This window comes from Phaseolus vulgaris, chromosome 7, assembly GCF_051622355.1.
Source record: "Phaseolus vulgaris cultivar YP4 chromosome 7, ASM5162235v1, whole genome shotgun sequence".
In the NCBI taxonomy this organism is placed as follows: Eukaryota; Viridiplantae; Streptophyta; class Magnoliopsida; order Fabales; family Fabaceae; genus Phaseolus; species Phaseolus vulgaris.
Window position 1 is genome coordinate 52065225 of NC_143504.1, and position 60948 is coordinate 52126172.

The 60948-nt window shown below is 31.3% G+C and overlaps 6 protein-coding genes across 10 annotated transcripts; 2 read left to right on the plus strand and 4 right to left on the minus strand.

Moving 5' to 3' along the window:
• Positions 1–960: 960 nt before the first annotated feature.
• LOC137830085 (uncharacterized) lies at positions 961–5083 on the minus strand. Of its 2 annotated transcripts, none has more exons than XM_068637213.2 (9): positions 4656–5083; positions 3351–3878; positions 3175–3240; positions 2682–2848; positions 2412–2568; positions 2237–2330; positions 1662–2017; positions 1461–1565; positions 961–1249 (listed from the first exon to the last, which is right to left on the minus strand). In XM_068637213.2, the coding sequence occupies exons 1-9, from the start codon at positions 4785–4787 to the stop codon at positions 1199–1201; spliced, it is 1656 nt and encodes a 551-aa protein (XP_068493314.1). In that variant the 5' UTR covers positions 4788–5083; the 3' UTR covers positions 961–1198. The 2 variants fall into 2 exon arrangements, with proteins under 2 accessions (XP_068493314.1, XP_068493313.1); XM_068637212.2 differs by having other exon boundaries at positions 961–1379.
• Positions 5084–11358: 6275 nt separating this feature from the next.
• Positions 11359–16352, minus strand: IREG3 (iron-regulated protein 3). Of its 4 annotated transcripts, none has more exons than XR_016523121.1 (13): positions 15827–16352; positions 15500–15713; positions 15354–15417; positions 14710–14928; positions 14454–14626; positions 14262–14336; positions 13986–14087; positions 13783–13823; positions 13558–13704; positions 12892–12998; positions 12693–12806; positions 12108–12411; positions 11359–11586 (listed from the first exon to the last, which is right to left on the minus strand). XR_016523121.1 is itself a non-coding variant. In XM_068637215.2 (13 exons), exons 1-12 carry the CDS (start codon positions 15958–15960, stop codon positions 12127–12129), a joined length of 1752 nt encoding a protein of 583 aa, XP_068493316.1. In that variant the 5' UTR covers positions 15961–16352; the 3' UTR covers positions 11359–11586; positions 12108–12126. The 4 variants fall into 4 exon arrangements, 1 of the variants encoding a protein (XP_068493316.1); XR_016523123.1 differs by having other exon boundaries at positions 13986–14104; XR_016523122.1 differs by having other exon boundaries at positions 13783–13900; positions 13986–14104.
• Positions 16353–16795: 443 nt separating this feature from the next.
• Positions 16796–20497, minus strand: LOC137829401 (putative pectinesterase 52). Its single transcript, XM_090304845.1, is given in 5 exon segments — positions 16796–16967; positions 17063–17295; positions 17375–17611; positions 19990–20149; positions 20283–20497. Coding segments are annotated over 5 exon segments (1017 nt in total).
• Positions 20498–30404: 9907 nt separating this feature from the next.
• On the minus strand, positions 30405–33592 carry LOC137829402 (putative pectinesterase 66). Its single transcript, XM_068636205.2, has 5 exons — positions 33369–33592; positions 33055–33214; positions 31056–31292; positions 30744–30976; positions 30405–30669 (listed from the first exon to the last, which is right to left on the minus strand). Exons 1-5 carry the CDS (start codon positions 33590–33592, stop codon positions 30498–30500), a joined length of 1026 nt encoding a protein of 341 aa, XP_068492306.2. The 3' UTR covers positions 30405–30497.
• An 8623-nt stretch (positions 33593–42215) lies between these two features.
• LOC137828190 (high mobility group B protein 10) lies at positions 42216–44680 on the plus strand. Its single transcript, XM_068634658.2, is given in 7 exon segments — positions 42216–42465; positions 42964–43039; positions 43275–43449; positions 43712–43828; positions 43954–44165; positions 44276–44426; positions 44429–44680. Coding segments are annotated over 7 exon segments (1050 nt in total). The 5' UTR covers positions 42216–42280; the 3' UTR covers positions 44563–44680.
• Positions 44681–55275: 10595 nt separating this feature from the next.
• Positions 55276–56187, plus strand: LOC137830088 (transcription factor bHLH149). Its single transcript, XM_068637218.2, has one exon. The coding sequence runs from the start codon at positions 55440–55442 to the stop codon at positions 56031–56033; it is 594 nt and encodes a 197-aa protein (XP_068493319.1). The 5' UTR covers positions 55276–55439; the 3' UTR covers positions 56034–56187.
• Positions 56188–60948: the final 4761 nt, after the last annotated feature.

Genomic DNA, 60948 nt, shown 5'->3' on the forward strand with positions numbered 1-60948 from the left:
TGAAGAAGACAGTGAAAAGGGGAAACTTAAATGAAATGATTTAGAAGAAGACAACGAATATGACAAATTTGATGATGATTGAATTATGTCTTATGAATACCTTTATTGAAATTGGATCATTGTTATACAATTGTTAATGTTGTTATTTTCTTGTTCATGTAACTTGATAGTGAAGCCAGGAAGCATTTAACGGTGTTACCTGCATCTTCTATTGCATAATTAGAATAATCTTTTGTAGATCTTGCGGAGAAAGACTAAATAAGAACTCCTTACTACAACTGGAAAGAAGAAATGTCAAATCTACGAGATAAGAGAACTTGACAAAAACTTTGAATTTAGTCATGCTCTCACATATCATAGAGTTTTAAATTTAGTCATGCTCTTACATATCATAGAGCTTCGACTTCCTCTTATGATTCACAAGATATTTTGCAACTAAAAGAACAAGTCAAAATTAAAGTTAGAATATTAATTTCGTTTTTCATAAATATATTAATTTAATTAATCGAACTATTTTATTTAGTGATGTAAAATATACAATATAAAATTAGTACAGAATAAATAATGTATAAATATGTTTAATTTTTTTTTTATTTTAAAACTCTTAATTGTGTATAAGAAGACTATTATTATATAAGAGTGATAATTATTTTCCAGTAGCTAAATTTAGAGAATGAATTGTTTTGTCTCAGTGATAGTCTCCTTCACAGTTTGTCCGAATTCTGATTCGGAGTGATTCTTTTATACATGTCGGCCATCTAAGGGCCATTTTGAATACAACAAGAATAATTCTTAATTTTTCTATAAAAACTAATCAATCTTTTAGATAAAGGCAATTCTAAATTCTGTATAAGTTTTATAAACATAATTTTCTGAGTTTTTAAACATTATATAGGAAGATTAGTAAAAAGTTTGTAGAAAAATATAACATTACTGTTGGGGTTAATACATAATTAAATATGGATATAAGTTGCCAAATGCTATTACACAACACAAGGTTGATCCAACAAATGCATAACCATTGAAGTACAAAGTATTATTTCCTAAATTTACATGAACCTTATTAGCCTCCCAAACAATTCATCCTAGGATCAAGCATGGTTACCACTTGCAGGCCCTCCAAGTGTTAAAACCAAGCCTTGAAGGTCACTCCTCATTTGATGCTCTTTGGCTAAAGATGCAGAAGTAGTCCTTCTCATTATTGGTGATGGTTGAGATAGCACAGGTTGCCTGAAGCCATGGCAGGGCTCTGCACGTGAACAACTAGTTACTTGCTCAGAATCCCTCACATCATTTGAGTTCATAAAGGTTTGAGTGGAGGGAAATGAAGGTGATAAAGAACTGTTTGGCTCCACACATGTGGAGAATACTGCAGCTCCCTGTTGACAGATACTTAAATTTCTTTGGTACATAGCTGGTACTATAGGTAGTATAAATAAGAATCAGGTTCAGAAGCTTACTGGTGCAAATAAGACTCCTCTGAAAACTCTTCCATTAACAACTGCAGTCATGAGTAAACCTGAATCAAAGGCTCCATCAACTTTCCCTCGAACTTCAGCACCAATCTAGGATGCAGTAGCCAAAGTGAAAGAACGATTAAGTAAGAATAATACATATTTCAGCAGAGTGGTATTCCAAAATTTGAAAGTAAAGGGACCCACCAGGTGTTGAGTGTGTCGAGGTACTTTTCTACCATCATCTATGTGAACATACTGCTCTTGTTTAGGTTGATGTTTCATGGGACGAACACTTCTTTGTGTGATATTCTTCATAACTGTGGTGTTACTTGAGTCATTGTCAAGCTGGCAATAGCTTGGACTTTTATTCACCTGTTTAAACCAATGATACCTCTGAGAATCCATGATAGAAACATTTGCTTTTTGAGCTGGGGTCTGTTCTTGATCAGATTGAGAAGGAGATGAATGCTGGGACAGTGAAAGAGAATGTTCTTCTTGTTCTGATTCAACATCCCACACCTTTGTCACAGCAATTCTCTTCCTCTTTTGTTGTGAAGTGCCTGCATGGAATCACAACTTTCGCTCAATGAATCCTTCACTCTCTACTTTTGCACGTAAAAGTGCAGAAATTATTGCATCATCCAGCTTATGGATATAGTTCTAAACAATCTTATGTATCATGTAACTATATTTTTCAAGTTACAAGTTAATAAAACGTCACATGTAAATTAGTCAGAACTTTATACAACAACTTCTCGGTTAAAAAATTCTTAACCCACCCGAATTAATGTTACAAGGTTGCACTTTATCCGACACAACTTCATTAGTCCATTTTCCTATGGCTTCCATATTGTTCTCCAGGCAAGGAGTTTTCTGCTTCAAAACACATTATCAGTACATAAATCATAACATGAACAGGAACTTGAAACAACATATCAACACGAGCTTTTGTACCAAGTTGGTATCAGGTCTTCCAGGTATGGTCCTCTGTTCTTGATTCCAATAAGTTCCAAAAACTTTGCACATGGAAATGTTGTAACGTCCATTAGGATGCTCTGCTCCAAGCTGCAACACTAACAACTCGTTTAAAGGACGCTCATCTTCCCCACACCTGTAAGATATCAGAAAGAAAATCTTACGCACAGTAGGAAATAGAAAAGAAAATAGGAATTGTCACTTCACATTTATTAATGAATAAATTGTAGTAAATGGTAACCAACCAACCCGCCATATATGGCAATATCCATGTCTGCCAAAACAGCTGTGTGAGAAAATCGCCCCTGTGGCGGTTGACCACGAATATCAAGCTGAGCCCACGAACAGGTGCAGATGTCAAAGACCCATATGTCATTGTAATAACGTTTATCTCCCACCCCTCCAATCACGTACACCTGAAAATCATGAAAATTTCATCTTGTTAATAGTATGGTGCAGGTTCTTATTACCTATCACATCAAATTTAAGATTTTTTTCACAATACTTTACTCTACTGCACCATTAATCATAAAAATCAGATGTTTGTGTAAAATGAAAGGCATGTAAAACCTCCTCTAACTAATAACTTCTCAAGAAATTTTACATTGGAGATGGTTGTTAAGTTAAAAATAGTAGCGCATATTAAGTAAAAACCAAGTTGCAAAGTAACTAAGCATCATCATAACAGAAAAAAAGAAATGAATGGCAGAGGTGAAAGCTGATGCAATGTAGAAGAACTTGCCTTGGTACCAATGCTCAAAGCCGCATGACCTGCCCTGACTCCTGGGGAAGAGCCTTGAATTTTCAACTGTCATCAAAATGCAAGAAAGCCATTGCTTAAGTCCCAGAAACATGATCTTTGGTCATTTAGTTGCATAGAAAGAAAACAAAGTATGAGAGAAAGGAGAAAAACCATACCTTAGACCAAGTCATTGTGTCCATGTCAAGCACATTAACATCGCCCTGATACTGATCACCACAGTCTCCACCATACACAAAAAGTCTGTTCCCAATTGCAAGAGTGCTGTGACTGTCCCTAGGGACAGGCAAATCACCTTTGACCGGAGGAGAAGTCCACCTCATGGTTCGAAGGTCTAGAACATGCAAATCATTTAAGTAGTTTGCGTCACCTTCACCACTGCCACCAAAAATCACTAGTCTTTCATCACCAACTAGAGTAGCAGTGTGACTTTCCCTTGGAGAAGGAGGAGTCCCTTCACATTTAGGACGAATCCACTCTTTGGTAACAAGGTCCAATATATGAGTGTCATTCACCTTCTTTAACCCATTGGTGCCACCGAAAACTATCATTCTATGCCCTACAAGAACAGCACCATGGCTATCTCTAGGGCCTGGCTTTTCACCCGTGGTGGCAAGCTTGCTCCAATTCATTTTGACTAGGTCCAAACACAGAACATCTCCGAAATGTAGCCCTCCACAACATCCCTGGAATGAGTACACACGGAACATTTTGTTATTTGGAAACAAATTTAAAGCTAACATTTGAACACACCTATGAAATCCAGCTCGAGGTTTCGTAGAGAATATGTGGTGTGTGGTCTATACAGAAAAGGCTAACTAGTTTGATAATGGGAGCTTAATTGTGCTTAACAAGTTAAACTGAGAGTTTAGCAATGATTAAATTATTCATCTGAAGAACTAATCAAATAATTAAGAGGTTCTCATATTACCAAGACATCTAAGCACTTTTCTCTTGCATGTTCCATAAATTGAGAAACATAACACAAGGAGTAGAAAAACGAAATGTGTATATAGCTATATTAAGAAAGCAGAAAGTTTATGGTCTCCCAAACGCGTATTGTCTCACTAATTAGAGAAAGAAAAACGAATTCAGTCAATTGTCCCCAAGAAATATAAGGAACAAGAGAAATTAGGAAAAAAACTAAAATTCAGAGATGAAAGTGTTTTGTTTATTAACTAAAGATAGCCATAAAGCAGGGAAGGTGAGAAAGAAGTACTAGGAGCTTATGAAATTAATGAGCACATCACAAAAATGTAAATTCCAGTAGTGAAGAAGACACTGTAACACATCTCTTAAATGGCAGAGCTCCAAAAAGGCAAGACTCATGAGAAATTCAGACACCATAAATGAGGCCAACCCAGTAACAAGCATCATAAACAACTCAGAAGTTAGTACTAGGAACTATGAAAAAAGAAAAAACACATTAATTTTGAATAAACAAGGGATTTTACAATTCGTACCCCAAAGACATACATGAGCCCCCCAGAGAAACAAGCAGAATGCCCCCATCTTTCAGAAGGATTATAACCCAAAACCTTTGGATACAACCACATTGCTTTCATCTTGGCTGTTTCAGAAACCAGAGACCCCATCTTTGTATCAATGAGTGAGTGTGTGTGGGGACTGAGTAAGTTTAAACTTTGAAGTAAGACTTAAACACAGTGCTTGACAACGATGAAGAAAGAGGAAGAGAAGAGGAGCAGAGAAAGAGAGAGTCAAAAGAAGACATGAACAAGCCAAGTGATGTATCAACTATCAATGTCAATGGACATGAAAAGATGGGCGCTTTCAAGTCCAAATCACTGGCAACCAACAGCAACAGATGGTTGTTGTGAAAAGAACATTATTTTTCTCTCACCCTTCACATTTAACATTATAATTTTTTCTTGTAAAGGTTACATCACTCACATACATATGTAGTCTGGTAACCTATAACAGTCAAATAAATAAATGAAGAAAGCTGATTCTTAACATTGACGTAATGGAATCAACATGCATGATATAATCATTTTCAGACACTTTTGTCATATGATACTACAAACACACATAAATACCATCCTTAATTGGTTGGATAAGCTTCATCAACATTAATTAGTGGTGTAATATCATGGAATGTCACTGTTCAAGTGAAAAAGACACTCTTTCAAATAAGTTCATTATTTTTTAAAATAAACTTATAGTTTTAGATGCCAAATGGTTTTCTCCTTGAAATCAACAAATTTATTAAACAGACTATTTTCTGCTGTTAAATACAATAATTTCAATTTTTTATTTTTTGTTTTGAATGTAGTTTGTTGCTTTTCATATTTTATGAAGATGAAAATGATGGAGTGTGGGACATAGGTTTGTTGGGAATGGCGAAGAAGTGTTTTGGGTTTGAGACCTTTGAGACATAATAACATAACAAGGTTTGACAGACAGGGAATTGGGAAAGCACTCTTGACTTGGTTTCCTAAACAAACATCACGTTCTTTCTCATAAATAATGTGATTTATAGGGATTGATGGAGGGTTTAGACTTTAATTTAATTGTTTTTCTCTGTGTTTCATCATCTCTCTCCTTAGTCCACTCCCATGTGGGGGTGAAGATCTAGAAATGTCTATTTTCCATGTTGTTTCGGAAAGTGAGGTGCTTTGTTTCTTGGTAATTCTTTCTTTGGGAAAATGGAATGGTGTTGAAAGTTGTTTACCCCAAAAGATCCAGTTTTTTAAAAAAACTTTTTTTATCATGTTTACGAGACAAAGTTCACACCTCATACATCACCTGAAGAATGATAAGCACAATTTTTATTACAGTAGAACCCTAACTTATGTGAAATTATATCTGACTGTAGATGTTCTGCAAAAATTATGTAACAGATAAATTAGGGTTAGAGATAGTAAAATATGAAATAAGATACTTATGGTAATGAAAAGGCATAAGGGAAACAAATAATCTTATAAAATATATTGAAGCATTAGTCTGTTAATAAATCAGTACTCTAGTTAAAACCAAGCCTATGTGTGAAAGTTTGAATGTATAATTAAATTCTATATATTATTTCATATAATATATAATTTGATTATATTAAAAATATTATTCATATAAATATTAATAATTTTAATATATAATTATATATTGATTATGTATTATCAATATATTATTTAATTTAACATTATAAATATAATATATTAATTTTTGTTTAATTATTATAATTTTCATAAATATTAATAATAATTTATAATAAGTATTGATATAATAAAATATATTTAATTAATAATTATATGTTTTTATAATAAAAATAGTTAATTAATTAATTGTATAATAAATATACTATAATTTTAAAATAATTGTATTAAACAAATAAATTTTATATTGATTTTTTATAATGTATATATAATTCATAATTTATTATAATATTAATTTATAATAACATCATATTAATATTTTTATAATATACAAATTATAAGATATATATTCTATAATATATATAAATATATAATATTATAATTTATAATACATTATCCAAGAATTGAAACAAAACCCTAAGAAAGAATAGAATAAGATTGGTAGGGCAATTTATTTATGAGATGGATTATTCCAACAATATTTTTTTATATTTTACTTAGTTAAATAATTGTGATACCTGTAGAAATAGGATAATTTTTTACTTATTTCATAATTAATAAAAAAAATAATATTTTTTGGAATATTAAAAAAAAACAATAATGGTGAATCAATAATTAGATAAACTAAATCTGTAAATTTTTTATTTTATTTTATTAAGGGTTACTTTTTTTTTTCCAGTAGTTCTATTTTTTATATTACTCTCTCAAAAAAAACATTTTATCCTATTATAATAATTTCAAATTTTTTATTATAATTTATACAATTAATTTAAATATAAAAATATTGATGTAGATTTCAATAATAATATTATGTTCATGTTTATGATGTAATGTCATTATCATATTATTCAATAAATACTAAATAAAAATTATGTTTTCTAATAATAAGTAAATATGCATACTTTCTTGAATAATTTCTTATAATATGATATTTTAAAATATTAGTTATAATTTTGTTCAATGTACGTATTATTACAAATTAATTAAAATATTTTGAAAAAATAAATAAAATAATATGAAAAGCTTTATAGTACAATATATTTAATTAACTTGTAAAATTGTCAAAGTTTTTTCTTTACATAAATTTAATTATGTAAAATAATAAAATAAGGAGTGATCTTCTGTTGAAAGCAAAAATTAGTTTTATTATATTATTAATGTATATTTTTATGATAATAAAAATAAAAATATAATTAAAAGGTAAAATAATAAGAATTTGTATACACCAAGGATATTTAGAAAGAGAATATCCTCTATTAATGTTATTAGTGAAAACATATATTATATTAAAATAATATAATTTTATGTGTAATTAATTAAAAAATATAAAATAATAAACTTTAATGTATGCATACATATACATACGTGTAAACTTTAAAAAGAGAATTCATTTTTAAAACAAAAAATTATTTTAATTTTTTTATTTAATAAATATATTATTTTTATTTTCTAATTAAAAGATAATACGAAAGAAAGTTACTAAATAGTATATATTATAAAGTGACAATCATGAAAATTAGGATTTTGGATAAGAAAATTAAGTCAACTCGAATGAGTATTGGAAGGGGATTTGAGGATCTTTTTGGACCTCAAACAATCAAATTGTCACTCAAGCAAAAATCAACTATAATTGTTGGATGTTTTGGATTTTAATCAAGGTGAAATTCAAATATTATTTGATAATTATGTGTTTGTACTTTGAGGTAAGTGATCTGAAATCAAGTAGAGCTAGAAGTTGGTGCACATGATCTACTAAGATTCCTTAATAAGATGTATGATATCTAAGAAGGTACAACTTGCATTTAGTGTAAACTATGTTGGAGTGGATTCCCATGTTTTATTGGTGGTCTCGACCATGTAGACTAAGGTATCAAGTGATGAGAAGTCGATGAATGAATACTAGAGGCATGCCCTGAGACTACAATAAAGTATACCAAATTGGGATGGGTCAACATTAATCCTACCTTATGGGTGGAGTAGTTGGGTTAATCGGGGGTACCGACAAAGTGACTCGCTACAATGTGACTGACAAGTGTTGGTCAAAAGATGTTTTGATTGTATGTTATTTATTATATATTACATAATAGATATGCATTGAAATGTTTTGATTGTTTACTTACATGAATATATTACATAATAGTTATTTTTAAATCGTTAACTTATTAGAAGTTTGTCGATTATTTAGCCTGCTATAGGTGAATTTTACCAAAGGTAAGATTTAATCCCAATTGACAAAATGATTAAATACACAAGTTCTAAGCAAATACTTTAAGGATTGAATAGTTCTCTCTTATTTTCCGTCAGCTTGAGGATGATATGCTAAACCGCGTCTGAGTTTGTGTTCCCAAGGCTTCCTGAAGCATCTACCAAAACCTAGAAGTTAAACAAAATCTCTGTCTGGTACTATGATGAAGAGTACACCATGTAATCTGACTATCTTATTTATATGAATATGGTTTAACTTCTACATGAAAATTTTCAAATTTATGGGTAGAAAGTGTGTAGTCTTTATTAATCTATCAATCATTATCGCATTGAGTCATGTTTTCTCACGTGACAAGAAATGATAAAATACTTGAAAATATCATTCCAATTTCACAATGGAATTTCTAACTTGGTTAACATGCCTCCGGGTTGTTGATGTTCAACTTTTGATTTTTTGTTTGACAAGTTAAACAAGCAACTACAAACTACTGATTCAATAAATTTTTGTATAAATTTTTATTAAAAAATTGATTAATATTGTCAAGTAAAAATCCAAGAAAGAGAAAGGTTGAAAAATGTTATATTTTATAGAAAATAATAATATTTTCAATATTGAAACTTTTTTGAAGAACTTATTATTAATCTTATTAGTGAAAAATGACAACTTTTACATCAGATGAAAGAAAATGAAAATGAGTAAAATTAATATAGTATTTTTTAATTATTTATAATCATTATAAATATTATACCAAAAAACTTAAAAATTAATAAAATATTAATTTAATTGATTATCTTGTACATAAATAATGATATTTTACGTTTTTCTATATAGAAAGTCAAATACATTGTATATTGTAAAAAGAAATCCTCGTGTTTTTTCATTGATCTTCAACTTTTTGTGTCTGGAATTAAAGAAGGAGAGTTATTTATCCTATAGAATTATTTAAATTTTCATTTCAAAACATTTATTTTTCTTAAATTTTAAGATCTTGTACAAAATTTAATTGTTAATTTTGAGACTGTTTTTAAAACTAGTGTATTAAATTGAGAAACCTAAACACTCTGACCACTGTCTTGTGTTTGCTTTCATATCACACTAAGTAGTCAAACCCTGAATATTCATAGCAACTTGACCTCACCAAATTTCCACTCTCTTTTTTCTATTTATTTATGTCACATGCTAACAAACACTTGTGAGACCATTTTTTTATTAAAAACAGAAAAATGTTATTTCACCACAACCAAACATAAATAAATGTAAAGTATTATTTTTTATGATTTGAAAAAAAAGTTATATTATATGATTTTCACAAATATAAAATTTACAGTTTTTATTTTTATGTTGAAAAGTAACTAAACATGACAGAATTGAACGTACGTGATTCCATTCTTGAAGTAAGGGGCCCACCGTGATGGATACGTGCCGTCCACTGATGCAATATATTCTTCCTTCTCACGTCAATAATAATCAATCAACATCCGTAACATATATAACATACGTAACATAACGGCGTCAACACGGCACGTAACAAAACAATTTGAAAACCTAAACAACTTTGGGCCTTTGCTAATGAACCTACAAAGCCCATTTAGTTTTAAGATTCACTCTGTTTCTCCCTTATGAAATTTTATTTTATAATAATAAATATTTATCTTTATTTGTTGGGAAGGAACTTATTTCCATTTGTGATGAATAAATTATAAACATCAAGTCATGAGTCTTTCTGAACACAAGAATTGTTTTTGTTCAGAGAGTGTGTGTCAATCATTTCCATTTTCCAGGGAAAGAGGTTGAAATATTGCAGTTGTTTAATAAAAGGGAACAGTGAACACTGGAATGCACCTTTTTCATTCTCAATAATGGACTATCAACTTTCCAAGAAAGGGAAAAGAGATACAGGGAAAAATATAGTAAAAGAGATGTGATTGCTATGGAGGTCACACTTCATGAACAGATATCTTCTCTGGAGAATCTAGGTTAGGCCATTAGGAAAAACACTTGTGTGTTTGCTTGGATCAGACTGTAGGTGATAGAAGAACTAGATCAAACTCTGCAACTTTCTATTATTTTGATTTTCAACTTTAATAAAGTAATGTTAAAAGCACAAAATTGATCAAATTCGAAGGATATAGGATGATTAAAGTTTAGGGTTTAAGAAGAAAGAAATATTGAGATTTTTATTTTATTTTGGGTGATATTTAATATTTTACTTAGTGGAAAAATGATTCAATTGATTTAGTTTATGAAGATATTAAATAGAAAACCAGAATAGTTTTTTCAAAGATCTTTAAAAAGCTGCATAAAGGTGGGTTATAAAATATACCAGACCCTCCCTTATATCTCCCAACAGAACAAATAGTTAGAATGAAAATGCTGATTGATTGTCTAAAATAAATATCAATCCTTTATTTTTAATTAACTAAAATTATTATATATCTTACATACAGCACATAATATATTTTAAAGTACAGCAAATCCTTTTTCCATAGAGTGAAGTAAAAATAAATTAAACATCAAAATATTTTATCGTCAATCATTGACTATAGAAAAACTATTTTAACATATTTAGTATTAATTTCAGTCTCAGTTCATCTAGCAATATATTTACCTTAAAATGCAATTTATTTTGAAGTATAATTATTTTAAAGAGATCAAGGTAAACCACTTTTAAACAAAAAAAAATAAATCATATTTAACATTGGACAGAAGAATTGTATTCCGTGAAATTTCACCAAGAATCATTAAACCCTATCAAAATCGCCGGACAAGTCTACTCAGATTTTTAAAGAATTTAAAAATGAATAAATGCTTTGCAAAGCATTTTTTTGTGTTGAAACTAAGGCACCTAGCTAATTAAATTTCTCATGTACACTAATATAATATAAAGGCATGTTTACACATTTACGGAACTACATACAGGCAAAGCCATCTGTTTGTTCATACAATGAATATCACCGGCTAGGTGAGAAGAAAGCACCTTAAGCTTCCATGTATTAAGTGGATAAATCACTCATCATACTATATTTTGGTTCTTGTCCACGTCCAACAGCCTTTGCATTAAGGAAGTTAATGGAAAAACTGCATTGAAAGAAGAACAATGGTTAGATAAAGTATTGTAAGACCAATGTCTAATAGAGTCCATAAACTGGATCCCTTGCTGTCTAAGGCAACCAATAACAAAATCTCAAATTTAGTCATAATGATTCTTATTAACACGACACCAAACCAGTTATATCCTGGTTTACATGAGTTAATGTCGGACTAAGAAAGAGAACAATATGACAAGCACCACAGATGGTCCCCCCACCAAACTTTTGTGTCATTGCGTAAGAAAACATTAGACAAGGGCCAGCACTTCGTGAACGATTCTAGACAATAAGACAGAAAAATAGTGCTAGACAATAGACAGAAAAATACTGCTAGACAATAAGACAGAAAAATAGTGTTACCAAACGATGAAGTACTAATACAGGGAACGCTTGCAAGTTGAGGATTATAAGAAAACGGGCAATTTTGTTGCATTTTATATGGTAGGAGACAGGTTCAGATAGAAACAATATACTCATAAACAACAAACAATATATACAAGGGATACTTACATATTTATCAAACTGAGGATCATAGAAAAGAAAAGAGGTTTTTTTGTTCATCTGTTGGATTCAACAGCCATCTACAGAACATCCATGCTGCACCAAGAACTGATAGAAGAGACAACAAGGCCAAGCATCCAAAATGAGAGGGATCATTTGCAATTATTGCAACACCCAGCATTATGGACTCCGCCAAACTAGCAACAGCAATCTCTGTCGTCCCAATGAGATTTGCTTTGGATGATGGGATTCCTATTTGGAGAATCTGTGCCCCTACAACATCGTATGACATGTGTCCTAACCGCGATAAAATCTGCCCAGACAGAAGCACAACAGTTACGTTAACAAAATTCAGTAAGAACAAATTTGACAAAAGTTCATTTCACATGAAAAATCCAAAGTCTGAAAATTTCCAAAAATAAAAAAATGTTTTAATTTGGGACATCTTCTGAGTGTTTTCTCTCCTGCCGCTCATACCAACTTCTGCTATTTTAACAGATATTCAATGACCTGTTGCAACTTTTTTCAAAACTGGTATCCTGTCCCCATCTTATATTAATAAAGGTTCAGACACTTAATACTTTAGTGACTTACAATCAAAAATAAGAAAGTAAGAAGAGGGCTCTGATGAGAAATTGATCCACTCCAGTATACAGCAACAGCTATGCTGAGAAGTACAGCTTGAAATACCAGCCCAACTGCCCCAGCCTGGTACAGAGAGAAAAAAATCTTTAAAAAAAATGCTCCAAATTTCCCATTTGCAAAATTAAAGTTTTAAAGATAGAGAACAAACCTTTAAAATGCCAAATTGCTCGACCAGAGTAGAAGACACAAATGTTGCAGCAACACCCATGAAAGCACACATTCCACTGAATCCTCCTATGATAGATGGATGTAAGCCTGCAGAAATATTGAAAAGAAAATCATGACCCAGCAATAATAATACCAAAAAATTATTCCCCAAACCCTAAAATAAAGAATAAAATGCAGAAAAAATAATTTACACAATGTCAATAATTATTGGTCTAATTATGAAACAATGATTAATGCTTAAAACAATTGCGGAGATTACAACAATGAACCTCACATCAAAACCTGCTACCTTTTCCCTTCTGCATTTTTTACCATTTGTTACACAGCATATAATTTAATATTTTAACAGTATTAAAAGACGTCAATTAAAAAAACTCCATTTACGAAAGATGACAAATGTAATCACTGAAAAGAGTAAAAAATAAGAAAACGAGGCATAGACTATGTTAATCAAAGCTAATATAAGGTATGAAATGTTTGTCATATTAAACAAATAGATAAACCCCGCTAATTATGAGTTCATGATAGATGGAAGATTTTGAAAAGTCAGGTGCTTCACTATATTGCTAATGCAACAAATTACGTGTTTTATGCGAAAGAAATTTCCCCAGATAAAAAATGTACTATGGAGAAAATTGTCACATACCACGCTGTGTTAAAAATGCGGTCAACAAACTGCCTGGCGTGAGAACAATATTAAAGTAGAGGAGCACCCATGCAAGACTTGCAGGAAGAACAGGTTGACCCAGATACTCCTTCCAGCCAAGCTTGATGGCTTCCAGACCTTTAAAAACTGGTTTTCCAGCAGATGGAAGTAAGTATATTTTAGATACTCAGAGAAGGATAATTCTCAAAAGAAAGAATAGTATACCTATACTATTAGCATCTGTTCCAGAATCTTCATTTAATGTTCTGCAACAGGTTTGTGAAGGATTAGGTCTATCAAGAACACCGGTAGAAAGTTTGTTGGTTAAATAAGTGAAAATAATCTGCAAATTAAGAATGGAGAGTGAAAATGAATTCCGCTTGCAAACTATGGATGTTATTGATCAAGAAGAAAGACAGAGAAATTACTGTGACTGGCAGAAGCCCCATCATTAAGCCAGAAGCAACTTTTAAGCAGATTACAGGATGAAATTTAGAAAGAAGGAATCCAAAGAGCAATGCCCCAGCTATCTGCATACAAACATTTCCTAAGTTTCCAAGACAAATAATATAATTAATATTTCATAAGACAGTTTCTGAATATTTCACTCAAATGGAATGGTAGCAAGCTCTGTAACACATGGAAATTTATAAGCTAGCCAATCAACTTAAGGCAAATATAACAGAAATAAAACAAATAATTACCTCACACAGGAGATCAATTCGATTTAGAACAGCATTTGCCTGTGCAAGTGCAATAGGCCTATTCACTCCTGCCAACTGTGTACAGAAGCCAATGAGTATCAGAACAAGATTTAACTTGAACATAATTTTTAAGGGAACAAATCACATTTCAAGAGATCAGAGGAAGATCCAAATGAATCAGAATGACAATACCAACACAACCCAGTCACGCTCATTTGCAACTCCCAAAGCTACACCACACAGCCTCTCAATAGCCCCAGCTGAAACCAATACGAAAAACCATGGACGCAGAAGCAGACTAGACAATGAAGTATGTCGCACAGAATGGGCGTGAATAATCATTGCCGCAGATAGTAACTGAGCTGCTGCCTGAAAAAAAAAATAGAAGAATGATCCCTTATACAAAAGAGCTCGATCTTCCTTTATTTTATATAGATTATCAAACAACTTGCCTGAACGACTGTTAAGCAATTATATGCATACATTCTTGGAAAATGATCCATAACTTGGCCAACCAAGGGACCACTAACAATTATAGTCACTTTGGTGAAGAAACTCATCACAGCAACCGGCAAAAGACTTGGATGAATCAAGGCAATGGCAGAAGGCCAAGCAAAATTCCAAAGCTGCTCCACTACATTTGCAGCTATGCAACTAGCATAGAAAGCTGAAAATATATAATCTTTAAGTTGAGAGCAGCTTAGATGATTCAACAGCACAGCATCAATGAGTATAAATGGAAAAAAATAAAGTCATTGGACAAGATAGACATCAAACAAAATTCGAGACGGGCTCGGTTCACCTCAATAAAGATAATAACTGTAAGAAACTGTATTCACGACATTGTGATGTCAGTACTTTTGAGGTTAAAGATGATTCATGAGGCCATATGAAACCGAAGAATAGCCATGTCAATATCAATCAATTGAAACCAACCCACGCAATAGACAGTTATTTAATGCTTTCCATTCCAACAGTATATTAGGGAATTTTTGCTCAAGAGAGAAAACTCTAGTTAGTTGTTTGGAAAATCGCCTTAGTTGCGGTCTACCAAAGTTGGTCGCGAAAGTTAGATGTGAGAAAACAACCCACCATGTAACCCAACCGGGTGGGCTGGAGTAGCTGAAAGGGCATGTTGCTCCTCCTCGGACAAAACCTGCAGAACAACACACCATCGGAAGATGAGAAACAGTGAGCAATGATTAACAACACCCTCAAACTCAGTAAAACAAACCTACAGGCAATGTCGTCAAGAGAGTATCTACAAATGTGGCTTCAGAGAGCAAGTTCAAAGATTCAGTCTCAAGAATATCAGTTTTGAGTTTAACAAATGGCACCGGACAGAGAGGCTCAACCACCCCTCTTCCCTGACCCTCATCCTCATCGGCGGTCACATGATCCAAATGCACATCAGTATCCGTCAGCGAACACTTGGAACCAAGACACAAAAATCTAAAACCAATCAAACAGAGAGAAAACGAACATCCATTAACATTTAATTCGCAATGCAAATTTGAAATTTCAATTTCAATTTCAATTTCATTCAACGAGGGAGGACTATTGACCTGTGAGAGGCACGGGGGTAACAGAGATTGAACCCTGGGCCAGGAGGGAGACGATGGCGGATTGAAAATGAAGGAGTGTGAGGAATGGGGAATTTGCGAAAATGGAAAGAGAGGGAGGCCGTAGCAATAGCCATAGCTGTTGCAGCTTGTAGAACTTCAAGCTACCAATCTTCCTCGTATTTATCCAACTCATGCAGTTGCAGTCCCAAAATCACTACGTTGAAGAAACCCCTTTTGCCTCAATGCTCATCCCCAAACAACACTCTTTTCTTTGGTGGAGTCGTGAATGAGATTATTACGGGATATTTCGCAAACACCTTATCTGTAAGAGGTGTTTGGAATGTTGTTGGGTCTTAGCCTGAACTTTCGTCGCGTGCGCTCTAGCAGAGACTGCAACTGGTGTTTTTTGTGTGGACATTTTTTCTCCCTACTTCTTTTTTGAGACTATTACGCAAGAGAATTTTTTAGCAGCCACGTGGCAGCGTCGTTTTATCGTTGCGCACTCTTTTTCGCTTCCTCTTAGCGTGTTTGGTTCATGATTTCACTTGCTAATAAGCCGTGATTAAAAGTGCCATGTAGCACTGCAGGATTCCACACACTAACACTGGTGCTTGGTGGAGGCCCAGTCACTTTCCAATGAGCCCACCCGCACAAATTGGGCCAATATTCAAGCCCACCGGTTCAACTCGTTTGATTTCAATTTAGATTTATTTGGTTTAGATTGAGCGAAAAGAAAAAAATGAATGAATCTTCTTCTAAATCGAACTTAAACAACAAGTAAATAAATATCAACCTTGTTAAAAAGTTAGTGCGAGCAGAAAATGAAAGAAAAAAAGGTGAAATTACGCGTACTTGCGATCCCTTCAAGCATTATAAATCTAAAAGTAGTAGATTAAAACATAAGGAGAAAAGGCCTTAAAGTAATGTGTTTTGCATGAAAAAAGGTGTCTAAAATTTGAAGAGAAGATGTCATTCTGTCTTGTGTGGTAAATTGGAGAGTCATCCATCTGAGTTGATGAAGACTTTCAAGGAATAATTTTGGGCAAATTGAGTGAGAGTCAAATTCTTTTCCCAAGGAACATGTTGGGAAGTTCCAGAACCTGGTCCTGAACACAGAATCTCAGAGTAGAAAAGGCAACTCCTGCATAAACACTATAATATAAGTGCATAAACACTATAATATAAGTATATATGAGTGATGATATAATGGTAAAGGAATGAATAGATGGATCATACACGTCGTCTTTGGAGGTCCAAGCATCCCATCCTGCAGGTCGAACCACACTTCCAAGGTTTGTTTTATAAAAGATAACTCTAGAACAAGGACGATACCCTCTCCCCAGTAACGAGTTACTAGTACCGCTACCAATCACAGAACCTCCTGCAAACACAAAACCAGTTGGCTCACTGTCTAACTTGCGTGCTTGTGCGGTTATGGAACCCAGGGCAGTCACATTCAACACACAATCCTATAATGAATTCAATTAATTGGTTAATCAATGTGAGTGATGTGAAAATCTTTCTTATCAAAAGATCAATCTCAAGTACCCGGTAGTAGGATTGTCCATCACCAAATATGAAGTCCACTGCACCTTCAATCATGCAACCTTGAAAGTAATGACGACCTAATTCATCCCAAAGAGTATCTTGGAAACCAACGAAACCACAATTGAAAAATGCACTTTTGTCTCCAGATATTCTTGCGGCCAATGCTGGAGCCCTTATCCCATCAAAGCTTATCTTATGATTTCGCAAATCTTCCAGTATTTGCAAACCGTACGAGTTCTGAACACAAAAAAAGAAGCTATTGATATCACAATTCAATGTTTTTTTTAATTGACGATGAAAAAGTAGAATACAAGTATTTTTTTTAGGATACTTCAATTTTTATAAAAAAGACATAAACAAGATATATATACCAATTCAATAATAAGAATTGTTTTAATGTTTGATGCACAGTGAAACATAATATTTATTGTTTGGTGTATCTTCCATATCATTACATGTATACACCATAGATAGTACTATTAAAAGTGAATTTGTAATTTAATTTAATTTTATAAAATTGGTTTATAATATGAAATTTGTATTTATTTATATTTATTTTTAAACTAATTTTTTAAGTATATTTTCTCATATTGAAAATATGTTAATTTATGTGTAAAATTATATATTTATAAATAATTTAATAGATAATTTAATAAATTAACGTGATTCTAAATAACTTTAAAATGTTAAAAAATAAATTTTAAATTTAATTTAAACTTATAAAATCAATTTACAGAATAGATTTATATCCATATATATCATATCCAAAAACACTATAATGATTTGTTTCGAAGAAAAAGCAAAAATAGATGAAGAGTGTGGAAGCCAGATAAAATGCAAAAGAAAAATATATCTCAGAATTAAGGCAAAAGAAAAATATATCCAGATTAGTAAAAATATTGATTAAAATTTATAAAAACCTATAAAAATGGAAGAAAATATGTCAGAAAATTGTGTTAAAGAATACGTCCATAGCATTTTTTTTAGTACTCTGGATCTCGCAAACAAAAAGCGACTAATTTACCGTTTAAATAGAAAGAAAAACAATTTAAGAAAAAAATTGCAGCATAATTTATTTTTCTGAAGATTTTAGTAGAAATATATATATATATATATAATTAATTATGTTTTATGTATTACAATATAATTAATTAGGGGTGGCAAAGCGGGCCAGCCCATCCCGCACTGACCCGCCCCGCGTTTGGCCCGCCCCACAAAGTTATTGTGGACTAGAATTTCCGCCCCGTCCTGCATAAGAGCTGGTCCGCGGGTTTGCGGGGCAGCTCGCATTTTTTTTAGATTTTTTTTTACATTTTGTTCTTAAAAAATTATCAAATTAAACCTATATATTTATTACTATCAAAGCTAAATTTTTTTTTCTTACTTTTCAAACATAGTTAAACATCAAAACATTAAACATTAAGATAAATATTAAATATCACTATTTTTCCACTTCCAAAACATTAAAAATACTTAATTCCAAAACATTAAACATAAACATTATTGACATTCTTCCATTTCAATAACATTGGATGTCGCCTTAGAAGAACTTTCATCCATTTTTTCAAACATAAACCTAATTACGTTGTCCTAATGCTGCTAAGTGCAAATTTTTTTTTCTTACGAGTTAGCGGGCCAACCCGCCCGCTGTTGACCCGCGCGAGCCGCAGACTAATGTGGGTTAGCAGGTTGAAAAGGTCAGCCCGTCCCGCGTTTTTTACCAACGGGTTGCAGACCGGCCCGCACGGCCCGCCCCAGTTTGCCATCCCTATAATTAATTATACTGAAGATATAGCTGATTAAGTTTTGGTATATAAATATAAAAACACAATATTAATGATATTAAATAATAATTAATAATGCATTTAATATAATAAATTATTTTTTATTAGCATTTTATTTATATTTATTATAATAAACAAATAACAATATAATATATAATAAAAGTTAAAAATATTTTAATCATATTATTTACAAATAAATAAATAAATAATAATATAATATATAATAACAAATAAAAATGTTTTAACCATATTAACTATAATTAGTAGAAACTTTTCTATTCCTCTCCTCATTTCTTTTATTCTTTTCATTCCATCTCAATTCACACAAACCCTTAACTCTTTATCTCTTTAACAACTTATTTAAACAAAACATTGACAAATTTCAAACGGAAAGTAGTATATTTTATAAATAAATATTAATCAAAATATAAAATTAGTGAAAAGAAAAAGTGCTAACTATGAAAAATATACCAGTTGATTGACTGACCAATGTTTACCTTGATTTCTGTAAGAAAAGGTCAAGCTTTTGTTATTTTCTTTTTAGAAAATTTTTAGGGAAAAAGCACATGAAATTATGTACAAGTTAATTAAGGAATAATATTGATTAATTAGAGATTAAGATATTTTATAATATATGAGTGTAAATCTATTTTATTAGATTGAATTAAGTTTAAAATTTACTTATAAATTTTTATAAGAGTTATTTTGAGTTTATATTGAATTTATATATTATCATAATTATTTTGAATTTATTTGACAAATAAATTTAAAATCTATTTCTTAATATATAATATTAATGAATGAAAATTAGAGTTTTGAACATATTTATACCTGAAAAGTAATGTCTGATGCAACAAAGTTGTCTGAAAAGGAAGTGAATGTTGAACTGCTATTTGGTGCCACGTGGTCATCAAATGTAATGGTGGTAACATCTTTCCCTCGGCCTTGTATAAAGATGCATGGCTTATTCACTGGGATTTTAACCTTCTCTCTACACACACCATAAATAATTTCACTTTAGAAAAATTTGTTTTCAGAACAGTGGAAAATATCAGTTCAGAATTATAACAAAAGAAAAGAAAATAGAGGAGGAAGAGATAGTAATTTTATGTTGAATAACATACTTGTAAGTGCCAGCATTTATCTGAATTTTGACCCATTTAGTGTTGTTTGGTGATATTGAATCAATGGCAGCTTGCAATGATGTGAAATCTGATGATTTGTTTGATTTATCAACTGTGATGGTGCTTGAAATTTGCGAGCCACCACAATCCACTGCTCCACAAACCCAGAAAGAAGATATAAAAATGAGAGTAATAATAGAAAGAAAGATCTCCATACTCAAATATGATCGATCAACTGGTGCAATTCTCCAATGCTTATTGCAACCATACTTATAGAGTTATAGCAATTGGGATTATTCATTTTAACTGTGTAATCATTTAATATCTATTCAATAACATGTTTGTCATAATGTCAAAATAAATCAGTGAGTTTTAATGAGGAAAAAAGAAAAAAAAACTCTCCCTTTAATTTATTTCTACGTAGTTGACTTTTATTTAAATAATATTTTACATTCATAAGTAAAAAGTAAAAATACTGTAATATTATGGTATAGTTACGTAATTAAAGGATGTGATTAAAATGGTTAGTTTTTTCGTCTTTTTTTTTTAAAATGTGCAGTTTGAATTTGTTGTGGTTATCAAAACCAACGGAAATAATGGTTTATGTCATTTAATTTAATACTATTAATAAGGCATCTTTATTATCTTAGTCATACACAACATTATATTTAAAATTTTATAAAGCCTGATTAAGATTATAATTTGATTTTCCTAATCAGCTTTGTTGTCATGGTATAAAATTTAAAATGTCTTAAATAGATTATCACAATAATAAAAAAATGTTTTTTTATCTTGGATACATCAACCATCAAATAAAATATTAATTAAAGTATAAATTTTATAAGACTTTTTCATTGGAATAAAATTTATAAGAAGGTGTTTTCTTAGGAAAACTCAGAAAAAAGAAATTAAGACATTCACTAACCCAAAACGGTCTACCAAGTTTTGTATGGTCTGACTATGTCATACCAAATTAATCTAGGTTGCATGAAGTTGAATGTATTTTTTTTTTATATAATTATCATCCTTAGAAATAATATGTTTTAAAATATTTTAAAACTATATTTTGGATATTTTTTTTGAAAAAACTGTGAACCAAATTTAAAAATACATTTTAAAAAAAAATTATGAGAAAATATCAGTCGGATTAATTTTGATCAAATAATTATTGATATGAGAATTCATTGAATTTTGAAAAATAAATAATGGATAGATTTTAATAATACATAAAATTGAAGAAATGAAGTTAATCCAATTGATTTTTTATATTTTTGTAATAAATGAATTAAACGAGTTTATTAATAGATAGATTAGTAAACAATGGTTTTTGTTACATTTTTGTAATAAATGGATTAAATAAGTTTATTATTAGATAGATAATAATTAATAAACTATGGATACTTTTTATATTTTTGAATAAATGAGTTTATTAATAGAAAAATAATAAAGTATAAACAAATGAATTACTTTGAATAATGTGTTGTATGAAGTATATTTTAGGTATATTTTAGTAAATGAAAAATTACCTTATTATATTTTTTGAGAGCTCTATTTACAGTATTATTTCGTGGACTTTTGGCTTTAATGAGCTAGAGATTAGTTGTTAACTGAGTGGTTCCTTAATCTTAGGGAAGATATTTTCTGGATATTTTGGAATGTGCATTGACTCATTCAATGTTAGTGTTAGCTGTTATTTATTTATTATATTATATTCGTTATGTTATATGTTACTGAGATTGACTTGTCCGGTACCGACCGGTACACTTACCCCCAGGCTTGAAGAGATTAATTTATGAAGAGCCGAAGATAACTGACGGAGTTCTCGAGGCGAGATGTGACCATTGGAAGCATTTAATACTTGGCAGGAATGTAACGTTTGCTTTTTTTTAGGAAAAAAACCGTCGTTTTGATATGCATTGTTTAATAAGATAAGTTTGAAGTGGAGATTTTGTGTCGATTCGTATGCCGAGTGGTATTAACCATTTGATGGAAATAGATCCGACAGCTTCTAATGGAAGACGTGGTAACCTCTATTCTGTTTGGTTTCCTATAAATAGGGCATCATTTGAATGTGACAGGGTTTACGCTTTCTTTGTTGCTTATAGAACTTGTGCCATTTGCCCCGAGTGCCGAGTCTACCAGTTTTCTTCTTTAGTTGTAGTATTCTCAGGTCATTAATGTCTTCCTCTCTTGATTTTTCGAATAATGTGGTTGATATCGAGTCTTCTGAGGTTACTTGTACTGCATTTGGCAGTACGGGATAGACTAGTAACTCGGACCATTCCGTCAATCGGAGGTCGGAAGGTTCATGTTATGAATTAGTCAATTCGCGTGTGTTGAAAATTCTCACCTCTTATAGGGATTCTAACGCTTTGGATAAATTTTTATCCAAAGTATCTTAATAAAACCCGATGCTCCCTTAGACGCTTTGATGACTGATATTTGTGGCTACACCGACTGAGTCTGACATGGGCGAGAAAATGCGCCCCATGATTTCCTTTTTGTCTATAATACGGTTTTCCATGATTTACACATAACCCTTCCTTTTGATTACTTCATTATGGGGGTTCTTCGAATCCTCAATGTGGCGTCGATCCAATTGCACCCCAACTCGTGGGCATCTCTTTAGGCGTTTAGGATAATTTGTGATATATTTAAGATTATTCTCACACCTCAATAGTTTTTATTTTACTACAATTCCCATCTAGGTACTCCAATTAGTAGGTTGTCTTTGTCGAGTCGACCAGGGAGTGTTCAGTTTGTGGTGTTCACTACCTCTTATAATTTTTTTAAAGAAAAGTACTTCAAAATATTTTTGAGCCTAGGAGCCGATATTACTTTTATAACACTAAGGGTCAAACAAAATTTTCTTTTCATTGGACTCGAAATCCTAGTCAAATTGCAGCCTCACTGTGGTCATCGATGTCACCTCTGAATTAGGTAGTTTAGTTGTCTTCGATCAACTCCCATATAAGTTGCCTACCCAGGAGTTGGTAGCTTTGTACGGGTCGTCCGAAAGGTAGACGAATTTTACTGGTATGTAAATTTCTTATGTATGTGGTCGTATTCATCATGCTTATGGTGTTTAATTCATTGTCTTGCAACTATCATGACTCAGATGGATCCATCTTTGGGGAACCTCATGACCAACTTAAGACGCCAAATGGCTAATAAGAAGATAACTAGCTTTGAGGCGGTCAGGAAGGAGAATTCGGTCATGTCGATCAACATGGTGCCTCTGCAAGCCATTGCTCCTCATGTGGCCAAAAAACGCGGTCGACCGGCCAAAACGGCACGACTTAATGTAGAAGCAGGGCCATCTGCCAGACGACCATCCATGTTGAGCCCCTTGTTGGAGGTGGTGTCGGGTGTTCAAATTGACATGACTCCGAAAGATGAGAGTATCTTAGCAGTCGTTCCAACAACAACTTGGTCGCAGAGTGGGTGGAGTTATAGAGTTGGCCGCTAGTGGTCAGTCAAACTCTTGGAAAAGAACCACTACAGTGGTGACCAAAAAAAATAATGAACTGGTCGAGTTTGCTAGTTCGTTGAAGAAAACATTAGAGGCGATGAAAGCTCTTAAGAAAAAAATACACCAAGACAATGTTGCGGCTGAAAAGGCCCAACAAACTTTAAAAGGAGAGTTGGCGACGATTGAGGCGAAGAAGGCTGAGCTTGCCAAGAAGAAAGTTGAAGCCGAAGAAAGGTAGAATGCACTATTGAAAAAACGGTATTATTTCAGTAAAAAAAAATGCCATTATTTTTATTTTTAATCTACGCAAAGCTTAAACTATTCTCCTGATGGGATGAAAAAAATACATAATTAGAAGACCAAATTATTAAATAAAATCATGGATTGCATATTTTATATTATTTTTAATAAAATAACCGATAAAAATACATGTTATTACTTCGTTCTAAATTATCTACAGGTTTCTACATATATATTAAGAATTATGACAAATTATATGTTTTTTTAATAAATTCATTATATTTGTTTCACTTATTTATTAATTATTGAAGTAATATATGTGAAAAAAATAGAAAAAATAGTAATTAATAGTTTATTATAAACTGCAAGTATCAACTATATTATGAAACAAATTAAAGTACTGATTATTTTTGGAAAGTATTTGGAACGAATGTTTTATAGAATTTCTCATTTAACTTTTTTTATTGCAATGTTTTTTTTTTTTTTTGTAAAATCACACTTTTCAAATGGGAAGTGTACTGTCTAGGCCGAAAGGTGAACCGAAAGGTTGTATCGAAAGTCTCGGCCGAAAGGTTAAATATAAAAAATAAATAAGTAAAATTAAATTAGTTATTGTAGCAAAGCCTATAAGATGGGCCCAAATATACAAGTGTGTGTTTTCAAAATGTTAGGTGCAAAAAGAAAAGACTCAGGTAACTTTTAAGCCCAATAAGAGAGCCTTATAAATAGAGGTTCAACCCAAGAGGTAAGTAAGAGTGAATTTGTCTGATAATTAACTAATACCAATTCTGACTTTGGCATCGGAGCACCTTTCAGGTATACACACCCATCCGTGAGAGGAGACTGAGAACAAGAACCGAGAGATCCAGTTAATCTAGCCCAAAGAAGTGAGAGTCTACAAGTCATATCCAGGTCCAAGTCGAAAGCCCATACCGAGAGGTCCAAGCCGAAAGCCCAGACCGACAACTAGCATTGAGAAAGAAGACCGAGAAGTCAACAGCCTAAAAAAAAGAAGATTGTTTCTAGGCTCTTGTAAGAACATTTTGGCACCCACCGTGGGGCCGAGAAACAGGACAACTGAGGAAGTAAGCAAAGATGAGTAGAAGAGGAGAGCAGTCTGGGAAGCAGGGAGATAATCAAAATTCCATGTCAATGGCTATGCTCATGCAGTTACAAAGAGAGTTTGAAACACTAAAGAAGAGCAATGAAGAAGAGTTAAGTATGTTAAGGACGGAGAATGCGTACATGAAGAGGAAGTTGAATGAAGAGACGATTTTAAACACATCATTTGAAACTGTTCAACCAAGAACACATATCCACCAAATGGTACATAATGAGGAAAGCTTTGAAACTACTAGGAAGAGAATACCAGAGACTTCTGGTATCTTTGTCGGAATATCTGTTAGGAGGCATCCATTTTCCGAAGCCATTATAGAAACCCCACTGCTCGAAAATTGGAAGAATTTAACCATGGAGAAGTATGATGGAGGTACAGATCGTGATGAACACATTGCAGTATACACAACGCATATAAGTTTGTATACGTGGAATGATGTCATTTTGTGTCGAGTATTCCCAACAACTTTGAAGGGAGTGACTCTGAGTTGGTTTACTCGGTTGCCACCGTTATCCATTGATTCTTTCAACACTTTGGTAAAAAGTTTGGAGCTCATTTTGCTACAAGCCGACCACATCATTTAACATCAATTGCCTTAGTGAATATAAGGCAAGAAAAGGGAGAATCCCTAAGAATATTTATGGAGCGCTTTGGAAAGGTAGCACTAAGTATTCGCAATCTCAGTCCGAAAGTCACAATGCATGATATGATTACAACATTGAAACCGGGACCATTTGCCGATAGTCTTTGCAAAAAATCGACAACCAATCTTGATGAGTTAAGACAACATGCATCAAAGTTTATGCAGATAGAAGAGTTGAGAGAATTTTGAGGTCGAATGGAAATGATAAGAAGATAAGTGAAAAGGAAGGAGGAGATTCGTTATAATTAAATAATATTTTTTAAAAATTTACATATTATTACTTATTCAATATTTCTGCAAGATTCACAAGTTAACATTATTGAAGAAGTTAAAGAACTTTTAATTCAAGATAATTTTTATAAGCTTTGCAGACGAACTTTGTTAATATTTTGAATTTTTTTTCAGATTAAAGAAGATATTTTTTACATTTTTTGTTTGCTTACTATTTTTAAAATACCCAGATTTGGTGTGAAAGTATCATACGTTTTAACATTCAAGAATTTATTTAACTCAGTTGATTTTAGTGGAGCGTTGTTCAGAATGAAATTATATATTTTTTTAATCCTTTATTGAATGATTCAAAGAAAAGGTAAAATTTTTGGATGAAAATTTGTTTTCCATCAATTCATCCTCTCTAATATTGTTTCCTATTAATACTATGCAGTCATAACAGTATACAACCACATACATGTACCTAATTATGCTCAAAATAATTAGGCGTTTAACCTTTTTTCATCAGATTAAATTCTGAGTTCTCTCCAAACTTAATAGACCTTAACCTAACCTATAATTAACTCTAATTTAAATATAACTCCAAACTCCAAATACTAAAAAAAAAAATCACTCACTGCCCTGACATGTTCAGTTTTCTTTTATCTCTTCATCTCTTCCTTTTCTATTTCTTCTCTCTTAATTTCCTCTTCAAATTTTTAATTATTTTAAAATGTGATTACACCACATTGTAGTTGAAGAGTTAAAGAACATTTCTACCGGTCAGGTTTTTAAATAAAGTAAGTTCATTTTTACTCTTAAGATTTCTTATTCTCTGTTTTTCTCTATGATTTAGTCATCAATTTTAGTGAGGTCAGTTAAGAAGAGTAATCCTCTCAACTTACTCTATTATATACTGATTTTTTGTTTTTTTTTATAACTTGCATTAGGCCCTTAAATCTTAAAAGATAAAATTCTAGAGGTTGCTTGTTAAGCAAGCAATTAAAGTAAAGGAAGCTAAATTTAATTTTTAATAGCACTCTAGGCTAGAAGATCTGGATGTCGAGGGGACGTGGTCTCAATATTCAATTTCTTTTGCATGGATGTTGGGTGTTTATATATTGTGTTGTTTGTTTATATATTATTTAAACTTGTAGAAATATTAAATTTTGATGATTTAGTATTTAAGTGTTTTTTTTCATGTTAAATAAACTTTTGAATGTTGTGGATCACATTTTGAATGATATTGTATGATGAAAATGCTATGGAATTGAATTCATACATTTGTGATAATGTGCGGACTAATGTTTATTGTGTATTAAGTATTGATGTCGATGTGATAATAGAGATCTTCGAACTTCACTGATGATCTAAGTCACATGGGCTAAAATATCAGGTGGTGAGAAGCTTATGGGGGAGTTCATGCACACCGTGACATATGAGATGCACGGTTTGGGTTGTATTGAACTTACCATGATCCTTTCTATTGGATTCGCTGGTAATCTTTGGATTAGGTGTCAGTCTGTAGTAGGACTTACATAATAAGGGTCTTTCAGAAGACATTAGATGTTATTTTGTTGATTGAATATCCTAGATGTGTAGATCCACGTGAGATCTATTTGATTCTTTTATGTTGGGATTTAAAGATTGAATAATTGAGAAATTGATCCTTATAATTCAGTTTTCTCTTTTGATTTAATTGTGTAGATTATAAAATTTTGTTTTCACTGGCTTACCCTTTTTTCTTTTTTTTTGTTGTGAACTGCGATGACAGTATTATGTACACGAGTTTTGAAAGGCTTTAGGATGTTCTTTTGAACCTTATATATTAAATATTTGTATTTCTGTAAGTTTTAATCATAGATATTTTTTGAAAACTCTAAGCTTAAATAATAGAAAAATATGTAGAACATGTATTATAATAGTTAAATGTATTTTGAGGGTGTTAGAAAGTGGTAGCATGTTTCTTTTATTACTTATCAGTTAATAGAATAATGTGTTAAAATAGTTAATTATGTATTAACTTAAATATTAAATATATATTTTGTTTAAAACTTTATTATTTGTTTGTCATGACTCTACACTTAAAGTATGGGTAGAATTATATTAACTAATAACTTCTACTAAAAAAAAATTAAAATTAGATGACCGAAAAACCAATTTTTTTATACTTTGGGTAGAACCAAAACCAAAAATAGAAACAGTGAAATGCACCAAAATCATATTTATCCGTTGAAATTTTGATGGGTAAAAATAGGAACGCCACGTACTGCGTGCAGCTGTCGCAAAGGCATAAGATCTCCATGTTAATTTGAAGTAGGTGGGGGTTCGTGTTTCACCCTTAGCTTCGTTGCTTGCCTCCTCAAACATGGAGAAGAAAGAGGAGATAACGCTTCCATTGCCATTCCAGACTCCACACACTAACACTGGTGCTTGGTGGAGGCCCAGTCACTTTCCAATGAGCCCACCTGCACAAATTGGGCCAATATTGAAGCCCACCGGTTCAACTCGTTTAGATTGAGCGAATCTTCTTCTAAATCGTGCTTAAACAGAAGTAAATATGGTCCTTGTTAAAAAGTTAGTGCAAGCAGAAAATGAAAGAAAAAGTGAAATTACGGGTAAATTCTCTATCTAGTAACATCTACACTTTCATTTTTTTAACTAATATTTTTTTGTTTTTATTTCCCTATTTAGCACTTTTTTATTTTTTATTTTCCTATCTAGCACCATTTAAAAAATAAATAAAATAATAATATATTATTTTTTTTTATAATTTTAATTTTGAATGCATTAAACAATAAGTATTTTTAATGTTTAAAATAGATAGAAATATAATTAATGAATAAAAATATCAAAGTAATAAATTAAAAATGTATAGTTTAAAATTATTTTTTTAAGAATGAAGAAAATAAGAAATTAAACCCTACAACAACATAAAAGTTGAATTTATAAACATAAATTAATATTTATTTTTATTATTATTGATGATGTAATCATGTTAATTTCAAGTAAAAAAATACAGGACATAATTATAAAAAAACCAAAGTCAAATAGTATTAATTAATAGTGGACACACAAATAATATTGAAGTGTCTACCCTAAATACAAAATCCTAAAAAAAAACTAATGCAAATGTTACACTTAATGCTTAAAAATGACAAGAAAAAAATGCAAAAATAAATAAGTATAGAAAATAAAAACAAAAATAATAAAATAAAAACAAAAAATAAATAAACAATGGTAGAAAAAAATAATAATTAAAAACATATAAGATATAAAATAAAGGAAAAACAAAATAAGATAAATATACAAGATATAAAAAAAAATATAAGAGATAAAGATAAGAGATATAAGAAGATACTAAAGAAGTAGATGTTGATCATAAAAAGAAAAATAAATGAAAGATGATCATTCATTTAATATTTTCTTCAATGGTACATTAAATAGTTTGTGCGAAATGAAACATAACATAATTAATGACGAGAAGTGCACAATCCAATAATGTTGGCACATGTTCTTTTAGTGTGTCTTGGTGTTTGACAATATGAACATTTTTTTGTTCGATCATGTTGTTCTCTTATGTTCATGTCAACCCTTATTCGACTTGACTTAGGTCTCCCCTTTGAGGTTATTTTCATGTCGGGACTTGGGCATAATATTTGACCAGTGTATGCAAACCAATACTCTTTATTTTTTAATTACATCAAATAGTCTTCAGTAACATGAAATATCTGTTGCAATGTTGCTGTTTTTATTTTCTATATTTATTTATTTTTACATTTTTCTTCTTTTTATTTTTAAGCATTAAGTGTAGCAATTGCATTAGTTTTTTTTAAAGATTTTACATTTAGGGTAAATAGACACTTCAATATTATTTGTGCGTTCAATATTAATTAATACTAATTGAGATTTTTTTATAATTATGTTATGTATTTTTTTCTTGAAATTAATATGATTATATCATCAATAATAATAAAAATAAATACTAATTTATGTTTATAGATTCAACTTTTATGTTGTTGTAGAGTTTAATTTTTTATTTTCTTCATTCTTAAAAAAAAATAAACTAAACATTTTTAATTTATTACTTTTTTATTTTTATTTTGTAAAAACTCATTTCTTTATTCATTAATTATATTTCTAACTATTTTAAACATTAAAAATATTTATCTTTTAATATATTCAAAATTAAAATTATCAAAAAATATATTATTTATTTATTTATTTTTGAAATGGTGCTAGATAGAGAAATAAAAAATAAAAGGGTGATAGATGGGAAAATAAAAAACAAAAGGGTGCTAGATATGAAAATAAAAACAAAAAGATGCTAGATAGAGAAATAAAAGTGTAAATGGTGCTAGATAGGGAATTGAGCTGAAATTACGCGTACTTGCGATCTGTTCAAACATTATAAATCTAAAAGTCGTAGATTACAACATAAGGAGAAAATGCCTTAAAGTAATGTGTTTTGCCCAACAGTTACCCAAATTATTTTTGCATGAAAAAAGGTGTCTAAAATTTGAAGAGAAGGTGTCATTCTGTCTTGTGTGGTAAATTGGAGAGCCATCCATCTTTGTTGACGAAGACTTGCAAGGAATATTTTTTGGCAAATTGAGTGAAAGTCAATTTCTTTTTCCAAGGAACACGTTGGAAAGTATTAGAACCTGGTCCTGAACACATAATCTCAGAGTAGAAAAGGCAACTCCTGCACAAACATAACATAATTAAGTATACATGAGTGATGATATAATGGTAAAGGAATGAACAGATGGATCATACACGTTGTTTTTGGCGGACCAAGCATCCCATCCTACAGGCTGAACCACACTTCCAAGGTTTGTTTTAAAGAAGATAACTCTAGAACAAGGACGATACCCTCTCCCCAATAACGAGATACCAGTACCGCTACCAATCACAGAACCTCCTGCAAACACAAAACCAGTTGGCTCACTGTCTGACATGCGTGCTTGTGCGGTCATGGAACCCAGGGCAGTCACATTCAACACACAATCCTGCAATGAATTCAAATAATTGGTTAATCAATGTGTGTGATGTGAAAATCTTTCTTATCGGAAAATGAATCTCGAGTACCCGGTAGTAGGATTGTCCATCACCAAATATGAAGTCCACTGCACCTTCAATTGTGCAACCTTGGAAGTAATGACGACCTAATTCATCCCAAAGAGTATCTTGGAAACCAACGAAACCACAATTGAAAAATGCACTTTTGTCTCCAGATATTCTTGCGGCCAATGCTGGAACCCTTATCCCATCAAAGCTCATCTTTTGATTTTGCAAATCTTTCAGCATTTTCAAACCGAACGAGTTCTGAACACAAAAAAGAAGCTATTGATATCACAATTCAATGTTTTTTTTTTTATTGACGATGAAAATGTAGAATACAAGTATTTTTATATATAAAAAGAGATAAACAAGATATGTATACCAATTCAATAATAAGAATTATTTTACTGTTTGATGCACACGGTGAAACATATTACATGTATACAAGATAGATAGTTGTGTAAAAGAAGATTGGTTGTTTAATTCAATTTTATAAAATTGGTTTATAATATAAAATTTATATTTGTTTATATTTATTTTTAAACTAAATTTTTAGTAATATTTTCATATCGAAAATATATTAATTCGTGTGTAAAATTATATATTTATAAATAATTTAATTGGTAATTTAATAAATTAACGTGATTCTAAATAACTTTAAAATATTAAAAAATAAATTTTAAATTTAATTTAAACTTATAAAATCAATTTACAAAATAGATTTATATCCATATATATCATATCCAAAAACACTATAATGATTTGTTTAGAAGAAAAAGCAAAAGTAGATGAAGAGTGTTGAAGCCAGATAAAATGCAAAAGAAAAATATATCTCAGAATTAATGCAAAAGAAAAATATATCCAGATTAGTAAAAATATTGATTAAAATTTATAAAAACCTATAAAAATGGAAGAAAATATGTCAGAAGATTGTGTTGAAGAATACGTCCATAGCATTTTTTTTAGTACTCAGGATCTGGCAAAGAAAAAGCGACAAATTTACCGTTTAACTAGAAAGAAAAAACAATTTAAGAAAAAAATTGCAGCATAATTTATTTTTCTACTAATTTTAGTAGAAATATATATATAATTAATTATGTTTTATGTATTACAATATAATTAATTATACTGAAGATATAGCTGATTACGTCTTGGTATATAAATATAAAAACACAATATTAATGATATTAAATAATTATTATTATGCATTTAATATAATAAATTATTTTTTTATTAGCCTTTTATTTTTATTTATTATAATAAACAAATAATAAGATAATATATAATAAAAGTTAAAAATATTTTAATCATATTAGTTACAATTAGAACAAACTTTTCATTCAAATTTATTCACTTCTCTTTAATATATACTTTAATATAATAAATTTTTTTATTAATATTATATTTTTTTATTATAATAAATAAATAATAATATAATATATAATAACAAATAAAAATATTTTAACCATATTAACTATAATTAGTAGAAACTTTTCTATTCCTCTCCTCATTTCTTTTATTCTTTTCATTCCATCTCATTTCACACAAACCCTTAACACTTTATCTCTTTAACAACTTATTTAAACAAAACATTGTAAAATTTCAAACGGAAAGTAGTATATTTTATAAATAAATATTAATCAAAATATAAAATTAGTAGAAAGAAAAAGTGCTAACTATGAAAATAGACCAGTTGATTGACTGACGAATGTTTACCTTGATTTCTGTAAGAAAAGGTCAAGCTTCTGTTATTTTCTTTTAAGAAAAATTTTAGGGAAAAAGTACATGAAATTATGTACAAGTTAATTAATTAATAATATTGGAGATTAAGATATATTATAATATGTGAGTGTAAATCTATTTTATTAGATTGAATTAATTAAAATGTTATAAGAGTTATTTTGAGTTTATATTGAATTTATATAATCATAATTATTTTGAATTTATCTGACAAATAAATTTAAAATATATTTTTTAATAAATAATATCAATGAATGAAAAAGTAGAGTTTTGAACATATTTATACCTGAAAAGTAATGTCTGATGCAACAAAGTTGTCTGAAAAGGAAGTGAATGTTGAACTGCTATTTGGTGCCACGTGGTCATCAAATGCAATGGTGGTAACATCTTTCCCTTGGCCTTGTATAAAGATGCATGGCTTATTCTCTGGGATTTGAACCTTCTCTCTGCACACACCATCAATAATTTCACTTTAGAAAAATTTGTTTTCAGAACAGTGGAAAATATCAGTTCACAATTATAACATATCAGTTCAGAATTATAACAAAAGAAAAGAAAATAGAGGAGGAAGAGATAGTAATTTTATGTTGAATAACATACTTGTAAGTGCCAGCATTTATCTGAATTTTGACCCATTTATTGTTGTTTGGTGATATTGAATCAATGGCAGCTTGCAATGATGTGAAATGTGATTTGTGTGATTTATCAACTATGATGGTTCTTGAAATTTGCGAGCCACCACAATCGATTGATCTACAAACCCAGAAAGAAGATATAAAAATGAGAGTAATAGAAAGAAAGATCTCTCGAGTAACTAGCTCCATACTCAAATATGATCGATCAACTGGTGCAATTCTCCAATGCTTGTTGCAACTATACTTATAGAGTTATAGCAGTTGGAATTATTCATTCTAACTGTGTAATCATTTAATATCTATTCAATATATAACATCTTTCTCATCATTTCAAAATAAATCAGTGACTTTTAATGAGGAAAAAAGGAAAAATAAAACTCTCCTTTTAATTTATTTCTATGTAGTTGACTTTTATTTAAATAATATTTTATATTCATAACTAAAAAATAAAAATACTGTAATATTATAGTATAGTTACGTAATTAAAGGATGTGATTAAAATGGTTAGTTTGTTCGTCTTTTTTTTTTTTAAATGTGCAGTTTGATTTGTCGTGGTTATCAAAACCAACGGAAATAATGGTTTATGTTATTTAATTTAATACTATTAATAAGGCATCTTTGTGATCTTGATCATACACAACGTTATATTTAAAATTTTATAAAGCCTGTTGATTATAATTTGGTTTTCCTAATCAGCTTTGTTGTCATGATATAAAATTTAAAATGTCTTAAATAGATTATCAAAATAATAAAAAAATGATTTTTTTTTAATATCTTGGATACATCAACCATCAAATAAAATATTAATTAAAGTATAAATTTAGAAAAAGGTATTTTCTTATGAAAACTCACAAAAAATAAATTAAGACATTCATAAAGTCTTAGGTTATTACTTTCATTTCATTAAAAAGGCTCTTTCGGTCTCATTTTCATTTTAAGAGTTGTGATAATATCAAATCTATAATTTATATTTAAGTCATGCGGAAAAAAACTTTTAGCATTAAATTGTGTTTGGATTAAAGAGGGGATGTGCGAAAATTTCTTAGGTAGACATGTGAGGATTTGAGAAAAAAATATATAAAGAAAGTAATTGTGTTTAGATTGAGATATATTAGAATGAATTTGAGAAAAAAATTAATTATGAGAGAATTTTTATTTTTTTAAAGGTGTAAAATGTAAGCTTACAAATTTATTATTGTAATTAAAAATTTATGAATAATAAAATATGAGGTATTTTTGTGAATATTTGAGTTAATTAAAATTTTGTAAATTATTTTCAGCACTGTTTGAATTAATATTTAAAAAAAATGAGTTATTGAAACATGAAATTATTTTCAGCACTGTTTGAATTAATATTTAAAAAAAATGAGTTACTGAAACATGAAAAGTTATCATTAAAATAATATACCAAATCATATCATATACATGGGAGTATGGGGTTTATTGGAGCTTTCTCTGCGTTTTTTGACGTTCAGACTATTTTGGTTGCTGAATTTTATGGAGTTATATATGCTTTGAAGGGAGCTCAAAAGTTGTGTCTTACTAATGTCTGGCTGGAATGTGACTTTGTCTTGGTTTGTGCTGTGTTTACTGGTAGGACAAATGTTTCTTGGATGCTTCGTAATCGATAGAATACTTGTCTTAATTACTGTGGAAAAATCAGGTTTATGGTTACTCATATTTTTCGTGAAGGGAATGTGTGTGCTGATAAGTTGGCTAATTTAGGATTTATTCATAAAGAATCCTTTCATTGGTATAATAGACTTCTATCTACTATGTTCTTAGAATTTTTTATTAATAGGTATAGTATACCTATGTATCGTTTTTGTTAACATATGAGTTTTGGTCTAGTCCCCCATATTTTTGTATTTTCTTTTTTTTAATAATACTTTTTTCATGTGATGATAAATTATTGTTGTTACTTGAGGTGTCAGCCTGAAACGTCAGGTAGCATAGTAATGTCTAACATGAATCTTTTTATATAAAAAAAATCATATCATATAAATATAATTAAAAAATATAATTTATTTATTTGTATATTTTAGTTGTTGGTTACATTAACATGTCAATTATAAAATTTCAATAATTGTAACAAAATTTAGGTGAAAAATTATCTCTCATTCAAACCCTCCTTGAACTCTAAGCCTCCTCCAACACACACGAATCCACCATATGATTCATACATTTCTTTCTTCGTCAGCAGTGAAACACAAGAAACAAATACACCATCCCTCTAATGGAATAATTTTATTAAACTACAATTTTATAACTAAATTTTTAAAATATATTTGATATTTTCACTAACCCAAAACGGTCTATCAAGTTTTGTATGGTCTGACTATGTCATATCAAATTAATCTAGGTTGCATGAAGTTGAATGTATTTTTTTTTATATATAATTATCATCCTTAAAAATAATATGTTTTAAAATATTTAAAAAAATATTTTAAAACTATATTTTGGATAATTTTTTTGAAAAAACTGTGAACCAAATTTAAAAATACATTTTAAAATAAAAAAATTATGAGAAAATATCATTCGGATTAATTTTGATCAAATAATTATTGATATGAAAATTCATTGAATTTTGAAAAAAGAAATAATGGATAGATTTTAATAATACATAAAATTGAAGAAATGAAGTTAATCCAATTAATTTTTTATATTTTTGTAATAAATGAATTAAACGATTTTATTAATAGATAGATTAGTAAATAATGGTTTTTGTTACATTTTTGTAATAAATGGATTAAATAAGTTTATTATTAGATAGATAATAATTAATAAACTATGGATACTTTTTATATTTTTTAATAAATGAGTTTATTAATAGAAAAAATAATAAACTATAAACAAATGAATTACTTTGAATAATGTGTTGTATGAAGTATATTTTAGTAAATGAAAAATTACCTTACTATTCTTTGAGAGTTCTATTTATAATATTGTTTTGTGGGCTTTTGACTTTAATGAGTTGGAGATCAGTTGTTAACTGAGCGGTTTCTTAATCTTAGGGAAGTGTATATTCAATTTAATTTCTTTTATCCGTTATATTGAAGATATTTTATGGATATTTTGGAATGTCATTCAATGCTAGTGCTAATTGTTATATATTCGTTATGTTATATGTTATTTGACTCGAGCAGTCAATTATTGAGATTGGCTTGTCTGGTACCAATCGGTACACTTGTCTTCAAGCTTGAAGAGATTAATTTCTGAAAAGCCGAAGATAACTGATGGAGTTCTCGAGGCAAGATGTGACCACTGGAAGCATTTAATACTTGGCAGGGATGTAACGTTTGCTTTTTTTTAGGAAAAAAGTCGTTGTTTTGATATGCATTGTTTAATCAGATAAGTTTGACAGTGGAGATTTTGCGTCGATTTGTATGCCGAGTGATATTAACCATTGGATGGAAATAGATTCGAGAACTTTTAATGGAGGACGTGGTAACCTCTCTCCTATTTGGTTTCCTATAAATAGGGCATCATTTGAATGTGGCAGGGTTCACGCTTTCTTCGTTGTTTATAGAACTTGTGTCATTTGCTCCGAGTGTCAAGTCTACCAGCTTTCTTCTTTAGTTGTCATATTCTCAGGTCATTAATGTCTTCCTCTGTTGATTTTTCGAATAATGTGGTTGATATCGAGTCTTCTGAGGTTACCTGTACTGCATTTGGCAGTACGAAAGAGACTAGTAACTCAGACCATTTCGTCAATCGGAGGTCCGAAGGTTCATGTTATGAATTAGTCAATCCGCGTGTGTTGAAAATTCTCACCTCTTGTGGGAATTCTAACGTTTTGGATAAATTTTTATCCAAAGTATCGTTTATAAAACCCGATGCTCCCTTAGACGCGTTGATGATCGATATTTGTGGCTACACCGACCGAGTCTGTCATGGGCGAGAAAATGCGCCCCATGATTTCCTTTTTTGTCTATAATACATTTTTCCATGATTTACACATAACCCTTCCTTTTGATGACTTCATTATGGGAGTTCTTCGAATCCTCAATGTGGCGGCGACCCAATTGCACACCCCAACTCATGGGCATCTCTTCAGGCGTTTAGGATAATTTGTGATATATTTAATATTATTTTCACACCTTAATAGTTTTTGTTTTACTACAATTCCCATCTAGGTACTCCAGTTAGTTGGTTGTCTTTGTCGAGTCGACCATGGAGTGTTCGGTTTGTGGTGTTCACTACCTCTTATAAAGTTTTAAAAGAAAAGTACTTCAAAATATTTGTGGAGTCTGGCGGCCGATATTATTTTTATAACACTGAGGGTCAAACAAAATTTTGTTTTCATTGGACCCGAAATCCTAGTCAAATTGTCGCCTGACTGTGGTCATCGATGTCACCTCTGGATTAGGCGGTTTAGTTGTCTTCAATCAACTCCCATATAAGGTGCCTACCCGGGAGTTGGTAGCTTTGTACGGGTCGTCCGAGAGGTAGACGAATTTTACTAGTATGTAAATTTTTTATGTATGTGGTCGTATTGATCATGTTTATGGTGTTTAATTCATTTGTGTCTTACAATTATCATGACTTGGATGGATCCATCTTTGGGGAACCTCATGACCAACTTAAGACGCCAAACGGCTAATAAGAAGATAAGTAGCTTTGAGGCGGTCAGGAAAGGGGAATTCGGTCATGTCGATCGGCATGGTGCCTCTGCCAGCCATTGCTCCTCATGTGGCCAAAAAACGCGGTCGACCGGCCAAAACGACACGACTTAATGCAGAAGCAGGGCCATCTGCCAGGCAATCATCCATGTTGAGCCCCTTGTTGGAGGTGGTGTCGGGTGTTCAAATTGACATGACTCTGGAAGATGAGAGTATCTTAGCGGTCGTTCCAACCAACAACTTGGTCGCAGAGTGGGTGGAACTATAGAGTCGGTCGCTGGTGGTTGGCTAAACTCTTGGGAAAGAACCACTATAGTGGTGACCAAGCAAAAGAATGAACTGGTCGAGTCTACTAGTTCGTTGAAGGAAACATTAGAGGCAATGAAAGCTCTTAAGAAAAAAATACACCAAGACAATGTTGCGATCGAAAAGGCCCAACAAGCTTTAAAAGACAAGTTGGCGACGATTGAGGCGGAAAAGACTAAGCTTGCCAAGGGGAAAGTCGAAGCCGAAAAAAGGTAGAATGCACTGTTGAAAAACGGTATTATTTCAGTAAAAAAAAAAAAAAAATTAGCATTATTTTTATTTTTAATCTACGCCAAAGCTTAAACTATTCTCCTGATTGGATGGAGAAAATACATAATTAGAAGACCAAATTTTTAAATAAAATCATGGATCGCATACTTTTATATTATTTTTAATAAATTAACTGATAAAAATACATGTTATTACTTCGTTCTAAATTATCTACAGTTTAAGGTTTCTAAATATATATTAAGAATTATGACAAATTATATGTTTTTTTAATAAATTCATTATATTTGTTTCACTTATTTTTTTTTCAGCATTTGTTTCACTTATTTATTAATTATTGAAGTAATATACGTGGAAAAAATAGAAAAAATAGTAATTAATAGTTTATTATAAACTGCAAATATCAACTATATTATGAAACAAATTAAAGTACTGATTATTTTTGGAAAGTATTTGGAATGAATGTTTTATAGAATTTCTCATCTGCTTATGTTTGTTAAACAATAACTTTATTTAATATTGCAATGTTTTTTTTCTTTGTAAAATCACAATTTTCAAACGGGAAGTGATATGCTTTTTTAAATAATTAGTTTGAATACTTTTCTTATTTGATATCTTAGGATATTTGTTAAAAGATAATTAGGTATTGAATATTATATGAGAGTAGATTTTTAATATTATTCCAATAAACATTATTTTTTTATTTCTTAATCAATATCCTAAGAGCACTATTAACATTTGTCTTAATTTATAATTTACATCAAAATATAAGAAAACAAACATTTTTGTTTGACTCATTAGTGATATATAACTACCTTTATTTGTATAAAAATATAATTAATTACCTCTTGTCTTAAAAATAACTCGCGCGCGTTTTCGGATAATTCGGGCAGATAATAATTTTCTTTTTTTAAGAAATAACAGTGTTCAAAAACTATTTTTTGACAAAAATACATGTACTTTTGTGCAAGTTCTTAATAGTTATTACATGTACATTGTTTGTTTGCTTACTATTTTTAAAATACCTAGATTTGGTGTGAAAGAATGATACGTTTTTACACTAAAGAATTTATTTAACACAGTTGATTTTAGTGGAGCATTATTCGGAATGAAATTATATTTTTTTTAATTCTTTATTGAATGATTTAAAGAAAAGGTAACTTTTTTGGATGAAAAATTGTTTTCCATCAACTAGACCTTAACCTAACCTATAGTTAACTCTAATTTAATTCTGAGTTATCTCCAAACTTAATAGACCTTAACCTAACCTATAGTTAACTCTAATTTAAATATAACTCCAAACTCCAAATACTCTAACAGCGTGAAAAAAAAAAACGAATGCTGCTGACATGCCCAGTTTTCTTTTATCTTTCCATCTCTTCCTTTTCTATTCCTTCTCTCTTAATTTCCTCTTCTAATTTTTATTTATTTTAGAATATGATTACACCACATTATACTTGTAGAGTTAAGGAACATTTCTATCGGGCAAATTTTCAAATAAAGTAAGTTCATTTTTACTCTCAAGATTCCTTGTTCACTGTTTTTATAGTCATCAATTTTAGCGAGGTCAGCTAAGAAGACTATTCCTCTCAACTTATTATACTATATACTGAATTTTTGTTCTTTTTGGATAACTTGCATTAGGCCCTTAAATCTTAGAGGATAAAACTCTAGAGGTTGCTTGTTAAGCAAACAATTAAGGTAAAAGAAGCTAAATTTATTTTTTAATAGCACCCTAGGCTAGAAGATCTGGATGTGGAGAGGACGTGGTCCCAGTATTCAATTTGTTTTGCATGGATGTTGTGTGTTTATATATTGTGTTGTTTGTTTATATACTATTTAAACTTGTAGAAATATTAGATTTTGATGATTTAGTATTTAAGTGTTTTTTTTTATGTTAAATAGACTTTTGAATGTTGTGGATCACGTTTTGAATGATATTGTATGATGAAAATGGTATGGAATTGAATTCATACAATATTTGAGATAATGTGTGGACTAATGTTTGTTGTGTATTAAGTATTGATGTCGATGTGATAATAGAGATCTTCGAACTTCACTGATGATCTAAGTCACAGACTAAAATATCAGGTGGTGAGAAACTTACGGGGAAGTTCATGCACACCGTGACATATGAGATGCACGGTTTGGGTTGTATTGAACTTATCATAATCATTTCTATTAGATTCCCTGGTAATCTTTGGATCAGGTGTCGGTCTCTAGTAGGACTTACTTAATAGGGGTCTTTCGAAATACATTAGATGTTATTTTGTTGATTGAATATCCTGTATGTGTAGATGCACGTGAGATCTATTTGATTATTTTATGTTGGGATTTAAAGATTGAATAATTGAGAAATTGATCATTGTAATTCAGTTTTCTATTTTGATTTAATTGTGTATATTATAAATTTTTGTTTTCACTGGCTTACCCTTATTTTTTGTGTGTGTTGTGAAATGCGATGACAGTACTATGTACACGAGTAGATGATCATACCGATATTAAAGATTTTAAAGACCTTTAGGATGTTCTTTTGAACCTTATATATTAAATATTTGTATTTCTTAAATTTTAATTATAATTTTTTTAAGCTTAATAGAAAAATATATAAAACATGTATTCTAATAGTTAAAATCAAGACGCTAGCATGTATGTTTCTTTTATTACTTACCATTGAATAGAATAATGTGTTAAAATAGTTAATTATTATATGTTAATTATGTAAATTAATTTCCATAAATCTTATATATAACTTAAATTTGAAAAAAAATACACACTCCACTAAATATATTAACTTATATAAGAAATTATTATTAATATCTCATGTATTATTTCTTCAATATTTGGCAATATTTATTATTTTTGTTATTGTTGAACCTAATTTCTTCATTTTAAAAGTTAAGTGATAGATAAAATGAATTTTTATTGTGTATATTAATTGTGAATAGTTAGAAATACTTTCTTATAAACTTTTGATAGAGTATCTCCGGATTTTTACAATTTATCAAAAATGATATTTAAAAAAATACGAATGTGGGTAGTTGTATTTTTTAAAAGACAACTCCTAATGAAAAATTATATTTTAAAACATGATTTTTAATATAAAAATGGCTATATTTTAAAATACAATTTTATTTTTTCCACTAATTGAAGTCTTATATTAAAATATGGGTTCCACTAAAAATAAATCAACGGAAGGCTGTATTTTGTTAAATAAGATGATTTCAAAATTATATTTTAAATGTATCTTCTTGATTAAAATCCGTATTTAAAGCATGATTTACTCATATTTTATATAATTTTTTAATTAATCTTAAAAGGTAAAAATGCCACTTTTTTTTAATAATAAATAATAAGATTTGGAAAATTATATTAACTTAAATATTAAATATATATTTTGTTTAAAACTTTATTATTTGTTTGTCATGACTCTACACTTAAAGTATGGGTAGAATTATATTAACTAATAACTTCTACTAAAAAAAAATTAAAATTAGATGACCGAAAAACCAATTTTTTTATACTTTGGGTAGAACCAAAACCAAAAATAGAAACAGTGAAATGCACCAAAATCATATTTATCCGTTGAAATTTTGATGGGTAAAAATAGGAACGCCACGTACTGCGTGCAGCTGTCGCAAAGGCATAAGATCTCCATGTTAATTTGAAGTAGGTGGGGGTTCGTGTTTCACCCTTAGCTTCGTTGCTTGCCTCCTCAAACATGGAGAAGAAAGAGGAGATAACGCTTCCATTGCCATTCCAGACCCATCTCAAGGGCCTTCTTAATGTTTCCTCCACTGCAACCTCTGCTGGCTCCCACAAACAACACTGTTCTCCGGCTGATGACTCCGACAGCTTCTATGATAAACTCTTTGACTTGTTGGACTCTTCTGGCCTCACTCTCGTGTGAGTTTTTCTGCTTCTATAAAACCAACACTTCACTCACTCAACAACATTCTAGCTTCCTCTTCTTTTTATATATCCTTAATGCTCTTCCCATTTTTCATTTTATTTCTCTGATGGGGTGGTGAAACACTCAAATCATATTTCTTGTTTGGTTGCTCATACTGCATGCAAAGAAAGTTCACTCTTTTTTTAGTGGGTGCTTCCTGTTTTTCCAGTTTGAGCTGTCCCTTTTTCATGATCGTTCTCATGAACAAAAACAATCACCACCTTACTAACACAAAATTATTATCTGTTTTGTCTCAGTCAAGGTATGCGAGTTGGTACTTGTTGTTTGCCTTACAGTTGTTCTTTATCTCATTTTTTAGTCTACATCTACATGTGTTGTTAGTTCAACATGAAATTGTTGTGTTATTTAATAGATAACTGTGGGGAAAGGTGATGATGTGAAATATTAAAGGTTTGAATAATAATGCTTTATAATCCAATTCTACTTGGCAGTTTCAATGTCCGAGAAACATTGCTGGACTTGTACCTGTTTTACCTGGAGGTGACAAGAAGAGGAGGATATCACCAGGTATGTATATTGCATTACCCTGTGGGAGTGTGATCCTAATTGACATCAAGTTTTTTAGTTGTTTTGGTATGTTATTTTGTCTGTATTGAAGCTTCTTTGTGCTTGTGGAGTTTATTTATCCAAATCAGTCGTGGTTCTGTAACAGAGAGAGGCTAAATTAGTTATATATCTTTGCATGATTTATCTCTAATTTTTATGATGTTAATGTCGTGGATTTTCTCTTGATTTTTTTCAGGTTGGTCGAGAAAAGAAGTGGGGTGAAGTTGTCATAGCCTTGAAATTGGAAGGGAATAGTGTGCAGTTATGTGCTCAAGTTGAAAGGCTTTACTCACATCTTCTCTACCAGTTTGAGCAATTGTACTTCTACAGAAGTCCTGTAAAGCAAGTTCCCATATCTATCAGCAACGAAGGTTAGCCCAAGAGACCTACTATTATTTGTTGTTATTTAAGTAGATATAAATTCAGTCTGGCACTTCACGCATAAGTTTGATATAAGGGGATGTTCTTGGCAGTTTCTGCATACATTTACTGCTTGGACATATATAAAACAAGACACTTGAGCAACTTCTTTAATTGATGTTTTTGCTACACTTTGGTTTTTGGCTGAAAATGTACTGATTAACCTTAAGGGCCCTTTTTTTTTCTCCCTTTCCACATCTTCCTCTTTATTAGAAGGTCCACTTAGGAAGAAGAGGATCTCAAATGCAAGTTTGCCTCATACAATGGATGGTAAAGATGATCAGAAGAAGGCCACGGAAATGTCCAAGCAATACTCTTGCCACATGACAGGTTTGTTGATTGGCTAAAATCTTTCCATGTTTTGAGATATAAATGAATTAGTTTTCTTCAGTAACGTAGTGATCTCTTGTGACTTTAGAGATGCTTATGCAATACTTTTTGTTCCAACTTAGCAGGGCCCGGGTATGTGCAACAGCCTGTGTTTTTACCAACACCTTCGAAAGAAAAAAAGAAACGCCGAGGTGCCCCGGTGGGACGAAAGACTGCATATCAGATATTCCTCAAGCATGAATGTGCACGGTTGAAAACTTGTAATGAGGCCTTAGATGGAAAAATACTAAGTATGGCTATTCATTCATGGAGGACTATGTCTGATATTGCGAAACAGGTATATAGAAGTTGGCATAGTATCTATTCTTGAAAATTATTCCTTGTTCTTTTTCTTATGCCCCAATGGGGTTGCATGGAATTTTGCATTTCTGTTAACTTTTCATGCAGCCATATGTGGAGGAAAGCAAGAAGAACAAAGAAAAAATCAAGGAAGCAATGGTTAGCCACAGTAAACAGCAGAAAACCGAAGATACCAGGGAAGAGAAGTGGTCTAGTATGTGTGGTGATTACCATGTAACTTTGCATCCTGAGGCAGATGACTGTTAGGTCTTAAAATGACTGAAAAAGCACCAAATGATCCTTCATTTCAGATGGATTGGGATGGTTATTGTCCACTAAAATGGAATCCGAGTAACTCTACTAGTCTACTTGTAGATGGGTTATTTCTTCTCTGAGGCCATGTCTATGCATTCAGCAGTTTTCTCTTTATAATGGCTTTGTCCTGGCTGCTATGTATATATAATCCATGGTTTTGAAACAGCTTAAACGGGCCTAGAATAGTTGGATCATAGCATCTTCTCTTGACACTAGAAAAGTATGTAGATATATGTAGCAAAGGACTTATGTTGTTGTAACTCCTATTGCAGACTACGTTTTAGTTGGGACACAAAGACAACTAATGGGACTCGTTTATTAGTTGATGTTATGGACATGCAATGAAAATTTGCAGAAAAGTCCACACACCTTTTACATTTCAGGCCAATAGATATCACTGATGCCATCTTTTACGACGAACCTTTTGGCATCTCCTTAAAAAGCAGATACTTCTAGGCAATGCAAACAAAATAAGAACTACTCTTCATGATTAAACTGAAGTTACCACAATTTGTATACTCTCAATACCTGAACTAGTAATTTACCAAGCCAAACAGGATATATCTTGATACAAACTTAATTTCAAAAACTGAAAGCAATAGGTTTCAGAATGAACTTTATTTTCGTTTTTTATGCTGTTTTGTGTATTAAAAGATGGTTTGTCTAATAAAGTCAGCTTATCATAATAGAGTTATTTTAGAGTCTATTTTAATTGGACGGATTAAGTTATTCGTTATAGAATTATTTATTATGTAGTTTTATGTAGGAGTTTCTAAAGTACATTAACTGATAAAAATATTATATATAAACGAGTGGAAAGCTTATTTTAAAAATCAGTTTTATAAAGTTGATCTTAATATTTCGTAATATAAATATAAATGAATGTTAGAATTTGATAAGTTTATTCTTATCTAATGGGTTATTTTCTCATGAGTTTTTGTTATCATTTATTTTTTTAAAATTAAAATAAATTGTTTCTCAATGACTGAATGGAAATAATTAGCGAATAAGAGAACTAAAACAAGGGGTGTATTTAGTATTATCTTTCTATATTTGGCGAAACAGAGTATAAAGCTAACTCAAGCCTGATAAAAAGAACGCGAACAGATTCTTAAGCAGGATGTTTCTTCCTGCGCCCCAATAATTTTCTCCCTGCACCCCTCATTATGGAAAAAAATTTATTTTATCCCTTTTAAAAATGACTTGATTATTCTTCCAAAATGTTTCCGAAACGTATATGCAATACATTTTTTTTAATTCCAGATTTACCATTCTAAGAAAATTGTATCCTAGAAAGAATATTTTGAAGTGATTTTTGAAAACACATTTTACTTATGGAATACACCTATTTGGGAATCACACAAAGCATACGGGTGAAGGAAGGAAAAATGTAAGGGTGTAGAAAGAAACACCCCTTAACTCAATATTGGGCCAACTGCCTACTAGCAAAACGTTTTAAAAACAATCAATTCCTTCTTTTTAATTAAATTTTAATTTATTTATTATAACAAAAAAGCCTAAAAAATATATAAAATACACAAGTTTTAGTAAAAGTAAAAAAGGATAGCATTTAAAATTAGTATCGATACAGTGAAAAGAGATATTCAAAGAATATCAATTTAGTTTAATATTGCAGAGTAAATTAATGATAAAAAGAGAGAAATTTAGTATTCAGGGTTCTAAATAGGTATCTTGGTAAGTGTGAATTTTGTAAGTGTCCAACAAAATTAAGAAAAATCATATTGATTCTAATAGCAAGTCTTACTTCAGAATTTCTACCCAGAGTTTCAAAAATTTGCAACATTATTTTCCTACAAGTTGTCCAAAACCCTATATAAGCTTGAAAAAAAAATAGAAATGCAATCACAGAATCATATTAATAAATAAGTTGAACTGATACATTGAATCAAAATATGAGGACACGTGAATGTGAGTTAGCACGTGTACTAGGAAGAAGCTAACCAACAAAAAATTTGATTATAAACAGTGATAGTTTTTGTAGCCAATTGCTCTACATAGTTGTTAGCCAATTGCTCTATCCATCTTCTGATATATGCCTTCTACAAGTAACAAATATGGGTCTGCCACATGTGAAAAATGACCTCACACCCTGTTCAGATAGAGATATATCAAGAATAAAATTAGATATTTGTGAATAGTAGAAAACAATTAATAATGAATGAGAGAATAAATTTAACAAAATTTACTATTAAAAAATAAATTTGAATATAGCTCATTTTTTAATTTAATAAGATATTACCTCAACCGTAAATTATTTTTATTTATCACTAATCTCTCCTGATATTATGATAATTGTATAAATACCAAAAATTAACTTTAAATAAAAATTAACATTTAATGTTGAAAAATAGGATGTTAATACGGGTTAGTCTGCTAGTTAGGTTGGTCCGCCTCATATAAAGAATAGTTAGTGAGCTTGCATGACAGTTGCATAAAAAATTAAATTTTTATCAAAAATAAAATAAAAAATTAATTCACTTGTAATATATATATAGAAAATAAAAATTGGAGGAAGAAATTTTGTACTTTTATTAAGGTATTTTTTCCTACATCTCATCAATTTCGAAATTTAATTTCCATAACATAAAAGTCAATTATGGAAATGAAAATTTAGAAGAGAACAAAAATATTTTAAAATAATTTTCTAGTACAACTATTTTGAGTTTTGGAATTCAAATTCTGGAATTGATAAGGTGCAACAAAAAATTTGAGGAGGTGTAAGAAGAAATACCATTTTTATTATTATGCAAACTTGTAAACTAATTGCTCCTTCCTTCCCCCCACATATTACGAGTTATGCGAAAAGAGTCTAAATGACTCAACGGACAAAAATAGTAAGTCAGTCCCACGTTTTTCATAATAAATTGCGAACACATTATCATTTTTATTAAAAAAGACTGAAAACAAGATCATACATAAACATGAGAACATGTAAAGGATAAAAAACACATCTAAAAAATAAGAACAAGAACTCAATTAGAATTCTCCTTATTTCTTGAGTAAATTAAAATGTTCTAGTTGAGATTATCTTTATAGTCAACCATAATAGTTCCAACAACTACTCTTACAACAATAATAATACTTTCAAAATCTTTTTCTCACATGACTATCTTCAGAAATAAACACAGAACATTCATTATATTATGGGCCATCGTGTTCACTTATAAAAATTTACAAATATTTATTTTTATGCATTTAGCATCACCCTTTTCATTTGTAAAGGAAGATAGTTAAGAATCTTAAAATCCTTTCATCATTACCTCATGTTATCAGTTTGGATCACTTATCAACTAAGTATGCCCATGGTTTACAATTTGAAAATTAATTTAAGTTGATTTTCTACAATTGATTTTAGTCAAAAGTGTGTTTTGACCGAAAAGTGATTTTGAAATAATGAATGTTAAAGCAATAAACTATACATAGATCTATTTTTGTGAATAATACCAAATGAGATTTCACTTCAAAGCAGTGACAAAAACTTTTTTTTTTATAGAAAACAAGTCGTAACTTTGACGCAAGTACAATTTGATTATAAAAGTATGAAACAAACATTTTAACAAAAAATTAAAAGCACGTTTATAGTTTGAGACAAAATTCTACTACATGTGTTAAACACTTGACTTAAACCCAACATAACTTTAGATTTAACATATATCTTAGCGTATAAATTAAACAAGCTCTACAAATCATCAACAAACATAAAATTTGATCAAAATAACTTTCAGAGAATCAAAATTGTTTTTTAAATGAACATATACTTAATTATAAAGAAAAATAAGTTGTTAATGTTTTATCATATATTTCTTTTATTTCAATCACACAAGCAGGTACCTTCTTCTAATGATTATTTGTTTCAATTGATTTGGGGAGAATATGGTAGAAGTTGAAGGGTGTAGAATGATACTCATAATATGTTATATAATTCTTTACTTTTTTTTTACTCAATTTAAACAAATTCATTTTCACTTTTTCTTGTTTTTTTTTTTGTTTTTTTCATTTTTCATCTTCTAATCCAAACAAATATATAAAGGGTTACTGTTAATTAAAATTTAAGAGCCACTTTGAATAGACCTTCGGTTTTCATTAAGGGTTGGGATGAAAATGATGAAAAACTAAATAAAGTTAGACTCTATTTTAATCTATAAAAAAATAGCTATTATATATATTCATTGTCAAACACGAATTGGTATTTGACATTTTTCAAGCAATTAATTCCATTATGCAACCTCTTTTTTTTTTCAAAGAATTAGTTGAGACAGTTTGTCAACTCATTCTTTTTAAGTTTTAAAAAAAGAAAAGGACACCTTTGTTAAGACAATTCTATGCACTGTGTTATTTCCTTTTTTTTCTTGATTTATATGAAGGAGTGAAAACAACTAGAACTTTTTTGTCAATTCTCATTTTTAATTTGAAGGGTAACAAAACCATATCTACTACATTTATTGCCCAATTTAAATTACGAAATTGATTTTATTGAGACAGCTTATCAACTCTCAATTTTGGAATGGTCACTTTCTTTAGTTCAGAAAGCTTCATGGACCATCATCTATAAATGTTATCATATTCATTTCTCACTCTTAAATAAAAGGACAGTTTCTCAACTCTTTTATTAAAAAATGCCAATTAACATAATTTATCTTATTTTTATTGGATATAAAATAAAAAATAATTAATTATGGAGGATAAAAATGAAAAAAATGTGTAAAAATATACTTCTCGAACTAATAGAAAAATAAAATAAATAAGTAGCATAATTCATCTTTAATTATTGGAATAAGTAAAAATAAATCAATATATTACATGAAAATATTTGAATACTATTTAAAAGGAAAAAACAATTTTCACTTTATTATTTTTCTTTAAAAATTAAAAGAAAACGAAAGAAATGTAATTCTCCAATAACTTCATTATAAGTTGGGAAAAATGTTTTCCCGCGAATACAAAAAGTAAAAACTAGTATTCGTGGGTTCTTGTAAGTTTTTTGATTTGCTCTATAGCGGTTTCTCTGTCCGTCGCCGCTTTCGCTGTCGTTGCTGGCGCTCCTATGCCACTCTTCATAAACGTTGCTTTCACACAAGATTGACGTTGTTTTAAATTTTTTGAATTTTTTTTTATGTTTTGGAATATACAAGTGCGGCTATCAGAAATAGCCACACTTATAAATGGTATTTTCAAGTGCGGCTATATAGTCGTCCTTATAAATTTTAAATAGTCGCATTTATTTCGTCTTGTGCACTAGTGATTATATCATATTGTGTATATTTAAATAATTAGTCAATGCTTTTATAATGAAATATAAATTGTTATAATTGTACTTGATATTAAAGTCAAAATAATATTAAAAGTGATAAGATAAAAAAAAATCCGATAAAAGTATGATTATTTTCATTTTCTTTAGCTTTTGAATGTATAATACATTATATTGTTTTACTAAACATTGTATTCTTAATGTATATATACTACTATATGAACAACATTGAATATATATATACTAACTTTATATGCATTTTCGACTAATATGTCACATACAATCAAGAAAAAATAACTTTATATTTTTTTTTTCACTGATTCAAATATGTCTCGAGCTAAGAATATTAAGTAAAAGCGATTTTTTTTAATTATTGTTAGTAATTTCACCTGTTTACTCTATTTTCTTAATTTATTTTAGGTTAAACAAATACTTTAAAAGTTATTAATTATGTGATTATTGTTGATAGATATATTAGAATTGCAAGATTTAGTTTCCATATTTTCTTATGAATAATCAATCCTTCGTTTCGAATTAATTTTCAAAGACCAATTATTTCCACAAACAAAGGGTCCATCTTTTTTCCAATTTTAATTTTAAATAAAGGTGGTGATGACTCTCTATTGTTACATCAATTTAATTGTCATTTATCACGTCATTCTATAAGAACATGGTGATAGACGTTGCACCAATACACAATTAATAAGGAAATACATAGGCAAAAGTCATCTTCTAAACCAAAAAACGTCATTGATGAACCTAATTATATGATATGCAAAACAATACAAATTTCTAACCTTACAATCATTTCAGAAACCACCAAAGATGGGTCTTAAAATTGTCTATAATTGGTACATTCAAGTTGCATTTCCTTGCATGTTAAAGAAATGTATCACTTAAGCCATGTGGCAATTATTTACATCGTGGAGAAAATATCTCAACATAATCGTGCCATTTTCTTTAATCCTTAACTATTAAGACGTCTAAAATCTAAACATATTTGTTTAGGTGTTTGGCATTAATTAGCTCAACCCAAATCCAAGACTTAAAATCACTTTTTTTTTCATTTTCCTATCGTTATACCATTTATTGTGATCCAGTGAAAAAGAAATTATTATAACAAATAATTATTTAATTCTAATTTTACAGCTAATGAAGGAAAATGAATAAACGGAAATATGAACTTGTATATGATTAATAACTTAATAAAAAAATTGTGAGTTAACCTTCTCACATTAATTACCGTTGATATTTAATAATATTTTAACTGCTTACCACTTGGTATAAGCACTAAAGTTTCTAAAATTATACTAAAATGCATTACATTAACAGATAGTTTCATTGGTTTGGAAAATTTGTCATGTATAATGAATTTACCATTCTAGTATAGAATGATTTATAGAAAAAGGGTAACGACCTACTTCTTTTGCTAGTATCTTAAGTCTTTTTGTAATGTATGTAAAAATGTGAGATGAAAGCTTAATTTATTATTTATAACTAAATAATCAACCAAATTAAGGTAATATTATTGTTGTGAGGCCACCTTCGGAAAGTGAGTTCTCAACTCCACAACAACAAACCTCTCTCGTCACAGTCGCACATTTTTTTCAATCGAACTTTTTTTCCCTCTCAAGTACCTAGGAAACTACTGATCCAAAATATCATACTATATTATAAAGAATTACACTTCTGGAACAGTAATCTAGAATCATGTTCCGATGAAATGCGTCCAAATTCACAATTGCAATGATGTCTGTGAGGTGTGTTGGGTTTCTCTATGCTATTAAGATGACATCAGAAGTGTGTAATAATACATTGAAGAGTACGTTTAACAGCATATTATAGAAAATAAAGATGATTATGATGATTGTTTTGTGGATAAGCAAGGGATGGATTGATTAGCAAGGCAAAGAGTTGCGTTTGATTAATATAAAGCTTGTGGGGTGGCCAATAATTGAACATTCGTGTGTTTTATTCGCTCTTAGAATGCTGAGAATAGCATATATCACCCTCCTCAAAGAGGTTGCAAAGAAATTAATTAGTGTTTAGAAACAGTCTTCTTCACCACAACACTTATTATAATATTATAAGACAGAGTGAAACGCGTTAGTTGCACCAAATCCTAAATTAAACTTCTGCCAAACAATTGTCTACTTGTAGTTTGGTACAAGCCATTTCGTTAGTGCTTTTATTCTAAGCCTTAATTATATCATCATCTCTATTCATTCCTAAAATTCCTATAACACATCATCTTAATTATTTCATCATTTTAAATCTTCGTCATTCTGATACTGTTATATCCAACAAATTGCAACATCACAGTTCGCATGGCCCTCACAAGTCACATTAAGCTCTATATATAACTTGGTTTGGTTAACCATTTTTTAGGGTAACTGTGGAAGAAATCTACATAGAAGGTCAAAATAATTGGGAAACTGTTCGGTAATTGAATCCCCGTAGGATAAACAATATTTTTCTAGCCAGACATGATTCCTCTTCTTTTTACTGTTAGAAGAAAAAATGGCAGAAGGCTGCGAATTTTGGTGCCATGATCATGAGATTTGGTTCACATTCGAATTGTCACTAACATTGTGAATTGTGATGACTCGGCCCTTGCTTTGCCTGTCCAAGGTCAACCATTCATGAATCATAACAGGTGAAAAGATATGTGTGCATATAAAAAGATAAGAAACTGCATAATATGTTATGAGTTTATTTAATGCAAGAAAAACATGTTGGGAAGCATAGCAGCATCATTAATGAATGTTATTTGTCTTATGCGGTCACCTGCTATAACTAATCTTTTGTATTATATATACTAATGTTTGTACCAAGAGCTGAACTTTCCAACAAATTATTATAATATGGTCCGAAACGAGGAAGTGAAATGCAAATTGGGTTCTTCAAGGAACATGGTTAATTAATTAACTGGAGGATGAAATTATTGGTCTAATGGAGAAGTCAAATTGAATATTGATTATAAACTGTGAAGAGGAGCTGCATAAAAGTCTCATCACATCATATAAGTCATATCTTCTCACATGGACTAATAACAAGTTTTTAAAGTGGAAATCCTAGTAACCCCACATGAAAATACGAGATTTGGAGCAAATCTATAAGAAAGGTGAAAAAAGAACAGTTGTTCTTAGGGAGGAAAGATGGTTTCTGACCAAGTAACTTTGAATATGCAAAAGGGTTGTATTGTACAGCATTTACAAAATGAATATAATAATAAGGTATCATGTTTTCACTATCTGTTGCATATTAGGACATGACATTAGTGAGATACCTAATTAACCATGCGGTGAAAATATGTATGGAGAGAGGGAGGGGTCTCTCTCAGTCTCACTATCGCATAGGTTTTCAACTGTAGATGGTTTGATACAAAGAAATTAATACTCTACTGTTTGTTTCTTGGCTGAATGCAAAAAATCATTGTACTGGACCAATTGCATTGTTGTTTAATATATTGGGAGGGAGTTAAGACAGCCAGGCCTGTCTCTTTCAAGGAGACAAGGCTCTCTGGCTTGCCATTTGGATACGAGGCTGATCAGATTTTTCACAGATTTTGTTTCCAATTTTCCATTCTCTCCAAAGCTATTTTATTCTGAACTTCGTTGCTGATAATTGAACATGGTGTTCTCAAAACCATGGAAGCAATTGAATAAGGTGGTGGGCAAAATGGAGTGCTTGGTATACCAATAATGCAGGGCAGTGTACAGTAGAATATTTTTATTCTCCAGAGAGAAAAGGGGGTGGGCAATGTGGATGAAACCTGGCCACACCGTCTCAGGGAGGAAGTGAGTCCAAAAACCCTTTCCTTCATACATTGAAAAATAAATAAATACAAAATAGAGGGCCAGGTGATAGAAAGTGCGATGAAAACAACCACATGTCTTCCTTTTTCTGTATCTTTGGCTTCCATTTGGGTGCATCACCCCCTAATCATTGCCAAGAATAAAAACAAACAAGTTTGGCCCCATTTCAGGAACCAATCAACAGAGGCCAACTCCATTTCTCCATCCAATAGGCCATTTCCATTCATCATCAATGCCTCCCAATTAAAGAATAAAGCTTTTTTCTTCATGGAATAAACCCATTACTTTATCAATTCATCAACCTGTTTTTCAAGCCCCGTGCCCAAAAGATGGGAAACTTATTTATGCAAGAATCATAAAATATAAACCAAACCATCCACATAACAATCCTTGCAGGTAAAGGTAAGATACACAGTGAAATTTAACATTATCATAATACACATTTTGTGGCTTTTATCACATGCTAGCCATTGTCGATGGACTCATTAGGCCTGTCATTCACGCCCAGCCAAAAAATGAAAAAAATGAAAGAGAGAAAACTTTATCATCTAGCGTGACCAGGTCATGACTACTCTGACCATCAATCTTGACCCTAGATGAGACACGGCAATGCCTCTGCACTCTTTGATTTCTGAGAAGGGTTAAATTTTACACTTTGTGTAATAAAAAGTTGGAGATACTCTGAATTACAGAAGCAGTTTTACCTGCGAGATGAGAATGACGTAGCAGACACAAAATAAAATAGCCGGAATTAACAGTAGGTATTATATGTAATGTTAGACACATTGGTTAACCTAATCATGTTTTAATTTGTTTTTGTCCCCTTTCTCTCTCCTCTCTCTGTCCTTAGGTTGTGTCTTTGTATGCAAGTTAAGATGATTGAGGCAACATGGGAGATCTTATCCGTATGAGGCAGAAAACAATAGTGATTAATTGGATGTGCATGCTTTGAAAATGGACTCTCCGTTCTCCATTTAATTAGAAATAGTTTTATGCTTCCCGTGACTTTGAAATTTTTAAAGTTTGTTGAACCCAAATTTATAATAGAAGAAGCAGAGGGTTGAGGCATGAGGGGCCGAAATTGAAAGCAAAATAAAAATTAAAGAGGGATGAAAATTGACGATTAGTTAGAACTGGAAGAGAATACAATACGATAAAATTAATTAGGCAAGTTGTCCACTAGCCCATCTTGTCCAATCAAATGAACCTCAACTTTCTTCATGGGAGGTGCCATGTGAGGTCTCTATCTCTCCCTATTTTATTATTATCATATTCAAACCACATCCTCCTTCTTCTTAATCTTTCATTACCGTTTATTAGTCAAACTAAACTCCGAGTTAAACTTCCCACTCCCTCATCTTCCTCTCATTACCCCTCAAATTAATTATATACCCTTTCTTTTATTTTATTAATAATCAAACACCTCAATATATTTCCTTCAAAAGTATACTTGAAATGCCATTCATATTAAATATACAACATCAACACAGAAGATATGAGTTTTTTTTATTAAAAAATATACGGCTTTCATGAATAATGTATTTTTCAAGTAATTTGTGCATTGTAGAAAAAGGTGGTATTATATTTTTTTTATTTTATAATATTGTAAGATAATTATTATTAATATTAAAAAACAGCAGAAAAACGAGGGGAAGGGAAAGAGTAGGGGCAATAAATGTGAGTAACTAAAGGACGCGTGGTTCCCCGTGACTTCAACTCCTTTTATACTCTTTCTTTTCTTCTATTTTCTTCCCCTCACTTGGCCTCCAACACCATCAACTTCTTCTTCTTCTTCTTCAGAGTTCATTGTTCATTCAAATTCCTATTCTCTCTTCACCTCAACCGACAAATCCTTCAATTGCAATTATCTATGGAGTCTTTCGAGCCCAACGTAGATTCAAGTAATTCAGAAACGTTGCGAGAATCTAATCAAAAGAAGCGCAGGAAAATCGGAGACCACGCCGCCGATCACAATTCCGCCAACGCTGTCCCTTGGAGATCCGACGCGGAGCAACGGATCTACTCCCGCCGCCTCGTCGAGGCTCTGCGCCGAACCCCGTCATCGGCGGCCAAGCCTAGAGCAGCCGGCCAGGTACGCGAGGCCGCCGACCGAGTCCTCGCCGCCACCGCCAGAGGCCGAACGCGGTGGAGCCGCGCGATTCTCCGACGGTGGAGGAAGCTCCGCACGCCACACAAGAAGGCGAAGAAGACGTCGTCCACCGGATTGAAGAGAACGAGGATCAACGGCGGAGAGAGGAGGAACCGGTTACCGGCTGTGCAGAAGAAAGCGCGCGTTCTTGGCCGGTTGGTTCCCGGTTGCCGGAAAGTCTCGTTCCCGAACCTTCTGGAAGAAGCCACGGACTATATCTCCGCCTTGGAGATGCAAGTGCGAACCATGACCGCTCTCGCCGAATTACTCTCCGGCGGCGCTCCGGCTGGTATCGACGGTGGCGCGTTGAGTTGACCGCGCGCGTTAGTTACAACAGCCTAGGCTATATTGCGCCAGGTGTTTCTTTTCTTTTTTTGTTTTATTTTTTAATTATATCGTTTTTATTGGTTTCCAGATTCATGTATTTTATCGTGTACACTGTACATGCCATTTGCTTATTCCTCCTTCATTCCAGTTCCACTATCATCTCCACCTTCCTTTTTTTTTTCTATTTCCTTTATTCTTTCATATTTAATTGAATGTCAACATGCTACCTACTTTTATTCTTTTCTTAACCACTTCCTTCATAAATGAACAACTCTTTATACATATTTATCTAAAAAAATAAACAAATATCACTTCAAATTATTACTTGGAAATTACTTCAATAACATTTTCTGAACTCGATATTATATATTGTTCTTCCTTTCACAAGTTTATATCGTGAATGCTTCTATAGAGTGTCTAGTGGCTGTGAAATTGTAACGTCTATCATACGAAGATCTCGAGCGCTTTAGTCTTGTCTATTTTTACACATTTTGTTGTCTTGTTAAACATAACTAGAAAGGAAATTATGCACAGTGCTCTTGATTTTTTAAGCTTGTAAAATTCTCTCCGCCTATTATTTCAAGGTTGATTACAAAATGAAAGGAAAAAACATAATTCAAATTTTAAAAAAAATAAGAGAAGCTAATTAAGCTTTTAATCTTCATCCATGGTCACTTTCAGCGTTTTATCATTTGATTTTTGAACATCATTAGAATGCTTCACTTTTATCGGGATTCCTATTGCGTACAAGTTATGAACTTAGATAATTGCAATTACATTCCGTGTAACAATAGAAATTTTCAGTTATGCTTGAAAACTGAAAAAACAAAAGCTCGCAATAAAGGGAATGAATCCAAATTGATCCAACGTGTTTAGACCCATCTTTGTAAAATATCTTTAGGTTATCTTCATTTATTTATAGACTTTTTTTTTTCTCTGGATGAATTTTGGACATTTTTTACCGAGATATAAACATTTTAAACAAAAAGTGAAAAAATAAATTATTTTTTAATAAACTAATTTATAAACATTTTCTCATATAATTTTATAAATTAATTTTTCTTTTAAATTTGTGGAGAAACTTATCCAAACGCATCTGTGTTTCAAATCTGTTAATTAGTTTCCTTAATGATGACAGGTCTTTCTTCATTCTCTTTAAGAAAAATATTTTAAAAATAACTGGCAGATTCAGATTTAGTTACAGTGAAGTACAAAAATGTTTGGGATCTCCCTATTTCTTTTTGGGACCGTTTTTCTTAGGTTTTAATTTTAAATATGCAAAATGTGTCCCTTTAAATTACTGTAACATTATTGTGTTAAAGTAAGAAATAGAAAAAAACGTGTAAATAAAAAATCGTTATGGACTGCACTCGATGAATTTCTAAAACTGAGCTCCACTCATTTGCAACAAAAATAGAAATATTTAATGTGGTGAACTATATCAGCCCAGACATATAAATCATGGCACAACTTATCACATTAAGTATGGCCAATTATGTCGTATCTAGTGTGATAAAGTAAAATTTAAAATAAAATCAGATATAGCGTGGTAAGTGATATGATTTTAACTCAAACGGGTCAATAAATAATTTATTGCGGTAAACTTTTTCGATTTTAAATTTATTTTATTTTATTATAGCTTAATGTTATTTTTGTCTTTTAATCTCACGTGGATAAGTTATAAACTTCATTCAAAATTTATAATTGTTCCTACTAGGGAGATGGACCTATAGAACTGTTGACTGACTTTGTTCCTCTCCTTCCAGTCAAGCAGTCAGTTCGAACGTCAGTTTGCTCCTTTTTCGTCTTAGCGCTGCTCCGCGCTACTCCTCCAGGTCTCAGTCACTTTATTCCAGATGAATGCCAAATGGAAGTACCTGTAGAAGGCACTTCAACGCTCAAGTCAGCAAAGAGTACTCAGCACTCGGTTATCAGAGTATATTCAGTAATGACATACCTTGTTCTTGAGATGTGCGTTATTTATATTATTTTAATAAGCTTGTCTTATTGGGCCGAATTAGTGGAGTGGATCGTACTTAAGGGCGTAAACCCTAAACCCTAAACCTTATGTTGATTTTTCATTGTTTGGGAAGGAGGTTTGAGGGTTATAAATTAAACTCTTCTCCTTACTGTTATATATCCCAATTTGTAATATCTTCTCTCATAATAATAAAAGGGAGTTGTTTTTGCTGTGCTCGGAGATTAGGTTAAACAGGCCGAACTCCGTTAACAATTTTTGGGTGTGTTTTTTTCCTCTTTATCTCTTTTATTATTCTGCTTTATTTATTCAATATTATTTGTCGGGTAACTCTGTTAGGGTTTTGTTTTAGTGGGAAAATTACCCGTTTTTCCCAACAAGTGGTATCAAGAGCCGAAGGTTCGCCCTTGGGTTTGTAATATTGAATATTATATTGTGAGTCTGTAATGGCAAATAAAGATCAAGAAGGGAAGGCTCTGCAAGATGCAAATGTTGCAGAAAGCAAAAGTGATGTGTTGATTGTCTCGCTTTCAGCATCATTGCATCCAGATGAGTGGATATTGGATTCAGGTTGTACCTATCATATGTGTCCCATTCGGGAATGGTTCTTTGATTTTCAAGAACTCGATGGCGGGGTTGTTTACATGGGTAATGATAATCCATGTAAGACAGTCGGGATAGGTTCAATCAAGCTGCGGAATCATGATGGATCCACCAGAATTTTGCGGGATGTACGGTACGTGCCAAAGTTGAAGGAGAATCTCATTTCATTGGGGGCTTTAGAATCTAAAGGCCTAGTTGTGACGATACGAGATGGAATTCTTAAAGCAACTTCAGGAGCACTGGTGATGATGAAAGGTGTGAGGAAGAACAATCTGTATTACTACCAAGGTAGTACAGTGGTGGTGACAGTAGCGACAACAACTTCTAGCTCTAAGAAGGATGCTGAGGCAACGAAGTTGTGGCATATGAGGTTGGGACATGCTGGAGAGAAATCCTTGCAAATTCTTACCAAGCAGGGATTGTTGAAAGGTACGAAGGCTTGCAAACTTGAATTTTGTGAGCATTGTGTTCTGGGAAAACAACGAAGAGTGAAGTTTGGCACTGCAATTCACAATACCAAGGGTATTCTGGATTATGTGCATTCAGATGTGTGGGGACCTGCCAAGACTCCGTCAATTGGAGGTAGGCATTATTTTGTCACTTTTGTTAATGATTTTTCCAGGAGAGTTTGGGTGTTTACTATGAAGAACAAAAATGATGTGCTTGAAATTTTTCTTAAGTGGAAAGCTCAAGTTGAAAACCAGACAGGAAGGAAGATTAAGGTTCTCCGAACAGACAATGGAGGAGAATACAAGAGTGATCCGTTCCTGAAGGTATGCCAAGATTGTGGCATAGTTCGGCACTTCACTGTTAGAAAAACACCACAGCAGAATGGGGTTTCGGAGCGTATGAACAAGACACTTGTGGAGAAAGTTCGTTGTATGTTGTCTAATGCTGAGTTAGGCAGAGAGTTTTGGGCTGAGGCTGTGACATACGCTCAACATCTCGTCAATCGTTTGCCATCATCTGCTATAGATGGCAAAACCCCGTTAGAGGTATGGTCTGGAAAACCTGCAACGGATTATGATTTTTTGCATGTTTTTGGTTCTATTGCATATTATCATGTGATTGAATCAAAGTTGGATCCACGGGCAAAGAAAGATCTTTTCATGGGCTTTAGTCCTGGAGTGAAGGGATACCGTTTGTGGTGTCTAGAAGCAAAGAAGACGATTATCAGTAGGGATGTTACCTTTGACGAATCTGTCATGTTAAAGAAGGTAAATCCAGAAGGAGCTGATAGTACTCCGCAACAGGTGGAGTATGCCCGGAAGCAGGTGGAGTTTGAGCCGACAGTGGTGATCCCAACACGAAATACCACAAGTGACTCTCCTGTGGTAGAAGAAGAGTCAGATGAGGAAGAGGTTCCTACCCAAGAATCTCAACAGCAATCAGCGCCAATTGCAGTTAGAAGACAAAGACGAGATATTCAGAAGCCTGCTCGTTTCATGGATATGGTTGCCTATGCACTTCCAGTTGTTGATGACATTCCATCCACTTACCCAGAAGCCATTTTGAGTTCAGAGAGTGGTAATTGGGCAGGTGCGATGGAAGAGGAGATGCAATCTTTGAATAAGAACAAGACGTGGAAGCTGGCACAATTACCAAAAGGTAAGAAGGCAATTGGGTGCAAATGGATATTTGCAAAGAAAGAAGGATTTCCTAATAAAGAAGATGTTCGCTACAAGGCAAGGTTGGTTGCTAAAGGCTTTGCTCAGAGGGAGGGAATTGATTATAATGAGGTATTTTCTCCAGTTGTTAAACATTCCTCCATTCAAATTTTGTTGGCCTTGGTAGCACAGTTGAATTTGGAGCTTTCTCAACTTGATGTAAAGACCGCGTTCCTACACGGTGATTTGAATGAGGAAATCTATATGACTCAACCAGAAGGATACAAGGTTGATGGTAAAGAAGATTGGGTTTGTAAACTTAGCAAATCGTTGTACGGACTGAAACAATCTCCGAGACAGTGGTACAAACGATTTGATAAGTTCATGAAGGATCAGAAGTACAAGAGAAGCAAATATGATCACTGTGTGTATTTGCGCAGACTTGAAGATGGTTCCTACATTTACTTACTCTTATATGTTGATGATATGCTGATTGCAGCAAAGAGCCAAGTTGAGATTGACAGGTTAAAGGCTCAGTTGAGTAAAGAGTTCGAGATGAAGGATTTGGGGGAAGCCAAGAAGATTCTCGGCATGGAGATAAATAGGGACAGAGAGAGGGGAAAACTTTGGCTGTCACAGAAGCAGTATTTGCAGAAGGTACTACAACGTTTTGGTATACACGAAGATACAAAACCTGTAAGTACCCCACTTGCTC

Coding starts and splice junctions, on each gene's coding strand:
- LOC137830085 (XM_068637212.2), bottom strand. CDS start 4,787: ATGGGGTCTCTGGTTTCTGAAACAGCCAAGATGAAAGCAATGTGGTTG. Junction 3,879..4,655: donor GGCTCATGTATGTCTTTGGG/GTACGAATTGTA, acceptor TACTCATTCCAG/GGATGTTGTGGAGGGCTACA. Junction 2,331..2,411: donor GAAGACCTGATACCAACTTG/GTACAAAAGCTC, acceptor GTTTTGAAGCAG/AAAACTCCTTGCCTGGAGAA.
- IREG3 (XM_068637215.2), bottom strand. CDS start 15,960: ATGGCTATTGCTACGGCCTCCCTCTCTTTCCATTTTCGCAAATTCCCC. Junction 15,418..15,499: donor CTCTCTTGACGACATTGCCT/GTAGGTTTGTTT, acceptor GTTGTTCTGCAG/GTTTTGTCCGAGGAGGAGCA. Junction 12,807..12,891: donor AGCAATTTGGCATTTTAAAG/GTTTGTTCTCTA, acceptor TCTCTGTACCAG/GCTGGGGCAGTTGGGCTGGT.
- LOC137829402 (XM_068636205.2), bottom strand. CDS start 33,592: ATGGAGCTAGTTACTCGAGAGATCTTTCTTTCTATTACTCTCATTTTT. Junction 33,215..33,368: donor ATAAATGCTGGCACTTACAA/GTATGTTATTCA, acceptor TGGTGTGTGCAG/AGAGAAGGTTCAAATCCCAG. Junction 30,670..30,743: donor TGGTCCGCCAAAAACAACGT/GTATGATCCATC, acceptor ATGTTTGTGCAG/GAGTTGCCTTTTCTACTCTG.
- LOC137830088 (XM_068637218.2), top strand. CDS start 55,440: ATGGAGTCTTTCGAGCCCAACGTAGATTCAAGTAATTCAGAAACGTTG.